Source organism: Eucalyptus grandis, chromosome 7 (assembly GCF_016545825.1).
Source record: "Eucalyptus grandis isolate ANBG69807.140 chromosome 7, ASM1654582v1, whole genome shotgun sequence".
Taxonomy (NCBI): domain Eukaryota; kingdom Viridiplantae; phylum Streptophyta; class Magnoliopsida; order Myrtales; family Myrtaceae; genus Eucalyptus; species Eucalyptus grandis.
Window position 1 is genome coordinate 21,758,372 of NC_052618.1, and position 60,948 is coordinate 21,819,319.

General features: G+C 39.1%; 4 protein-coding genes and 1 long non-coding RNA gene across 6 annotated transcripts; 3 read left to right on the forward strand and 2 right to left on the reverse strand.

Annotated features, from left to right (window-relative positions):
- Window positions 1–19,731: 19,731 nt before the first annotated feature.
- LOC108961097 lies at window positions 19,732–20,523 on the reverse strand. Its single transcript, XR_005552645.1, has 3 exons — window positions 20,399–20,523; window positions 19,875–19,952; window positions 19,732–19,794 (listed from the first exon to the last, which is right to left on the reverse strand). It is a non-coding gene; the product is annotated as an uncharacterized LOC108961097 (long non-coding RNA).
- A 491-nt stretch (window positions 20,524–21,014) lies between these two features.
- Window positions 21,015–22,813, reverse strand: LOC120295976 (protein pleiotropic regulator PRL2-like). Its single transcript, XM_039317610.1, has 5 exons — window positions 22,796–22,813; window positions 22,656–22,702; window positions 22,298–22,360; window positions 21,478–21,562; window positions 21,015–21,278 (listed from the first exon to the last, which is right to left on the reverse strand). The coding sequence occupies exons 1-5, from the start codon at window positions 22,811–22,813 to the stop codon at window positions 21,219–21,221; spliced, it is 273 nt and encodes a 90-aa protein (XP_039173544.1). The 3' UTR covers window positions 21,015–21,218.
- An 8,514-nt stretch (window positions 22,814–31,327) lies between these two features.
- LOC104452995 (K(+) efflux antiporter 3, chloroplastic) lies at window positions 31,328–40,859 on the forward strand. 2 transcript variants are annotated; one of them, XM_010067494.3, is made up of 19 exons: window positions 31,333–31,571; window positions 32,138–32,521; window positions 32,955–33,056; window positions 33,832–33,912; window positions 34,050–34,151; window positions 34,660–34,737; window positions 35,120–35,188; window positions 35,335–35,385; window positions 35,947–36,060; window positions 36,134–36,235; window positions 36,325–36,459; window positions 36,732–36,913; window positions 36,985–37,120; window positions 37,970–38,041; window positions 38,130–38,231; window positions 38,464–38,625; window positions 39,087–39,176; window positions 39,256–39,417; window positions 40,080–40,859. In XM_010067494.3, the coding sequence occupies exons 1-19, from the start codon at window positions 31,536–31,538 to the stop codon at window positions 40,350–40,352; spliced, it is 2,433 nt and encodes an 810-aa protein (XP_010065796.2). In that variant the 5' UTR covers window positions 31,333–31,535; the 3' UTR covers window positions 40,353–40,859. The 2 variants fall into 2 exon arrangements, with proteins under 2 accessions (XP_039174042.1, XP_010065796.2); XM_039318108.1 differs by lacking the exons at window positions 39,087–39,176; window positions 39,256–39,417; window positions 40,080–40,859 and adding an exon at window positions 38,680–39,066 and having other exon boundaries at window positions 31,328–31,571; window positions 38,464–38,643.
- Window positions 40,860–42,091: 1,232 nt separating this feature from the next.
- Window positions 42,092–46,263, forward strand: LOC104453004 (pentatricopeptide repeat-containing protein At2g35030, mitochondrial). Its single transcript, XM_039316857.1, is given in 4 exon segments — window positions 42,092–42,781; window positions 42,784–44,403; window positions 44,551–45,147; window positions 45,672–46,263. Coding segments are annotated over 2 exon segments (2,220 nt in total). The 5' UTR covers window positions 42,092–42,174; the 3' UTR covers window positions 44,397–44,403; window positions 44,551–45,147; window positions 45,672–46,263.
- Window positions 46,264–49,495: 3,232 nt separating this feature from the next.
- On the forward strand, window positions 49,496–60,614 carry LOC104453006 (probable sphingolipid transporter spinster homolog 2). The gene is made up of 16 exons (XM_010067510.3): window positions 49,496–49,802; window positions 50,669–50,800; window positions 51,228–51,329; window positions 52,003–52,107; window positions 52,229–52,304; window positions 53,465–53,539; window positions 53,929–54,031; window positions 54,111–54,173; window positions 54,686–54,758; window positions 55,280–55,374; window positions 56,357–56,433; window positions 56,613–56,726; window positions 57,383–57,502; window positions 58,240–58,367; window positions 58,972–59,050; window positions 60,149–60,614. Exons 1-14 carry the CDS (start codon window positions 49,744–49,746, stop codon window positions 58,351–58,353), a joined length of 1,308 nt encoding a protein of 435 aa, XP_010065812.2. The 5' UTR covers window positions 49,496–49,743; the 3' UTR covers window positions 58,354–58,367; window positions 58,972–59,050; window positions 60,149–60,614.
- The last annotated feature ends 334 nt before the right edge of the window (window positions 60,615–60,948 follow it).

The following is a 60,948-nucleotide window of genomic DNA, read 5'->3' on the forward strand; positions in this document are numbered from 1 at the left end:
AATGAAGAATCCGATGCCTGATGTTTCAGGACAACGAAGTTAACTAGAATTGGAACAATAAATGTGGCAACGCCGTTGATATTGTCTAATTGATTCGACGAGAAATTTGGCATTTTTGAATGCGGGAACAGATGAGGGAGAAACAAAGGAAGAGAGACAATGCTGTAAGAGCGGGCGAATGTGCAGAAGACGTGCAAAGACGTGCGGGGTGTCGATCATGGCCGCGAGCTCACTGCTCGGCATTTCCAATCTGCTGGTCGATTCGGGAACGAGAGAGTGGGTGGACGCGGAGGTGGGCCAACGCGTCCCCACCTCGTTCTTCTTCCCTCAAACCTTTTGAGGACTTCTCAAATCCAATGTCGTATGTAATAGGACATAAGAAATTGTTAAAGAGCAACTAATTTTTTATTTTTGGCTAAAAACATTGACTAGTCAAACACCAACTAGTAGTACGAATCAATATGGCAAAAGAGCTCCTCCTCGGCCGAACATGTGGACTGCGACTACTAACATCTTCTGCTCGATCTTTTGAATAAGAGCCCATAAGTAAGCAAGAAAGAGCATTATCAACAACCGCAAATACAGAAGAAAAAAAGGATCGACCTCAGAACAACAGCACCGCAAGGAAAGCTACAAAAAAAAAGGAAAAGGCCTTGAGAAAGAAAAAGATGCGGCTGCCACAAGCAGGACTAAAGACCGGTAGATGAAAAATAAGTGGAAGGGACAAAAAGCAATAATGAAGAAGCGTGAAAATGATGAAAAAGATAGTGAAAGGGTGGGTATCAAATGAAGAATCCGATGCTTGATGTTTCAGGACAACGAAGTTAACTAGAATTGGAGCAATGAATGTGGCAACGCCGTCGATATCGTCTCGCTGATTCGGCGAGAAATTTGGCATTTTTGAACGCGGGAACAGATGAGGGAGAAACAAAGGAAGAGAGACAAAGCTGTAAGAGCAGGGCGAATGTGCAAAAGACGTGCAAAAGCCATGCAAAAAGATATGCAAAAGACGTGCGGAGTGTCGATCATGGCCGCGAGCTCACTGCTCAGCATTTCCAAATCTGCTCCTCAGTTTCCGGAACGAGAGAGTGGGTGGACGTGGAGGTTGGCCAACGCGTCTCCTGCTCGTTTCTTCTTCCCTCAAACCTTTTGAGGACTTCTCAAATGCAATGTCAGTATGTAATAGGACATAAGAAATTGTTAAAGAGCAACTAATTTTTTATTTTTGGCTAAAAACATTGACTAGTCAAACACCAACTAGTACTACGAATCAATATGGCCAAAGACCTCCTCCTCAGCCGAACATGCAGACTGTGACTACTAACATCTTCTGCTCAAGGTTTTGAATAAGACCCCATAACTTAGCTAGAAAGAGCATTATCAACAACGGAAAATACAGGACAAAAAAGGATCGACCTCACAACAACAGCAACGCAAGGAAAGCTACGAAGAGAAAGGAAAAAGCCTTGAGAAAGAAAAAGATGCGGCTGCCACAAGCAGTACTAAAGACCGGCAGATGAAAAATAAGTGGAAGGGACAAAAAGCAATAAAGAAGAAGCGTGAAAATGATGAAAAAGATAGTGAAGGGGTGGGTATCAAATGGAGAATCCGGTGCCTGATGTTTCAGGACAACAAAGTTAACTAGAATTGGAACAATGAATGTGGCAACGCCGTTGATATTGACTCGCTGATTCGGTGAGAAATTTGGCATTTTTGAATGCGGGAACAGATGAGGGAGAAACAAAGGAAGAGAGACAATGCTGTAAGAGCAGGGCGAATGTGCAAATGACGTGCAAAAGACGGGCAAAAGACGTGCAGAGTGTTGATCATGGCCGTGAGCTCACTGCTCGGCATTTCCAAATCTGCTGCTCAGTTGCCGGAACGGGAGAGTGGGTGGACGCGGAGGTGGGCCAACGCGTCCCCTGCTCGTTTCTTCTTCCCTCAAACCTTTTGAGGACTTCTCAAATCCAATGTCAGTATGTAATAGGACATAACAAATTGTTAAAGAGCAACTAATTTTTTATTTTTTGGCTAAAAACATTGACTAGTCAAACACCAACTAGTACTACGAATCAATATGGCAAAAGAGCTCCTCCTCGGCCGAACATGTGGATTGCGACTACTAACATCTTCTGCTCCAGCTTTTGAATAAGACCCCATAAGTAAGCTGGAAAGAGCATTATCAACAACCGCAAATACAGGAGAAAAAAAGGATCGACCTCAGAACAACAGCAACGCAAGGAAAGCTACAAAAAAAAGGGAAAAGGCCTTGAGAAAGAAAAAGATGCGGCCGCCACAAGCAATACAAAAAACCGGCAGACGAAAAATAAGTGGAAGGGACAAAAAGCAATAAAGAAGAACCGTGAAAATGATGAAAAAGATAGTGAAGGGGTAGGTATCAAATGGAGAATCCGGTGCCGATGTTTCAGACAACAAATTTAACTAGAATTGGAACAATGAATGTGGCAACGTACGTCGATATTGTCTCACGATTCGGCGAGAAATTTGGCATTTCGAATGCGAGAACGGATGAGGGAGAAACAAAGGAAGAGAGACAAAGCTGTAAGAGCAGGGCGAATGTGCAAAAAGACGTGCAAAGGACGTGCAAAAGACGTGCGGAATGTCGATCATGGCCACGAGCTCACAGCACTCAAAGCATTTCCAAATCTGCTCCTCGCCTGCCGAACGAGAGAGTGGGTGGAAGCGGAGGTTGGCCAACGCGTCTCCTCGCTCGTTTCTTCTTCGCTCAAACCTTTTGAGGACTTCTCAAATGCAATTTTAGTATGTAATAGGACATAAGAAATTTTTAAACAGCAACCAATTTTTTATTTTTGGCTAAAAACATTGACTAGTCAAACACCAACTAGTACTGCGAATCAATCTGGCAAAAGAGCTCCTCCTCGGCCGAACATGCAGACTGCGACTACTAACTTCTTCTGCTCGAGGTTTTGAATAAGACCCCATAAGTAAGCTAGAAAGAGCATTATCAACAACCGCAAATCAGGAGAAAAAAAGGATCGACCTCGGAACAATAGCAACGCAAGGAAAGCTACAAAAAAAGGAAAAGGCCTTGAGAAAAAAAGATGCGGCTGCCACAAGCGGTACTAAAGACCGGCAGATGAAAAATAAGTGGAAGGGACAAAAAGCAATAACGAAGAAGCGTGAAAATGATGAAAAAGATAGTGAAGGGGTGGGTATCAAATGGAGAATCCGATGCCTGATGTTTCAGGACAACGAAGTTAACTAGAATTGGAACAATGAATGTGGCAACGCTGTTGATATTGACTCGCTGATTCGGTGAGAAATTTGGCATTTTTGAATGCGGGAACAGATGAGGGAGAAACAAAGGAAGAGAGACAATGCTGTAAGAGCAGGGCGAATGTGCAAAAGTTGTGCAAAAAACGGGCAAAAGACGTGCGGAGTGTCAATCATGGCCGCGAGCTCACTGCTCGGCATTTCCAAATCTGCTGCTCAGTTGCCGGAACGAGAGAGTGGGTGGACACGGAGGTGGGCCAACGCGTCTCCTGCTCGTTTCTTCTTCCCTCAAACATTTTGAGGACTTCTCAAATCCAATGTTAGTATGTAATAGGACATAAGAAATTGTTAAACAGCAACCAATTTTTTATTTTTGGCTAAAAACATTGACTAGTGAAACACTAACTAGTACTACGAATCAATATGGCAAAAGAGCTCCTCCTCGGCCGAACATGCGGACTGCGACTACTAACATCTTCTCCTCGAGCTTTTGAATAAGACCCCATAAGTAAGCTGGAAAGAGCATTATCAGCAACGGCAAATGTAGGAGAAAAAAAGGAGAGATCTCATAACAACAGCAACGCAAGGAAAGCTATGAGGAGAAAGGAAAAGGCCTTGAGAAAGAAAAAGATGCACTGCCACAAAGCAAGATTACTAAAGACCGGCAGATGAAAAATAAGTAGAAGGGACAAAAAGCAATAAAGAAGAAGCGTGAAAATGATGAAAAAGATAGTGAAGGGGTGTGTAGCAAATGGAGAATCCGGTGCCTGATGTTTCAGGACAACGAAGTGAACTAGAATTGGAACAGATGAGGGAGAAACAAAGGAAGAGAGACAAAGCTGTAAGAGCAGGGCGAATGTGCAAAAGACGTGCAAAAGGGGTGCGAAGTGTCGATCATGGCCGCGATCGCACTACTCAGCATTTCCAAATCTGCTGCTCGATTGCCGGAACGAGAGAGTGGGTGGACGTGGAGGTTGGCCAACACGTCTCCTGCACGTTTCTTCTTCCCTCAAACCTTTTGAGGACTTCTCAAATCCAATGTCGTATGTAATAGCACATAAGAAATTTTTAAACAACAAACAATTTTTTTATTTTTGCCTAAAAACATTGACTAGTCAAACACCAACTAGTACTACAAATCAATATGGAAAAAGAGCTCCTCCTCGGCCGAACATGCGGACTACGACTACTAACATCTTCTGCTCGAGCTTTCGAATAAGACCCCATAAGTAAGCTGTAAAGAGCAATATCAACAATGGCAAATACAGGAGAAAAAAAGGAGAGACCTCAGAACAACAGCAAAGCAAGGAAAGCTACAAAAAAAAAAAGGAAAAGGCCTTGAGAAAGAAAAAGATGCGGCTGCCACAAGCAGTACTAAAGACCGGCAGATGAAAAATAAGTGGATGGGACAAAAAGCAATAAAGAGGAAGCGTGAAAATGATGAAAAAGATAGTGCGGGGGTGGGTATCAAATGGAGAATCCGGTACCTGATGTTTCAGGACAACGAAGTTAACTAGAATTGAAACAATGAATGTGACAACGCCGTCGATATTGTCTCGATTCGGGCGAGAAATTTGGCATTTTTGAATGCGGGAACAGATGAGGGAGAAACAAAGGAAGAGAGACAAAGCCGTAAGAGCAGGCGAATGTGCAAAAGACGTCTGAGTGCCGATCATGGCCGTGAGCTCGCTGCTCGGCATTTCCAAATTTGCTGCTCGGTTGTCGGAACGAGAGAGTGGGTGGACGGAGGTTGGCCAACGCGTCTCCCGGCTGTTTCTTCTTCCCTCAAACATTTTGAGGACTTCTCAAATCCAATGTCAGTATGTAATAGGACATAAGAAATTGTTAAACAGCAACCAATTTTTTAACTTTGGCTAAAAACATTGACTAGTGAAACACTAACTAGTACTACGAATCAATATGGCAAAAGAGCTCCTCCTCGGCCGAACATGCGGATGCGACTACTAACATCTTCTCCTCGAGCTTTTGAATAAGACCCCATAAGTAAGCTGGAAAGAGCATTATCAGCAACGGCAAATGTAGGAGAAAAAAAGGAGAGATCTCAGAACAACAGCAACGCTAGGAAAGCTACGAGGAGAAAGGAAAAGGCCTTGAGAAAGAAAAAGATGCAGCTGCCACAAGCAGTACTAAAGACCGGCAGATGAAAAATAAGTAGAAGGGACAAAAAGCAATAAAGAAGAAGCGTGGAAATGATGAAAAAGATAGTGAAGGGGTGTGTAGCAAATGGAGAATCAGGTGCCTGATGTTTCAGGACAACGAAGTTAACTAAAATTGGAACAATGAATGTGGCAATGCCGTCGATATTGTCTCGCTAATTTGGCGACAAATTTGGCATTTTTGAATGCGGGAACAGATGAGGGAGAAACAAAGGAAGAGAGACAAAGCACTAAGAGCAGGGCGAATGTGCGAAAGACGTGCAAAAGGCGTGCGAAGTGTCGATCATGGCCGCGACCGCACTGCTCGGCATTTCTAAATCTGCTGCTCGCTGCGGAACGAGAGAGTGGGTGGACGCGGAGGTTGGCCAACGCGTCTCCCTGCTCGTTTCTTCTTCCCTCAAACCTTTTGAGGACTTCTCAAATCCAATGTCCGTATGTAATAGGACATAAGAAATTTTTAAACAACAAACAATTTTTTTTTTATTTTTGGCTAAAAACATTGACTAGTGAAACACCAACTAGTACTACGAATCAATATGGAAAAAGAGCTCCTCCTCGCCGAACATGCGGACTGCGACTACTAACATCTTCTCCTCGAGCTTTTGAATAAGACCCCATAAGTAAGCTGGAAAGAGCATTATCAACAACGGCAAATGGAGGAAAAAAAAAGAGAGACCTCAGAACAACAGCAACGCAACGAAAGCTATGAGGAGAAAGGAAAAGGCCTTGAGAAAGAAAACGATGCGGCTGCCACAAGCAGTACTAAAGACCGACCGATGAAAAATAAGTGGAAGGGACAAAAAGCAATAAAGAAGAAGCGTGAAAATGATGAAAAAGATAATGAAGGGGTGCGTATCAAATGGAGAATCCGGTGCTTGATGTTTCAGGACAATGAAGTTAACTAGAGTTGGAACAATGAATGGCAACGCCGTCGATATTGTTTCGCTGATTCGAGAAATTTGGCATTTTTGAATGCGGGAACAGATGAGGGAGAAACAAAGGAGAGAGACAAAGCTGTAAGAGCAGGGCGAATGTGCAAAAGACGTGCAAAAGACGTGTAGAGTGCCGATCATGGCCGTGAGCTCACTGCTCGGCATTTCCAAATCTGTTGCTCAGTTGCCGGAAGGAGAGAGTGGGTGGACGCGGAGGTTGGCCAACGCGTCTCCTGCTCGTTTCTTCTTCCCTCAAACCTTTTGAGGACTTCTCAAATCCAATGTCCAGTATGTAATAGGACATAAGAAATTTTTAAACAGCAAACAAGTTTTTATTTTTGGCTAAAAACATTGACTAGTCAAACACCAACTAGTACTACGAATCAATATGGAAAAGAGCTACTCCTCGGCCGAACATGCGGACTGCGACTACTAACATCTTATGCTCGAGCTTTTCAATAAGACCCCATAAGTAAGCTAGAAAGAGCATTATCAACCACGGCAAATACAGGAGAAAAAAAGGATCGACCTCAGAACAACAGCAACGCCAGGAAAGCTACAAAAAAAAAAGGAAAAGGCCTTGAGAAAGAAAAAGATGCGGCTGCGACAAGCAGTACTAAAGACCGCGAGATGAAAAATAAGTGGAAGGGACAAAAGCAATAAAGAGGAAGCGTGAAAATGATGAAAAAGATAGTGCGGGGTGGGTATCAAATGGAGAATCCGGTACCTGATGTTTCAGGACAACGAAGTTAACTAGAATTGAAACAATGAATGTGACAACGCCATCGATATTGTCTCGCTGATTCGGCGAGAAATTTGGCATTTTTGAATGCGGGAACAGATGAGGGAGAAACAAAGGAAGAGAGACAAAGCTGTAAGAGCAGGGCGAATGTGCAAAAGACGTGCGAGTGCCGATCATGGCCGCGAGCTCCTGCTCGGCATTTCCAAATTTGCTGCTCGGTTGTCGGAACGAGAGAGTGGGTGGACGCGGAGGTTGGCCAACGCGTCTCCCGCTGTTTCTTCTTCCCTCAAACATTTTGAGGACTTCTCAAATCCAATGTCAATATGTAATAGGACATAAGAAATTGTTAAACAGCAACCAATTTTTTATTTTTGGCTAAAAACATTGACTAGTGAAACACTAACTAGTACTACGAATCAATATGGCAAAAGAGCTCCTCCTCGGCCGAACATGGATGCGACTACTAACATCTTCTCCTCGAGCTTTTGAATAAGACCCCATAAGTAAGCTAGAAAGAGCATTATCAACAATGGCAAATGGAGGAAAAAAAAGAGAGAGACCTCAGAACAACAGCAACGCAAGGAAAGCTACGAGGAGAAAGGAAAAGGCCTTGAGAAAGAAAAAGATGCAAACTGCCACAAGCAAGTACTAAAGACCAGCAGATGAAAAATAAGTAGAAGGGACAAAAGCAATAAAGAAGAAGCGTGAAAATGATGAAAAGATAGTGAAGGGGTGTGTAGCAATGGAGAATCCGGTGCCTGATGTTTCAGACAACGAAGTTAACTAAAATTGGAACAATGAATGTGGCAACGCCGTCGATATTGTCTCACTAATTTGGCGACAAATTTGGCATTTTTGAATGCGGGAACAGATGAGGGAGAAACAAAGGAAGAGAGACAAAGCTGTAAGAGCAGGGCGAATGTGCAAAAGACGTGCAGAGTGCCGATCATGGCCGCGAGCTTGCTGCTCGGCATTTCCAAATTTGCTGCTCAGTTGTCGGAACGAGAGAGTGGGTGGACGCGGAGGTTGGCCAACGCGTCTCCTGCTCGTTTCTTCTTCCCTCAAACATTTTGAGGACTTCTCAAATCCAATGTCAATATGTAGTAGGACATAAGAATTTGTTAAACAGCAACCAATTTTTATTTTTTGGCTAAAAACATTGACTAGTGAAACACTAACTAGTACTACGAATCAATATGGCAAAAGAGCTCCTCCTCGGCCGAACATGCGGACTGCGACTACTAACATCTTCTCCTCGAGCTTTTGAATAAGACCCCATAAGTAAGCTAGAAAGAGCATTATCAACAATGGCAAATGGAGGAAAAAAAAGAGAGAGACCTCGTAACAACAGCAACGCAAGGAAAGCTACGAGAGAAAGGAAAAGGCCTTGAGAAAGAAAACGATGCGGCTGCCACAAGCATCACTAAAGACCGACCGATGAAAAATAAGTGGAAGGGACAAAAAGCAATAAAGAAGAAGCGTGAAAATGATGAAAAGATAGTGAAGGGGTGCGTATCAAATGGAGAATCCGGTGCCTGATGTTTCAAGACAATGAAGTTAACTAGAGTTGGAACAATGAATGTGGCAACGCCGCCGATATTGTCTCGCTGATTCGGCGAGAAATTTGGCATTTTGAATGCGAGAACAGATGAGGGAGAAACAAAGGAAGAGAGAGAAAGTCAAGAGCAGGGCGAATGTGCAAAAGACGTGCAAAAGACGTGTAGAGTGCCGATCATGGCCGTGAGCTCCTGCTCGGCATTTCCAAATCTGTTGCTCGATTCTTGCCGGAAGGGGAGAGTGGGTGGACGCGGAGGTTGGCCAACGCGTCTCCCTGCTCGTTTCTTCTTCCCTCAAACCTTTTGAGGACTTCTCAAATCCAATGTCCGTATGTAATAGGACATAAGAAATTGTTAAACAACAACCAATTTTTTATTTTTGGCTAAAAACATTGACTAGTCAAACACCAACTAGTACTACGAATCAATATGGCAAAAGAGTTCGTCCTCGGCCGAACATGCGGACTGCGACAACTAACATCTTCTGCTCGAGCTTTTGAATAAGACCCCATAAGTAAGCTGCAAAAGAGCATTATCAACAACGGCAAATACAGGAGAAAAAGGAGAGACCTCGTAACAACAGCAACGCGAGGAAAGCTACGAAGAGAATGGAAAAGACCTTGAGAAAGAAAAAGAAGCGGCTGCCACAAGCAGTACTAAAGACCGGCAGATGAAAAATAAGTGGAAGGGACAAAAAGCAATAAAGAAGAAGCGTGAAAATGATGAAAGAGATAGTGAAGGGGTGGGTATCAAATGGAGAATCCGATGCCTAATGTTTCAGGACAACAAAGTTAACTAGAATTGGAACAATGAATGTGACAACGCCGTCGATATTGTCTCGCTGATTCGGCGAGAAATTTGGCATTTTTGAATGCGGGAACAAATGAGGGAGAAACAAAGGAAGAGAGACAAAGCTGTAAGAGCACGGCGAATGTGCAAAAGACGTGCAAAAGACGTGCGTAGTGTCGATCATGGGACAAGTCTCCATCCGAAGTAGTGGAGGGGGCCTGGAGGATGGAGGGGGTTTATATATGCTTATACCCCTGATGCTCCAATTTCGTTGGTTCGGATGGAGACTTTCTTGTCCCATGATCGGCACTCCGCACGTCTTTTGCACGTCCTTTGCACATTCACCCTCCTCTTGTAGCTTTGTTTCTCTTCCTTTGTTTCTCCCTCATCTGTCCTCACATTCAGAAATGCCAAATTCCTTACCGTATCAGCGAGACAATATTGACGCCATTGTCACATTCATTGTTCAAATTCTAGTTAACTTCCTTGTACACCGGATTCTCTATTTGATACCCACCCCTTCACCATCTTTCTCATCATTTTCACGCTTCTTCTTTATTGCTTGTTAATGATCACATCATTGTCGCACACAAGCCTAGCTGGCCCACATGTCCGTTGATGTGGATTAAAAAAATAAATTGAAAGTCTGTTTTTTCACACTCCTCTGCTCTACTTCCTTTTGCATTTTCTCTCCTTTTTTCAAGGAAGCGTGCTTCTTCTTCCCGCTTCTGCCTCTCTCTTCCTCAAGCACTCCTCTCCTCATGTTGGAAAAAAATATATATATTTGTGGAGAAGGTTCAGATAATTTTTCCTGCTACTATTTCTGGGAAAATTAAATAGGATGAAAGCAGTAAAGATGAATAGTAAATAACACTAGAATTTTAACGTGGAAAACCCTCCAAGATGAAGGGAAAACCATGAAAAATCATGGGACCATAGTCCACTTCAAACTTCTCAATTTGTAGATCTGAACCACTCACAAGATGGATAACTCATTCAAAAATAACTATCTTTCTTGGAAGAAGAAAGCCGTTTCTTTCACTACGCTGCTCTGATATTATTGCTTTGTGTGTTCTTCTCCGTTGAAGAGGACTCCTATTTATAGGAGCAAATGCAATCCCAATTGGAATTGTATGATATGAAAATCACGTAGATTTATCTCATAATCTCTCGTGATTTTGTAGATCTGATAAGATCGCTTTGATTTCTTTCTCAATATCCCTTGATTTTCTAGATGTGAAAGATCACGTTGATTTATCTCCCGATTTCTTTTGATATTTTCTTTTTTTTTCTTTTTTGTTATTTTACACACTCACTACAATACATATTCTACTATAGATATACATAATTGCCCTAGCCTCACCAATTGAGAGTGATCTACTCATCAAATCACTCACCCCAAGAGCTTCCCTCCTCTCTGTCTCACTTGTCCTAAGCGCTTCCCTCCTCGCCTCTGTCCTTGTCGCTGTCATCAACTTTCCAGCCGTGGCTCCAGAAATCGCCGGCCGCCAACTGGCCTCTCGAGCTTCTTTGTCTTCTACTCCTTATTCGAACCCGATTTCGGGCTTGAGTACATAGCCAAGGATATTTAAGCAAAAGAGGTTTACGAGGCTAGATATACTGGTGGCAGTGCTAAGTTTTGGGATTTCAGCGACGTCGTGATAGCCGTAAGGGATATTGTGGCGAAGGAGAGAGAGGCGTATGGGTACCGTGAGACCTCTCTTTCTCCTTTCCCTTTTTTTCTTTTCTATCGTCTCTGTTTCAAGAGGCATGGAGGCTTGGTGATAGTAGCTGATTTGTCTTCTAGGTCGAGTCGGAGTCGGAGAGCTTATCAGGAGGCTAAGAGGGAGAGTTCTTCATCAGCCCTTTTGACTCTTGAAGCAAGTCGCGTCCTACCGTTTCGACCGGAGTATTTGTCATTGTGACATTTGGTATGAAATTTTTAACCTTATTATTGTTGCTGAGCGCATGAGTGATAATTGTCCATGGTCTGCACTTGCTCCAATTAAGAGGCAGGAGGGACAACTTAAAGCAAGAAAAGTATTATTGTTTTAGGACTAAGTATGTCCATTTATAGGCCCTTCTTTTGGGCTTTGACTGAGTGCAAATATTCTAATGCTGTTCTTGCTTTTAGATTTCTGAATGGCTTCACGAGCGCGGCGAGAGAGGTTAAAGAAGGTGGGTATTTTGCTTAATTGTTTGAGTTTTGAACACCTTTACGTGGATGTTTCGCTGGTTGCAACTTTATGAACTAATTTTTATATCTCTTTCATGCAAAAGTAATGATTGGTAAATTAACATTATGACAGTCGGGCCCGGGAAGTCGGAGGAGGAGTGGCATCTATATCCTGAGGCAGAAGGGGACCGAGTTAGTAATTCCTTTGAATTCTCTTGATTTTTTTTTTTTTTTGGGTCTCTGTTTTACTGCTTGCTTATCTTGATCGTGGGTTTGTCATTCTGGATTGTGGTTCTTGCTCTTCTTGATGCTTCGCTTTCTGTACTGGGTTGGGGTTTGTTGAATTCGGTTGGTTTCATTTAGACGTGACTAGCATGCTCTCTCCTTGAAGCTCGGGAACACCGAGGTTAAGACACATTCTGTTCGATGAGGCTTACTCGAGCTGTCTATTTATGTGACGTGCGAAAAATTTAAACAAGTTTATGCTGCAATGTGATAGGTTGTGATAGGTTGAAGTATGTTTGGTTACTTTCTGAAAAGGATTTACTGTTGGATTTTTGATGTCTCAGTGCTGCTGTTTTTAGACTAAAGCTTCTCTGTTCTGTTTTATATTGTTTTAGTTTATTTTCTTACTTAGTCAATTATGTTATGCAATTGTTGTTGTGTTATTTAGGAAGTTAAGTACCTGTTCGGGTGCAGTTACAAGCAGAATGTGTGTGTGCAGTTATTTTTTTTTTTGGTTTAAGTCGTGTTTTGTACTTGACTTTTTACAGAAGAACAGTAGAAGGCAGTTTTTATGCTCTGTTCTCTCTGTTTTCTCATTTTTCTTCTTTCTTCCTCGATATCTATAGTTCCGCATTTCGCTTCTTTTTGCTTTGATCAGCATCAACGGTGGTATCGAGCATCGAATGATCTTGAGGGACTGTGAAGTGAAGCAAGTATTGTAGTGCAAAGAGGTTAGAGGGTGATGGAGACAAGTTCAAGTGGTTTTTCTACGATGGCTTCTCCAGTATTTACTGGAGAGAATTATCAAGCATGGGCTGTTAAAATGAAAGCATTTCTGGAGGGTCATGATTTGTGGGAAGCTGTGGAGGATAATTATGAAGTTGCTCCACTTCCAAATAATCCGACCATGAATCAAATCAAGCTTCATAAAGAGAGAACCACAAGGAAAGCCAAGGCAAAATCTTGCTGTATCGCTTTGTCTCACCTACCATCTTCACTAGAATTATGAAGTGTGACTCTGCGAAGGTCATATGGGATTTCTTGAAGGAAGAATATGAAGGAGATGAGAAGATAAGAGGTATGAAGGTGCTGAATCTCTTGAGAGAATTTGAGAGACAGCAGATGAAGGAATCTGAGTCAGTGAAGGAATACTCAGATAGGCTAGTGGGAATAGCTGATAAAATCAGAGTTTTGGGAACTGACTTGAGGGATGATAGGCTTGTTCAGAAGATCCTAGTGTCTCTTCCAGAAAAATTTGAAGCTACTATAGCTTCTCTAGAAAACACAAGGGACTTGGCTGATATAAAACTTGCGAGTTGCTGAATGCTTTGGCACGGAGCAAAGAAGACTAATGAGGAGAGAAAATCATATTGAGGGGGCATTGCAAGCCAAAGTAAAGCAAAATGATGGAGGCAAAGGGAAGAAATGGATTTAGTTTAAGGGAAATGTTGCTGATTCGAAATTTTTACCAAAAGAAGGAAATGCTGGTGGATCTAGCAAATGGAAAAATAATAAAAGGCCATGTCAATACTGTGGTGGAACCAACCATCAGTCCTTTAGATGCTGGAAAAGGCTAGATGCGAGGTGCAGAAGATGCCACAAGTTGGGTCATATGGAAGCTATTTGCAAAGGAAAGCTTATCAGCAAACAGGAGAAGCACAAGTGGCGGTGAGTGAAGTTGATGAAGAGCACTTATTTGTTGCTTCAGCTGGTGAATATTCAGTCGAAAATAGTACATGGCTGATAGATAGTGGTTGTACTAATCACATGACTGGCAACTTGGAGCTATTCAAGAGCATAAACAAAACAGTAAAGTCCAAAGTCAGAATTGGCAATGGACAGCATATTGAAGTTCGGGTAAAGGTGTAGTTCTTTGTTAAAGGAAACCCGGGGGTGAAGTTAATCAGGATGTCCTCTTTGTGCCAAACATTGACCAGAATCATGTAAGTGTTGGTCAGGTTAGTGGAGAAGGGCTATATAGTGAAGTTCGAAGGAAGGAATGTCTCATTAAAGATACCGACAAAGAATGAAGTCTTGAGAGTTCAAATGAGGGATAAAGTTTTGTGTTCAAGCCAAATGAGATGCGGCGAGATGGCTTTGAAGTGTACGAAGAGAATATAGAGTTGTGGCACAAAAGATTGGGCCATGTTCATAGGAGGAGTATGCTGGTTATGCGAGAGAAATGGCACTGGTAGATGATTTACCAAACTTGAAGGAAGAGCTTCCTGAACGCGAACTCCGCCTTCTTGGAAAACAAACTAGATTTCCCTTCAAAGGAGGAGTCTCAAGACATATCAAAAGCTGGAATTAGTTCACACGATGTGTGTGGACCTATGTTTGAACCTTCTTTAAATGGAAGCATGTATTTTATTACTTTTACCGATGATCCGACTAGAATGAGCCGGATCTATTTTACGCAAGCTAAGAAGTAGCGATGTATTTATGAAGTTTAAAGCATTAGTTGAAAATCAAAGTGGGAAGAGAATCAAAGCTCTCGGGTCGGACAATGGATCCGAGTATACGGCTAACAAATTCAAGGCGATTTTGAGCAAGCTGGAATTGTACAGCAATTTACAGCCCCTTACTCACCTCAACAGAATGGGGTTAGTGAGAGGAAAAATAGAAGCATTATGGAGATGGCCAGATGTTTGATGCAGGAAAAGAATTTGCCTAAAAGTTTTTGGGCTGAGGCAGCCAACACTGCTGTATTTCTTTTAAATAGATTACCTACAAAAGCTTTAGAGAAACTTGACACCTCTCGAGGGTGGCAAGACACTAAACCTTCGTGAAAAATTTGAAGGTTTTTGGAAGTTTGTGTTATACTCATATTCCGATGTCAAAAGGGATAAGCTTGATAAAAAGGCTGAGATTGGAATTTTTGTTGGATATAGCTCTCAATCAAAGGCTTACAGAATTTTCTATCCAAAGACAAGGAAGATTACGTGGAGCGAGAGATGTTATGTTCTTAGAGGAAGATGAATGGAATTGGTTAAATGGAAGGAACACTGAATTGAAGCACTTTGAAAGACAACCCAAAGGCGATGTGGAGACTAATGAAATTGGTGGGAAATGGAAGAAAATATAGATGATGAACCTGTAAGAGGCACAAGGTCACTTGCTTTGAGATCTATGAAAGGAGTAATGTGGCGATTGCTCGAACCATCAAATTTTGCTAAAGCCAAGGAAGATCAGAAGTGGTTTGCGGCAATGCAGGAGGAGATGACAATGATTCAAAAAAATCAGACTTGGGAATTGGTAGACAGGCCATTAAATAAGAATGTAATTGGAGTTAAGTGGGTCTTTAGGACAAAACTCAATCCTGATGGCTCATTTAACAAGTATAAAGCAAGGCTGGTTGTGAAAGGCTATGCTCGAGGTATGGGAGTAGACTATTCTGAAACTTTTGCTCCGGTTGCAAGGCTAGACACGGTAAGACCCCATTAGCATTGCGGCCGAGAAGGGTTGGACTATTTTTCAGCTTGATGTCAAGTCCGCATTTCTAAATGGTGAGCTTGAAGAGGAAATTTTAATTGAACAACTGAAGGGTTACTGTGTTAAAGGGCAAGAAGAGAGTGTATACAAATTGCACAAAGCTTTATATGGATGAAGCAAGCTCCAAGAGCACGGTATGGAAAAATTGATCGATATCTACTGGATTTAGGTTTTAAAAGGAGCTTGAGTGAGTTCACTCTTTATATTAAGAAAGTGAATCATAGTGTGGTAGTTCTGTCTCTATATGTGGATGATCTTTTGGTAACGGGAAATGATGTTCAGTGATAGAAAATGTTAAGCAAGGCTTATTTGCTGGTTTTGAGATGATAGACTTAGGAAAAATGGCTTACTTCTTAGGTCTGGAAATCAAGCAAAGTCCTTATGAAATCTTCATTTGTCGGAGGAAGTACTTAAAGGAAATTTTGAAGAAGTTTCAGATGGAAGAATGTCGAAGTGTCGGTACACCTATGGTAGCAAAGAGAAGTTGCGGAAGAGTGATGGAACCGAATTTGTGGATGTCTCGATGTCTGTAAGTCTAATAGGTTGTCTCATGTGCCTCACAAAAGAACCTGACACGGACATTCTATTTGCTGTAAGTGTTCTGTCAGATTTATGAGTGATCCAAGTCGGCTTCATTTGATTGCAGCTAAAAGGATTTTAAGGTATTTGAAAGGAACCATGTTTTTTTGGAGTGAAGTTTCGAAGGAGTCAAGAATTCAATCTACAAGGTTATTCTGATAGTGATTGGGCTGGCTCGATGGATGATATGAAGAGTACATCCGGATACTTGTTTCAGTTTAGGATCAGCTTGTTTCACTTGGTGTTCTAAAAAGCAAGAAATTGTAGCTCAATCTCTTTCCCAGAAGCGAGTTTATAGCTGCTTTTGCAGCTGCAAATCAAGCCTTATGGCTGAAGAAGATAATGAAAGATCTTTGGCTGAACTCCAATGAATGTATCAAGATCAATGTGGATAACCAAGCTGCAATTGCAATATCTCGAGAACCCAGTTTTCATGGCAAAACTAAGCATTTCAAGGTCAAGTTCTTCTTTCTACGTGAGGTGCAACAAAATGGTGAGGTCATGCTGGTTTATTGCAGATCTGAAGATCAACTTGCTGATATTTTTACTAAACCACTTCAAGCTGGAAGATTTGAAGCATTGAGAAAGAAAATTGGAGTATGCAGCAAAACACGATCCAAGGAGGAGTTTGTTGGATTTTGATGTCTCGATTAGTGCTGCTGTTTTAGACTAAAGCTTCTGTTCTGTTTTATATTGTTTTAGTTTATTTTCTTACTTAGTCAATTATGTTATGCAGTTGTTGTTGTGTTATTTAGGAAGTTAAGTACTGTTCGGGTGCGTTACAAGCGTAACGTGTGTGTGCAGTTATTTTTTTTTTTTTTGTTTAAGTCGTGTTTTGTACTTGACTTTTTACGGAAAGAACAGTAGAAGGCAGTTTTATGCTATGTTCTCTCTCTGTTTCCTCTGTTTTCTTCTTTCTTCCTCGATATCTATAGTTCTGGCATTTCTGCTTCTTTGCTGCTTTGATCAGCATCAACATTTACACACTACATTTAAAGAGCCTTTGATTGATTCGGTTGCAATTGGCTTTCTAATTTCTTTTGTCATAACTCTATTTTTGGTGAATCTTAGTTGATTTTCATCTTTCAATTGTCATGTACTGTTGCTGAGGATATGTATTTGTTATGTCTCTCTTTCTTTCCCCTCCCTATTGCTTTATGCTCATATTTTCTCAGTTCCTTGAGTGCTTGGTCAGTTTCTTTTTTGTCACTATATTTGCTTCCCAATATATCTCACTCGTTGATGGAGTTTGAGCACACTATTAAGGTGAAGTTAATCATTTGCATCCTCTTATTAAAGAGGTCCTATGCTTGATTGCCATCTTCCTCTTCTCCATACAAAAGTTTTGGGGCACCAAAAGGGTGCCGAAGCTTAAATGGAAAATCGTGTATAAAAGAAGTGTTGGTTGTATGTAGAACATCTTGCTCTTCCAATCTCGTGTGATGATTAAACGAAAGAATGACATTGCAAATTGGCAAGGATTTCATAAGACGGGTTTCTCTCTGTTTTTGCAGGTGACTCCTGATGTGCTTTTCCAAAATGATTTGGGTCTAGATAGCTTGGACAATGTAGAGATTGTAATGGCACTGGAAGAAGAATTTAAGCTCGAAATCCCAGATTTGGAAGCTGATAAAATTGACTCCTATCGTCTTGCTATTGAGTACATCTACAACCATCCTATGGCTGGTTAATTCGAGCTCATGCATCTTTTGACTATCCTGTATTGTGTGGACAGTGAGCTGCTCAGCCTCCTCTTTGGTTGCTTTGTCTTGAGCGTGAAGCAGAGGATGGAAAATAATCTCAAGTTTTGTGATGAAAGATAGACTAGCTGATGGGAGTCGTCTGGAACATATGACAAAAGACAGCAATGACATCTTAAACTTGTGGGCAAAAAATTTGGGAAAGCTACTTGATTTTGTCGAGAAAAGTTGCAACCAAATGCACAAGGAAACTATGGCTCGTATGGCTGTCTTGAGAGCTTGAAGATGTTCTTAGTTGAATGGATGACCTCTCTCCCCTTGAGCCTCCCCTTCCCTTCCCCCCCAAAAAAAAAAAAAAAAGAAGAAAGCTAAATAATGCTGTTTATTGTGGTCTGAAGTGGGACAAAAAATGTTCATAGAACTCTTGCATAGCTGGCTTCAATTTGATTGCATATTTTGCACAGGGGACCAGATTTGGGACTCCATTGGCATTAGCCAACACATGCTGGCAAGTTGTTATGTATCTTTGGTGGCTGAATGACTCCATATGCTCAGTTAGACCTAGCATTGAGTATATTTTATATTTTTGCCATCTTTCTTCTAACGCATTTGTAGTTCTTGAAAATTGACTTGCAGGAGAAGTCATCTACGATGGAGTTAATGCCTCACAAGATAAAATTCATGATAAGACTCGATAAAGGGACATCATTGCCACCCCAAAGTTTGGAAAGGGTAAAACTGTGGAGGTCAGCAGTGATGAAAAAGGTTATGAGGGTTCTTGGTTTTCCGCAATTGTCATCGACTATATAGGAAATGACAAGTTTCTGGTCGAATATCTAACCTTGAAAACAGATGACAAAATTGAACCTTTGAGGGAAGAAGCATATTCACGGTATATCAGGCCCTACCCTCCTCATCTTCCAGCCAGGCGTTTCAAGCAGCTCAACAAAGTTGATGCTTGGTACAATGACGGATGGTGGGTCGGTGTAATTTCCGAAATTCTAAAAGGCTCTCAGTATGTTGTCTACTTCAGCACATCCAATGAAGAACTAATATTCAATGAGTAATATGAGGCTTCACTAGGACTAGAGTGATGGCAAGTGGGTCATTGCTTCCCGGGTAGGAACTACAGTTGCTTCTAATTTTGTGATGAATTGTTTTGGTGGAGTTCTGTCATTCAGGTTCATGCTTTTGTTTCATTCCTGGCCGAACGTCCCCCATGCCTTGTTGTGATTTTGATTGGTTGCATGGAGAATGCTATACATAAGGAGCTCTTGATGGTGTCAAATTTGTGATTTTGCAAGTTTAGAGGAACACTTAATCAGTCAAACCATATTTCAATTACTTTGATGCAAATTGGTGCCAGTCAATGACATCTGATGAGCTAGAGAGTATTTCACATGGCAGTTGTACTATGTTTTCCCAATCTGAGTTCGTAACTCTTTTAATTCAAAGATTCCTTTATTTATTTGTAACACTTAATCGGTTGCTTTAAAAGATTGACTTGTCATTTCGTCCCCACTCGGTCATGCTAATGACGCCGAACCGCCGGACATCTGTCCAGGAAAATCTCGCCCGTAAGAGATTTAGGTCAGTTCATCAGGACGTCCAATACGAGTCTTCATCATTACAAACATTAGATGCGTGGGATGTCTTTGGGAAACATCACAACATTTAAGCACAGAAATTGCGCATTCCATGTAAAGAACAATGATCTGGAGATAAGCGCAATCAAAATTGATCGAACATTGTAAAAACGAGAAAAACTAGTTGCATCACAACTTCAAACATCCCTCCAACAAATTCTGTAGTCGAAGAACGTTTCTTATTTATCAGAACATCTCTGTAGCATACAAGGAACATAAGTAAAAACTAAAGTAAACATAGCCATCAACTAGTATTTCGAGTGCCTGTGATCAAAACCATCTGAAAAATGAACCTCCTCAGAATCAGAGATTGACACACTGATTATACGTACTGTACAGAGGTAGACGCCAAAGCCGACTTTAACTGCCAGTATGATGTGCCGAAAGATACTTGTACCAAAGCACTCTGCATCATCGGCTCATGATACTTGAACAAACTTGTCTAAAGCGGATGTATCCAAAAAACTCCTTAACAGCCCCAAGCACGGCAAGTCCAAGTTTTACAGCGTCATCGTGAGTTGGTGCCTACAGCAGGTAAATTTTGAATTGAATTCTTAATCCAATAAAATCATTCTTATGGTAGCTTGTGTAAGAGATTCCTCTACCTCAATGTTAAGAGGAAGAACAGGATCATGAAGCGAGAACCTCAAAAGGAACCATCCTCCAAACCCAGATACCCAGACCTGTTTAAGCAGCAATCAGACTAGAGATCAGCATCACATGCAAAATGCAAAGCTCACCCCGTGTCTTGCGCTATTCAGGGAGAAAAGGAGGAATTAACTAGATAGCATGATGGACCTGCATTTACTTTATAGTAAAATACTCCTCTGAGGTCACTAGTTCAGATATTATTTTGGTAAGCACACAACATTTTGCTCAACTCTTTGTGGACTATAATTTTGACTCCTCTTGTAGATACAAATCAAGAACCAACATGGACTCCATTGCGACGTTTAACTCTCCTTCTTGCTCCCATCCCCAGGAGCATTCAGAACGTATGTACTTTAATTGAGAATTAGAGCATTAACTTGTCTCCTCAGCATATGAACACAATAATACACAATATAAATAGCTGCTGAAATGATGAGGTCCGATCTATTAAGAATAACTTCATCGATTCAAAGCTTACTCCTTCATAATTTACTGGAGCTTTCTGAAGCTTTGGGTCTAAATCAATAGAGTTCTCCAAGTGCTTCAACACTGCCTCTCCATAGTCTCGGAAAGATCTGTAACCTTTACACTATCAGGATCTTAGAGAAGGAAAAAGAAAATGACATTGCTAGAAACCAAGAAATCACGTACCCTCCCCTTAAGTCCAGATGACTCTGGTTGACCTTCAACCTCAATTCTACAGCAACAGCTGCTTCTTCTAGACCCTCTACTAAATCTGTCAAGACTCTGCTGCCGCTAGTTGCTCCTGAAGCTCGAGCTAAAGCAAGTTTATTGAGAACTTTGACCTATAACAAAATGCTTAATAATTATGACTCAAAAGCTTTAAGCTCATGCATTGCAGTTGGGGCCATTTAGAATTCATCTCTGCAATGTCATTGCTCATCTATTTCAAAACTTTTAATAGCAATTTCCATCTCAAATTGTACTTTATACAATTAAATCACAGAGATCATGCAATTCGAAATAACATTAGAATTAAGGATACCACTTCAAAAAAGTTTTAGAACAAAATGCTGCCATAGAAAAGAGTGATCAACTTTCGGGCGACTCAATGATTCTAACAATCATCTCATTCAACAAACCAAATCATCTCGTTCAACTAACCAAAAGAACTATACATAGAAATTTAAATTAGCAAATGGTAGCAACCAAAGAACTAAAAAGTGAGCATCTATGATCAGCAAATTTTACAAACAAAAGAAGACCAGGAATCATCAAAAAGCACAATTGTAAAAGCTTAATACCTTAATTGTCCGATCTGCAGAGCCAGTGCAAAATCATTGATTGCTAGGATCAAATGCGATAGATCTCACCCATCCCAAATGCCCACTTATGACCTTGCACATACAAAAAGGAGAAAACAAAACGCATAACAATCCAAGTAAGCGAGCAAATAACTGCAGATACGATAACATGGACAAGACACAGCTGTATAATAAATTCAAATGTATAATTATCACATGACACCATAACTATTACTAAAACAAAACATGAACTTTCTTCTAGCTGCCAGAAAAATTAGGCCACAATTCTCACCCTGTAGTTCTTCCATGGAGGATGCCACACAGGACGTGGCCACTTGCTTGGAATTCTTTCCATGATGGCTGAGGTAGACAAATTCCTAAAAACAGAGTGAGAGCATGAGGCCAAAGCAGATTAAGTACCTTAGAGCAGAACTTAAGATGACTCAGTGATCCTTGAATGCATGAGTCGAATTATGAGAATCCATGAAACAGCTTTTCAGAAACCATTAAGAAATGTTCTGATGTTACTTCAGTGGATTGTGCAAATAGATGCATGTCAATGTATTAAAAAAGTAACGGTAATATAAAAGTCCTATTTTCACCAAAAATATAGGATACATAGGTATTTGCCCTAGTTTGTCGATGCCTCTGAATAACTACAAAGCATAAGCAACTGATGCATGTAACAGACACTATATCGGCTATGGGTCCAACAATAGGTGATGTAGAACAACTAGTCTAGATGTTGATTAGTTTCAGAGCACGATTACAATGACCAGCAACTCATGAAGAGTAAATTTCTTTAGGCTCGATAGATAGTAATTCATAGAATCAAACAATTTAAAAATAAAAAACTTGCTAAATTACACAAATGTGATCTCTTAACTACCAAAAGGAAGAATTGCCAACACATGTAGACCTTAACCTCTTCTATTCAAGGTTTTGTGTGTTTAAACCAAAAAATATAAATATAAAAAATGTTCTTTTAGATTTAAGGTCTTTCCTATTGAAGAAAAGTCAAATTATGCGACCGATCGCCTTAAAGGGAAAAAAGAAGAAGCAAAAAGACACTCCAACAGACACTAAAATAGAATGCAATACAACATATTTACCTGTCTGATGATCCAGAAGCAGAGAAAATAGCAGTGCCTTTTCCATGTAGACCAACATCGTTTCTGAGGAAGATGAATGAACATGAGCAACATTATGTCGAATGTTCTACTGAAAAAGCTTTACAAACAAATTTAAATAAAATCCACAAAGAAAACTACAAAGTTAAAAGAGCTGCAACGCATTAAAAAAAAACCTGGAAATTAGTAATACCACATACAGTGGCCAAAAATCTGAATGCTTTCTTTTTTGATAAGCAATTTAAAAAGCATAAAATGTGTGAGATATCTCAGTGAAGGTATGGAGGTAACTTGATTCTCTTGACCAAGGGATGGTCGTTTGAAAGAGAAGGGTACTAACAATCCTTGAAGTCGTAATGATGGACCAACAGTTAAAGCATTTTGAGACTTTTCTATTGGTGGAATTTTAGAACCTTTTGGACCTGCAAAAGAGAAAGGAGTTTATATCCTTGGGATGAACGACATCCTTTAAAAGTAAACCAAGAGAAGAGCCGCCATCTGCATACTCCACCTCGTAGTCACATTGCTCTGGGTGGTCACATCTGTCGTCACCTGAATGCAGGGACGCGCAAATTGGGTCCCTACAGATTACTACGTCCTTGTTGGATCGATAAAGCGGATGTGGCATCTGCAATAAGAAAATGATGAGAAGTTATTAGCACTTATCACCCTGCATAACATCATGAGACCATTCAAAACAAACATCTGAGCAAAGTTTTAGGATTATCAACAAAAATTCATAGATTTGAGAAACAAATCATATGACATCTGAAAACTAATAAAATCTACCTGGGTGCATCGTACACAAGGGGCATCACATTGGAGCGATGTGAGGTCACTACCAATGTCAGGATCAAGAAAGTAAGGCTTTGGTGGCTGCCCAATGAAGACAGTTGTGTTATATGACCTGAAATAGGCAGTTCACTTGACCATCAGTCTTGGCAAATACACAAGCTTTTATAATATTCAGATCTGATTATCGCATGAAGAGAGGAGCATTATGCTTCAAAAGATTGAACAGTCAATTAGCGAAGTGTGACAGAAAAGGGACACAAAATGAATGACAAGCAAAGTGAGAATGAAGTTAACAATTGAGAAACACCCAGCGAACAAGAAAGAGAAGAAAAGCACTGCAACGTTATGACATATAGAATAAAAATGTATGGAAACTGATAAAACACAACTTCCCCTCGAGAAAGAGATGCTTTAATGAGATGAAAACCATATAGAATCTTCCAAGCAATTTTCCCTTGGAATGAAAGATTTAATCTGATGATCAACATACTGAAACTTCAGGAATTCCTAAGTGGGGTGATAATAGTATCTATGGTTACCACTTAGGGAGACATAAGTCGCTATGACATTGGATTGGATGAAACTTCAGGTCATCAAACAGCAATCCAACGTAGTAACTAGCCAAACTGTAGGAACTTTTTGAACTTTTGGAGGAAAAAAGACCTTTTCATATCACCAGATAGGTTCCTCACAATCTCACGCGAACATTTTGGCAGCAACTACAATAGACAAGCTCATGTACAATTTCAGTCATTGCCCGATGCTAACATAGGCCTAATATCGAAACTGCCGTTCAAGCCCAATCAAGTCGACACAAGCCATCATACATTACAGCTGCCGTCATGGATTCAAATTTCACAAGCATTCCTAAGTCCACACTAAATTTTCAAAAAACAAAATGCATATTGCGGCATAGTCTGAACCTAAAGCCGCCGCCCTTTCAAACAATGCGCACCGAGCAGCACAAAAGTTGGCATGATAACTAAGTGCAAAATAATATCATGTATAATATTAAATAATATATAAAATCCTACGGATAAAGAAGTAAAACAAAATTGTATTGTATCCAAAACTAAAAAGGTATATAAAAAAATCAACAATATATTCAATATCAAATTCCTATGATATGCTTAGTTGGGCTTCGGCCTTGCTCTCGGGCAAGCAGTTTTATAAATGCATCAACCAATTCTCTTTTGGAGCACTTTGCTACATCATTTGGAAGAATAGAAACGATATTCTCTTTAGGGGTGTATAGATTTCTACTTCGGCTATGAAGAAGCACCTTCTAAAGGTTGTTAAAGATAAGGCTTGCACCTTCAAGAATGTGGAGGATTCCCCAAGAAACAGAAGAGTGCAATGTTCCTGGGAAGTGGACCCTACTATCTTCGTCATCTGAGTTGGCCTTGCTTGGGTAGACACTTGGTGCTACTTTGTGTTCTTCCTTTGGCGTGTTGTCTTGTTTTGGTGTTGTCAACCGATTGGCCTTTTTTTGGCTTCCTTTCACTCATCATGAGTCTGTTCATCTTGAGTGACAGTCCTTTGAAGCCGTTTGGCTGTACTTTTTGACCTCCCCCTTAATATTACTTACCTTACCAAAAAAAAAAAATCCTATGATGCCTTGATTACATCCCACACCAAAATTTTAGATATAGAAATCCTTATCATAACTTCCCTTAACTAAATGGATGCAAAGGGAAAATCATTAATACAAAGAAATCTCTATGTTATGTCTTCTTTTAATCTGCACCCACGCGGAGGTCCACGAACTTCGAGATCTGGAGTCTTGGTCACGAGCTCGCTGCTCGGCATTTCCAAATCTGCTATTCAGCCACCAGAACGAGATAGTAGGTGCAAAGGTTGGCCAACGCGTCTTCCGCTCGTTTCTTCTTCCCTCAAGCCTTTTAAGGACTGCTCAAATCCAATGTTAGTATGTAATAGGACAAAAGAAATTGTTAAGCAGCAACTAGTTTTTTTTTTTTTTTTGGCTAAAAACATCGACTAGTCAAACACCGACTAGTACTACGAATCAATATGGCAAAAGAGCTCCTCCTTGATGGCCGAACATACGGACTGCGACTACTAACATCTTCTGCTTGAGCTTTTGAATAAGACCCCATAAGTAAGCTAGAAAGAGCATTATCAACAACGGCAAATACAGGAGAAGAAAAAGAGAGACCTTGGAACAACAGCAACGTGAGGAAAGTTATGGAGAGAAAGGAAAAGACCTTGAGAAAGAAAAAGATGTGGGCGCCATGAGCAGTACTAAAGACCGGCAGACAACAAATAAGTAGAAGGGACAAAAAGCAATAAAGAAGAAGCGTGAAAATAATAAGAAAGATAGTGAAGAGGTGTGTATCAAATAGAGAATCCAGTGTCCTCGATATTTCAGGACAACGAAGTTAACTAGAATTGGAACAATGAATATGACAATGGCGTCAATATTGTCTCGCTGATTTGGCAAGAAATTTGGCATTTTTGAATGCGGGGACAAATGAGGGAGAAACAAAGGAAGAGAGACAAAGCTGCAAGAGCGGGACGAATGTGCGAAAGAGACTGGGGAAGTGTATTGAATGATGGTCGGCTGTGAGGATGCCTAAAGGATTAGAGATGAGTGCTTGAAGGATGGAGGGGGGTTTATATATGCTTAGACCCCTAATGTTCCAATTTCGTTGGTGAAGGTCTAAATGCCAATCATGGGACAAGAAAGTCTTCATCCAAAGTGTACATTTCCACTGTTCTTTGTCCCTCTCGATCTCCGTGCGGAGACCTCGATCTCCGCACAGTCTCTGCACGGTCTCCGCACGGAGATCGAGAGGGACAAAGAACAGTGAAAATGTACACTTCGGATGGAGACTTTCTTGTCCCATGATCACGAAATTGGAACATCAGGGGTCTAAGCATATATAAACCCCCCTCCATCCTTAAGGCACTCCTCACAGCCGATCATCATTCGATACACTTCCCCAGTTCCCCAATCTTTTGCACATTTGCCCTGCTCTTGCAGCTTTGTCTCTCTTCCTTTGTTTCTCCCTCATCTATCCCCGCATTCAAAAATGCCAAATTTCTTGCCAAACCAGCGAGACAATATCGACGACATCGTCACATTCATTGTTCCAATTAAAATATTCATTGGTTGTTAATCATCACATCATCGTCACACACAAGCCTAGCCGGCCAACTAACAAGTCAACACGTGTCCGTTGACGTGAATTAAAAAGATAAATTGCAAGCCTGTTTTTTCTACTCTACCGCCTGCTGCATTTTCTCTCCTTTTTTTCTTTTTCAACGAAGTGTGCTTCTTCTTCCCACTTCTGCCTCTCTCTTCCTCAAGCACTCCTCTCCTCATGTTGGGAAAAAAAGAAAAGTGCTCTACTACCTACTGCATTTTCTCTCCTTTTTTCAAGGAAACACACTTCTTCTTCCCGCTTTTGCCTCTCTCTTCCTCAAGCACTCCTCTCCTCATGTTGGGAAAAAAAAAATATTTGTGAAGAAGGCCCAGATAATTTTTCCTACTACTATTTTTGTGAAAATTAAATAGGATGAAAGCAGTAAAGATGAATTGTAAATAACACTAGAATTTTAATGTGAGGTGAAGGGAAAAACCGCGGGACCGTAGTCTACTTTAAACTTCCACTATGATAAATAATGGCATACAACTTCACCCATATCTCACAACTTCACCTGGATCTCTCACTAGTGTCTTCAATTTGTGGATCTAAACCTTTTACAAACTAGATAACTCACTCAAAGATAACACTCTTTCTTGGAAGAAGAAAGCAGTTTCTTCCACTTCGCTACTCTGATATTCTTGCTTTTGTGTCTTCTTCTCCATTGAGGAGGAATCCTATTTATAGGAGCAAATACAATCCCAATAGAATTGTACGATATGAAAATCACGTAGATTTATCTCCTAATCTCTCGTGATTTTGTAGATTTTAGAATATCACTTTGATTTCTTTCCCAATCGCCTTGATTTTCTGGACGTGGAAGATCATGTTGATTTATCTCCCGATCTCTTTTAATATTTTCTTTTTCTTTTTTGTTCTCTTTTTTTTTTCTTTTACACACTCACTACCATACATATTCTACTATATACATACATAATTGCATTGGCTTCTCCAATTGAGAGTGACATACATATTCTACTATATACATACATAATTGCATTGGCTTCTCCAATTGAGAGTGACATACTCAACAAATCACTCACCCCAAGAGCTCCTCTCCTCTCTATCTCGAGGCCTCTCACTCACCCTAAGCGCTTCCCTCCTCGCCTTTGTCCTTGTCGCCGTCATCGACTTTCTAGCCACGGCTCCAAAAGTCGCCGACCGCTGACTAGCCTCTTGAGCTTCTTTGTCTTCTGCTCCTTATTCGAACCCGATTTCGAGCTCAAGTACGTAGCCAAGGATGTTGAAGCAAAAGAGGTTTGCAAGGCTAGATATACTGGTGGTGGTGCTAAGTTTTGAGATTTCGGTGATGTCATGACAGCCGCAAGGGATATTGTGGCGGATGAGAGAGAGGCGTATGGGTACCGTGAGACCTCTCTTTCTCCTTTCCCTTTTTTGTCTTTTCTATCGCCTCTGTTTCAGAAGGCATGGAGGCTTGGTGATAGTGGCTGCTTTGTCTTCTAGGTCTAGCCAGAGTCAGAGAGCTTATTAGGAGGCTAAGGGGGAGAGTTCTTTGTCGACCCTTTTGACTCCCAAAGCAAGTCGCGTCCTACCCTTTCCACCGGAGTATTTGTCATTGTGACCTTTGCTATGAAAGTTTTAACCTTATCATTGTTGCTGTGAGGAAGAACGCATGAGTGATAATTGTCCATGGTATGCACTTGCTCCAATCAATAGGCAAGAGGGACAACTTAAAGCAAGAAAAGTATTACTATTTTGGGACTAAGTATGTTCATTTATAGGCCATTGTTTGGGCTTCGACTGAGTGCAAATATTCTAATGCTTTTCTTGCTTTCAGATTTTACAAAGGGCTTCCACAGAGCGTGCTAAGGGAGAGAATGATTTGCTCGGTTCAATGAAGGTGGGGTATTTTGCTTAATTGCTTGAGTTTTGAACACCTTCACGTGGATGTTTCGCTCGTTGCAACTTTATGAACTGATTTTTTTATGTATCTCTTTCATGCAAAAGTAATGACTGGTAAATTAACATTATGTCGGGTCAGTCTGGAAGTCGGAGGAGGAGTGGCAAGCGGTCCTGTCACCCGAGCAGTTCCATACCCTGAGGCAGAAGGGGACCGAGTTAGTAATTCCTTTGAATTCTCTCGATTTTTGTTTTTTTGGGTCTCTGTTTTACTGCTAGCTTATCTTGATCGTGGGTTTGTCATTCTTGATTGTGGTTCTTGCTCTTCTTGATGCTTCGCTTTATGTACTGGGTTGGGGTTTGTTGAATTCGGTTGGTTTCGTTTAGACGTGATTACCATGATGTCTCCTTGAAGCTCGGGAACGCCGAGGTTTAAGACACATTATGTGCGATGAGGCTTACTCGAGCTGTCTATTTATGTGACGTGCGAAAAATTTAAACAAGTTTATGCTACAATGTGATAGGTTGAATTAGAATTGGGTTTTGAGTTTTGATTCGGCAAGGTACGACACATTTCTAGTGCGTCAAGCGGTGTGTGTTGGAGGTGGATTCTTTGTGAATTACGTTTCAATAGGAGAAACCACTGAGGAAATGCAGGTCAGGATGTTCTCTGTGTTTTTCGAGGTGCTGGGGAGGGCTATATTTTTCTGGGTTTTTGTTGGAATGAGCTGTTTTAGCTATTACTGAAGTTCTCTGGAACTGTCCTGTTTTTGGAAAGACTTAGTTTTTATTCGGAAATGTTGGCCCTTTTAGGTTCCTATTGGTTGCTAAGGATTTGTTACTGCATCTTGGTTACTTATGAAGTCTTATGCTTCTCACTTTTCATCAAAACAAAGGTGAAAAGGTGTCAAAATCATCCTGAAGTGTGACTCATATGGTTATCACGTACAGTTGGTGCTTGTGCTTTGAAGAGTTTTTTCTTTAAAATTCTTATTTCTCGAAACAACTTCTGTCCATCTGTTTTGAGGGAGTGTGGTCTCCATTTTGACTTATCTAATGCTTTGGCATCATCCTTGTAATGCTCTTTCTTCACACTCTGGATCTTGTTTGTATTCATTTTACTTTGATTGTTCGAAGGGTCTCTTAATCCGTTAAAATATGAAAGCGATGCAGAGCCAGTAGTCAAGCTCCTTAACTACTTGCCTGTAGGCTCAGTACATACACGTGCAGGATAGAGGAGGGATCAAAGGGCTAAGTTCCTATCCTGTTTCAATAGAATCTCAAAAACTAAGAATAATATCCTCTTGTTACTGCAGATTCTAGAAAATGATTCATCTGTCGTTCTCATGGTCGTGCTGTTACCAGAGAACAATCTGGACTTTATCTGATTAAAAATCAGGCAGTCAAATCCGGATTCTTGTTTTGGAGATTTTCTTGTCCCCTGAGTACAACAAAAACCACACCTTTTCATATCTTCGTAAAGTTCCATTTTCGTTCGTTCTTTGTCTGAAGCCGGGACGTCCCCATGGTCAACAGTCCTAACACGTGTAGAATAATGCAGTCATCCTAAGCACTACATTGATTTCTTTTTTTCTTTCTATTGGAATGCACTATACTGATTTACTTAACATATCCGGATAGTCAAGTACTATTTCATTTGCTCGTGAAATGTTAATAATTTTTAAAATACTTAAAAAAAAATTAAACCCTTCACAGGTTTATGTTTTCTGCTAATCAAGATTGGAAGAATATATTGTGCTTACAAAGCCAGATGAAGTCAACCTTAGTAATTATAGACTTCAATCTGAACCTTAGTATCTCTCAACCCAAGTTGTCTGACTCCGATCTGTCTATTTAAACCAAAAATTTTCAAATTTCCTAGCATTGATCCGTTGCGCATATTAGAGGTGTGTTTGGTAACATCTTTGTTTTTAGAAACAATTTATGTTCAGAAATATATATTTTTTTATTTCTATTCCTTGAACGATTTTTTTGAGCTGAAGAATGTGTTTAATAATTGTACAAAATTTATAATCATAGAATGGAGTAAAAACAAAAATGCCTTTGGTACGACCTTAAAATTTTTGTTCCAAATTTCTTTTATTTAATTTTAAAGAGACTTAACATTTCATGTTTGGATAAAGTTGGACTTTTGTAATGATTTAATTGATCAAGATACCTTAAAATGGCCTAAGAAAATCGATCATAATAGTTAGTCAAAGATGGATAGTCAGAAATAACAACAGAGAGTCTCGTTGTTTTATAACTCACAATATGATGAGATTGATAGTAAATCTCATGGTATTATGATAAACAAGTGTATAGATACTTTGAAAAGAAGAGCAAACGTTGCTTGGAATCACCAAGCTTTCACTACCTAGCATTCACTATAAGCATGATATGGTATGAACTTTCATAAATGAGAGTAGACTTAATTTAATAATAAAGTTAACCGTTTGTGGTTTTTATAAGGCCCGTGGTTAAAGTAAAAAGCAACTTCTACCCACGGTATTGAATTGTTGACATGTGGAAGGATTTAGTTGTAGTATAGAATTAAATTCAACCTCACATGTCGCTTATCGAGCAATGGATGTGTCAATAATTTATTTTTATGACGTAAAAATAAATTGGATACAAATAAATAATTTTCAGTATGCTTAATTATTACTAAGTACTTTTCAACTTTCGCTACTGTTAATTACTAGTTATTTTTTTCTTTTGGGGTCAGTGATAATTTTCCATGAAAAAGAAAGTAATTGCCAACTAGGAGTTTTGCATGTGTAATTATCAATTTCTCATATAAAATTTTTTCTACATCACTGGTCATAATAAGCAATCTTTCTAATGCGTCATATAACTTGTCAAAATAAAAAAGTAATTATCTATTTATCGGAAATCAATAATTTTCTCTTTATCTAATTTATTTTTCTTATAAATTAAGTCACTAATGTACAAAACTGAAAGCCCATTCGCCCGATTGCCGAACTTTTTTTGAATTGAAAATTGATCCAACGGGCCACATCAGGTCACCTGAATAGTGAATATAATGATTCAAATCAATACAAGGGCGTTACCGTAATTTCAACAACCACGTCGTCAGCACGTGTAATAATCCACGTGGCGTCCACGTCAGCCGGCCAGCAGATGAAATCGTGATCCAGACAAGAAGTGCAAGAATCCAAGAATCTCCTTCCCCCACGGGCGCTCGCATCTCCTCCACAATCTCTCTCTCTCTCTCACAATCTCTAAATTCTTGCTGCGCGGCCTCGTCACAGCCTCACCTTCACCACCTTCAAAGCATCACAAAGGACGACGGCGACCCAAGGAGCGTCGAGATTGGTTCTTGGAGCGGAAATTCCGCATGCGATTGAGCTCCTCCTAGAGCCGGTCGTGCCGCCATGTGGGAGTCGCTCAACCTGTGCCACTTCCCGAGAGTACGTACCCTCTTCGGTTTCTGGTTCTGGGTTCGTCTGTCTATGCGCGCCTGGCTCTTTCGTCCATGTTTTGAGCATTTTGTTTCGGAGTTTTTGATAATTTGTGCCGAGTGACTGCCTTTCGATTGAATGGTGTCTGAGGGTCTGTCGTTTGAAACGGCTCTGAGTGTTTTGGAAAGATGGTTATTCGTATGTTTATTCAAATGCTGTATGCTGCTTGGGATCTCTTTTGCATACCAAGAATGCTCCCGTTTTGTAAAGTAACCCACAATACAAATTCTTGGATTCTTTTCTACTGGGTATCCTGAGCATCATATGGATTAGCATCATTCTTGGCTGTGACGATACCGTGATTAATTGAAGTGTATTCATATGATTATTCGAATGCTGAGTGCTGCTTGGGATCTCTTTTGCATTTTAAGAATGCTCCTGTTTTGTAAAGCAACCCACAATACAAATTCTTGGATTCTTTTCGACTGGGTATCATGAGCATCATATAGATTAGCTATGACAATACCATGATTAATTGAAGTGATGCTATGTGTTACCCCTTTCTCGACTTCCAGGGATATGGCATGGTGAAGCATGGAAATGTGGTTGTAGCTTTCTCTACTCCCATCTCATGTGGCTGTGGACATTTGGATTCATATTCCTATAGCCAGCAAGTCCATGCGCCGCCTTATGCCTTAAAGTATCGGATTGGTCGCCGCTCTTTTGTTTCGGGAGATACCTGTAAATATATAAGTTTGTTGACTTCCTCGAGATTGGGTCAGAGACAACTTCGTCACAACAACTATAGGCTGGGTCGCTCTGGAAGAGCACGGATTCGAGCAACGATTGACGTCGCCAGTGCTGTTGATGTCATCAATGATTTAGGATTGGATACTCTTACATTCTTAGCAGTGACTGTAGCAGTCGTCCCAACATTCAAGTTACTCAAAGCGAGTCCTGTAAGAAATACCTTTTGATTCATATTTATCTCTTTTTGTGTCAGGGCCTACCAATGGTCCTCATGCATTGACAACACGCACATGTTTGTTAATTGAGTATATCAACAGCAAGTCTAAAATTCCCTATGTTATGTCAAAGGGAAAGAAGAATATCTAGTGCTTAGGTCTTTAGTCGATAAAAGCCTGACTTCAGCAATAAAAGTTGGGGAACTGCAAGGTGCTTCTTTCAATTTTCTCTGTCCCACCTACTTAAGAGGTTGTCGTGCTATGGGCCATGGCCATCGGAATATTTGTTTTCAACCATCCTCGATCAAACAGACCATGAATAAATGCATAGACGGATCTTTTTTTAGTGAAAAGTTTAAGTCTCTTATTGCAAGATGCTATGAGGATGGAGCCATGATTGGTCTAAGAGCTATTGCTTTGTCTTCAGATACTTGGTTTCTTCTTTGCCGGAGTTGTACTCAATCAGTTTGGATTTATAAGAAATCTCACAGATGTCAAAGTGCTGTCTGAATGGGGCATCCTTTTCCTGGTAAGCTAGTTTCTCTCTGCCAATAATCTGAATTGTTGCTTCATCTTTTTCTTTTTGTCGCAGTTAATGACGTTTCTAACTTTTATCAGTCAGTATATTCTGAAAGAATTGTGACTTTAAGTGTGGCCACCCTTGCTTAGCAGCAAAATAACAAGTGAAAGTAGTGATATGTCACAATGTTTCTATTTCAGTCAAGCTTCTAACTTATTAATTGGATGACATGATACATTCAATAGACATCCAAGTCCCATCTATTGTTTGCATCTTGGCTCTAGGGTGTGGAGTGCGCATCAAGAAGACTCTCCTTTGCTTGATTTCACAAACTTTCACCTCCATTAGTGACCATTCCTATGTCAAAAGGCTGGAATTATCCATTTTTTTTGGTTTTTAACTGAAGTGTGAGCAACTTATGACTTACTCATATTCTATACATGATAGTAAGTTAGGAAATGCAGCATCTAATTTTTCTGCCAAGTGGCGCATGTTAAGATCAAGAAGGACAATGATTTCCCATCTGCTGTCTTTGTTACTAGATTTGAGCCAAAAAGACTAAGGTGATGTCTTGAAGAAAGATCTTGAGCATTTCTAACATAGTGATCCTGTGACTCCATTTGATGGGTGGCTTTGATTTATTATTTTCCTTTTTCCCTCTAGATAGTCGACTTAATTATTAACCAGTGGAGCAAGATACAAATGTAAATAGATATAGCTCAACTATCATGTTCTTTATGGACATGACTCTACTCATGAAAGAGCCATGCCTCTTCCTCTCCAGCTGTTCGAGATGGGATTGGAGCTATCATTTGCACGCTTAAAGGCTCTCGCAAAGTTCGCCTTTGGCATGGGATTGACTCAGGTAAAGGGTTGTCACATGCATGGATTACAGTTTGAGTTGAATTCCTGGAGATCCCATCTCTTCTACTATTTGGCATCTTACTTTCTTTCTCAAGAGTCATTTCACATTTTGACATTTCATTTGTTTTCACCTTAAAGGTCTTCTTATCCACTCTGGTCTTCACGGCATTTGAACTTCCACCTAATGGAGCTATAGGGACAAAAATTCTAGAGTTCCTTTTCCACTCAAAGCCAGATTTGGTGAGTATGTTGTCGACCAAGTAACACTTTATTGCATCTACTGCAAGACGTGGCTTCATTCTTGTGCTTGTATATTGTGTCTTAATATCATCTCACTTGTCATGAACATTCCAGCACAATATTTCGCTCACATATATATCTTGCTATGGGTCCTTAAATGGGAAATGTTATCCCATGTACTTAAATTTCAAAGATTTTGTTATTATGCTGACCATAGGTCCTCCTTTGAACTGGAAGCTTGCTTTGAATTTGAAAGGTAGGCCTGAGTACTTGCTCAGCAGGCTGGCTGCTTATTATGGGCGCTCATGCCTATCTACTTACGAAGCCAGTTACCTAGTATAAAATTTAGATAGTGCTCCATCTTAAATAACGAAGATTCTTTTAATGCACCATTGCTGAAGATTGCTTTGGCTTGTAAATTGTAAAAGCTATCGCACTGGGATTGCCCAAGGTCCATACTGAAAATCCTTGTGTTGCTTTTTCATTGACCAAACTTTGTAAATTGCAGGTTAACATCAGAAGTGTGGATGAGGCAGTAGTGATTGGTGCTGCTCTCTCTCTATCTTCTTCTGCTTTTGTCTTGCAGGTAGTTAAATTTTCAGAACTCATGATTTATTTGGTATTTGCACTTTTCGTTATTCATACAGGTGGACTTTACCCTACTTTTTGCCAATTATGAGATTATAGTTGGATGAATACATAGAATAGTATGGCAATATAGAGACCTCACTAAATAGTTATCACTCAAAAGTGTATTCGAAGATGATACATAGAGTTTAATGCGTGACCTTGTTAACCCTGTCCTACGCTTATTCTTATTTCTTTTTTTCGTCCTCTCAGTGCATGACAACAGAGTCATTCTTTTGACCGCTGATGGCAGATTAATACAGATTTTATTCATCTCGTGAGCATTTGCTCATAAGAAATCATTCACCAGGTTTCAAGAGTTTACTAAACATAATGTGTAGCTTCTTGCAGAGAAAGGTGAGCTGGCAACGAGATTTGGTTCCGCAACTCTGGGGATACTTCTTTTTCAGGTTATATTTGGTTCTAATAATATGAAATTTTCTTTGCTGCTAGTTTAGCCTGCAACTAGTTATTTCAATCTTTTACTTCACAAGCAGGATATCATGCTAAGTAGAGGAGCATGACTTTTTGGATTGAATGACTTGTTTCGTTGCAGGATATTGCTGTCATCCCTCTTCTAGTTATCCTTCCGGTGCTGGAGAGCCAGGTTCTCTCTCTCTCTCTCACGTGCACAGTGTGTGTGTGCTTGTGCGTGCGTGCGTGAGGTCTTACTTGTGCACAATGAGGAGGCGGCATTTACTCAGGGAGGGAGGGGGGGATAAGTTTAGGGGCAACACAATTTTTTTTTTTTTTTTTTCCAGAAGTCCTTTGGGTGGTGCATATGGGTACATTGCGTGTCTGGCTTGATTGTTTTTATTTCTAGGATTTACTTGTGTGGAATCTTCATATTGTAAAATACGAACAAATAGTAAGAACTAGCATTCTTTCCAAGAGCAGAACTCATAGGCAAGAAAATTGATTATAGATGGAAGCATTATAGGTCGAGATGCATGAGATAGTATAATAAATGGTTGAAGACAGCCTTTTTTTCTTTTTTCCCCTCTTTTTGATGTTTTGCATTAGTTGATTTTGTTGTTTTAGTTGATTGAGAGTGTAACTCAAGTCTTTTTTAGTGTCCTCACTGTAAACACTGGGGATTCAATGGTTTCAGATACTTTATTCAGCTTATAAAACCTTCGCTTGTGGTCATCTGACTCTTCTTTTGCAGAATTTGGTTGAGGAAAGCATCTGGCCTGTGCTTGCTCAAGAAAGTTTAAAGGCTTTAGGTGGTCTTGGATTACTTTCTCTCGGAGGGAAATACCTGCTTAGGCGAGTTTTTGAGGTGTGCTTCAGGTTTCTTCAATCGTAAGAAAAATTGAAATGACATTTATTCTTAATTAACTTCATTACATCAGGTTGTCGCAGAAGCAAGGAGTTCAGAAGCTTTTGTTGCTCTTTGCCTGTTGACTGTTTCTGGGACGTCCCTTCTCACCCAAATGTTAGGCTTCAGTGATACTGTTAAGTATCCCTACCCGCAGGATGCCTTGTACTCTGAAGTGACTTCCCTTTCAGAAATTTTTACGAGATGTAAACATTTTATGTGCAGCTTGGAGCTTTTTTGGCTGGGGCATTGCTAGCTGAAACTAACTTCCGGACACAGATTGAAGCAGATATCAGACCATTTAGAGGGTTACTGCTCGGATTGTTCTTTGTGACTACAGGGACTTCCATTGACATGGAGGTGGGAATAAGTTCTTTTCAATACTATTAAACTTTGGCACCAGCTTGACCCAATCATAAATTTTCTTGTGAGAAAATCAGTGGACCTTGGTACTTTTTCTGTGAGAAGATGAGAAATTTTTAGGGTTTTATGAGTTGAGTAAGTGTTTTGATCATATGTTTGCATTGCTTGTTCTGCGAAAATTAGAAAGACACCAGCCATTAAAAGAGCATTGTAACAATAGCAAGCATGTTTTTTTTTTTTAATGCAACAGAAAATTCAACTCTTTGCAGGTGCTTTTGCGAGAGTGGCCCAATGTGCTTGCTCTCCTGGGAGGTTTGCTCTTCATCAAGACTGTGATTATAACAGCAATAGGTCCCCGTGTTGGACTCACTTTACAAGAAAGTGTAAGAATAGGATTGCTCTTATCACAGGGAGGGGAGTTTGGATTTGTTGTGTTCTCCTTGGCAAACAGGTTAGTTATGGGTACTTGTTGGTTATTTCCTTAAAGTCATTGGCTCATGAAGATTTTTACCATCTGGCCAGGCTTGGGGTGCTGCCACTTGAGCTGAACAAGCTCCTTATAATAGTTGTTGTGTTGTCAATGGCATTGACACCTTTGCTCAATGAAGTTGGAAAGAAGGCTGCTGATTTTATTGATGAGGAGTTCGAAACTGAGGAAGTACGTTTTTTTGTCATATATAAAGTTTGTTATATATAAGAACATCCAAAGTAGTCTTTCTCAGTGGCCTTTAGTCATTTGGATCAATCAATTAATCTCATGACCATTACATATTCATAAAACTGCAACTTGTGCATTATGCCTTAGAAAATTGACCTTTCTTTATTGAACTATTAAAAACTATATTTATTGAGTTAAAAATCTTTAAAAAAAAACTCAAGGAAGAAATTTATATGAATCATCTCATAGGCAGCATTCATATGCTTTTTGAGCCCTTAAGTCAGTCTCATGTCTTGACTAAAGGTGGCAAAAACTGATCTGACCTCAGAAATTTGCCCAAAATCATTGTGTCAGAAATTTGATATTAAACCAATTTGACCATTGTGTCAACTGTGTGACACTCGATTTACCTGAAAGTGCGATAACCAAACTTGACAAAACTTGGTCAAGATGATATCCCAAACTAACCTGATTCCAATGCGAAAAACATCTCTCTGATAGAACCATAGATTGAAGTACAACAAATCATAATCAAGAATTATTCCAAATATTTGAGATCCTTGTCTGATTGGTTCCTAAAAATGCATATTATTTGCAAAATCTAAATTATGAAATTTGTGAAACTGAGCCTCTGCAATCAGAACTTGAAACTAACTTGTATCTAGTAAACTGAAACTAACCCTGCATCTCAAACTAACTCAACCTGCCAGAATGCCAGCTTTAGTCTTGATGGTTTCATTTACATAAATCACTAGTCAGCTGAGTGAATAGCCTGGGCTAGCTTGTTTAGCTCGCTGAAGGAATTTTGCAAGTTGTGCTGCAGATTAACTCTTACATGTATTCTTGCAGAAAGCCGTGGAGATTGCGAACTTTGATGCTAGGGATCCTGTTGTAATTCTTGGATTCGGACAGATGGGTCAGGTGTGATTTGAGCATCAAGTTCTTCCTTTGATTGAATTAGCACTTTGACTGCTTTTTTACTCCACAATTGTAAATTCTATCCATTCAGGTCCTTGCCAATTTCTTGTCAGCTCCATTGGCTTCTGGAATTGATGGTGACCTGGCTGGTTGGCCTTATGTTGCTTTTGATCTCAATCCTACTGTTGTAAAGGTTAGTTAGACCTTTTCATAATTTCCCTGTTTTAGTAAATGCCGTTGGGCTTGTGCAACTGCTTGGTGTTTGCTGTACTTGTTCAGGTCACATTACCTAGAGCCAGAATGAAATACTGAAGTTGGTAGTGCTTTGATAATTTTTTTGAATTAATTAATCTTTTGACATGCTGAAGTTGGTAGTGCTTTGATACTATTTTAGGTAAGTTCATCTTTTGTTATTGAACTCTCAGGCATCTGGAAAGCTTGGTTTTCCTATTCTTTATGGGGATGGATCACGTCCAACTGTGTTGCAATCTGCTGGTATCACTTCCCCAAAAGCTGTCATGGTGATGTACACTGGACGGAAGAGAACAATGGAGGCTGTTCAAAGGCTTCGACTTGCCTTTCCAGCTGTAAGCTCTCTCTCTCTCTCTCTCTCTCTCTCTCTCTCTCTCTCTCTCTCTCTGTGCGTATGTGTTTTGAGGTCCATGCATTTCATTTGTCTGAGTTCACACCTACGTAACTATTTGTACTACCTTTTGTTCTTATGCCCCTATAACAAAAATAATGAAGCCAATATGTGTACCTAGCCTCTCAGAGTTTTTAAATGGAGGAGTTAGGCCCCTCTTCTTTTTTTATGTTGGTTGAAATCAAATTCATGAACGTGGGTTTCGAGGAACAAGAAAATTTCTAGATCTTTAGACAATGACTCTCATGTCAATATAAAAGCTTCTTTAATATAGGGTTCCTCCTAATTCTCAGTTTGTGGACATCATATAATTTATGCATATATTGTGCTTGCCTGTTGTAGTCACTTCTGAAGTTAAGATATTTCTTTGTCCCACATTAGTAGTTGTCTCATTTTCTGCTTCAGATTCCGATATATGCAAGGGCTCAAGACATTACTCATCTTTTGGATTTGAAGAAAGCAGGAGCTACAGATGCTATCCTAGAAAATGCTGAGGTAACTAGTAATATACTTTGTATGCTTTTGACTATGGTGCAAGAAATTAATTTAAGTCAAGTTTGATTTGTTCATGCAGACAAGTTTACAGCTTGGCTCTAAGCTTTTGAAAGGGTTTGGTGTTATGTCCGATGAGGTAACATTTCTGAGTCAGCTTGTTCGAGACTCTATGGAACTACAAGCTCAAGATGAGGTCAGGCAAAATGATGGTCGAGAATCTAATGTGATGAAGCCACTGCAGGTACTTAAATCTCACGTGTTTTGCAATCTGTTTGGCTTGCTGCACTGAATGGGTGATGTCAATGTGATAATAATCTAATGCAGTGGTTTGTTAACAACGAGAGCAGTCTTAGACCACTATATTTAGATGCCCTAGTTCTTGAGTTCAGGTTAATAGGAATGTTTGAAAATCATTTTGCACCACAATAGCGCTGGAAAGTTCACGGTCTTACATGGTGGAGTTTCAATGGTGGACCTAAAAAAGATGTAGTCCCAAGATTGTCTAAGCTTTCATTAAGTTGTTGCTAAAGATCAAGTTTTGTGTCTTTTGCCTGTTTCTAGGCAATCTTACAGTTGACTTTCTAATTGAGCCACTAAGAGCTTTCATCATCAACTCTTGGCCAAGTACCTCTTTACTAGAGTTATTTTTCCAACACGAACCCATATTATGTTACTCTTAAGGTATAAAAGTACAAGAGATTACAAGAGCGGATATGCATTTTACTAAAAGGATCAACTACCTGAACAGTGGGCGATTGTTACTCTTTCCTTGATAAAGATACCCTCCGATCAATGTAGCAATCTTCGCCTTTTAGCATCAAAATCAGTTTTTTAAGTGCAACCCAGATACTGTCCAAAGCGTTTGCATTCTTTCACAAATGTTATGATTTCACCATTTGTCAGGTAAAAGTTGGTGACTTAGTTGGGAAACGGAAATCCTCTTTATCATCTGTCGCTGAAGAGAAAACTTATAAAAAGAACCTGGAAGAGGCTGCAACAGGAATTCAATTCGAAGAGAAAGAAGCCCGAGCAGGACATGATAGAGAACTTCAGATGTCCGAGGATCTAGACAGTCGTGTTATAAGTTGTGAGCAGGAGCCCGAGAACGGTACCCTTGTTGGGAAATCCACTGTTGCTACCTCTGCACAAGATGTAGCAGACCCGGACCGCAAGTGAAGACCACTGAAGAGGCAAGAAATTTTGTAGCTGACGCACTTCGGTAGGGAACGACACCCACAAAATTACTGAGAAAGTTCTGGACAGCTTCGAAGTAGAGGATAGTGTGTACATAATCAAGTCTCGTGCAAACAAAATCGAGAGGGAAAATTGATCTGTTTCGAGTGATGTAGCTTTATTTTCATACTTCTAAGGAGCGAATGGAGCTTCGAACGGAAGTTGGCAATTACTCTTGGAGGTGGCGGACAGTTATTCATCTTGCTGCTGCGTTGGTTGGAAAAGGTCTTGGAGGTGATGATGCATCATGTTATGCTCGATCTTGAAGGGTCGTCCAGCAGTTTCATACATGTATATATTCATTCAATCATTAGGAACAAGATCTTATTATTCGCGCACCATGCCACCATATTGAACTTATTTTGCGCGTTTAAATTCGCTCTGACATGACTATTCATTACATTTCAAAGAGGAATGTGCTGCTTCAATGCATCATGATCCCTTTAAGCATCTTGATTTGCAGGGCAATTTCAGGATTGCAATCCTCCTCAGTACTGGAAAAAGGGGCGTGTGGTCATCGTTTCCTGAACCAATACGGTTCTGATCTCATCTATTTTTTCAATGGATCTTGTTAGAAAATAGTAAGAAAATATTGCAATTTCAATTTCCCTGACATGGGCAATCAATCCTTTGAAAATTGAATGTTTTCTCATTTAGGCTCCATCCCTCTTGAATCACATTTATCTTATTCGGTCGTTTATAGCTGTTATGCAATAACAGTAACGGATGAAAAGCAAGGAAAGTGATGAGAAGATCAAGCAATTTTTGCGGTCTAAGCCTATGAAATGTGTCCTACTTGAAATTCTTGCAGGTGAAGCTATCAAAGGGAACGAAGCCTTTCAGCATACGATCATTGATGCATTTCTGCAAATCATGTTATACATGAAGTGTTCTCGAGTTCAAAAGAGTTATTTCATAACACATGTTCACCTACTTAAAAGTGGAGACGGATTAATCTCTTTAATAAAATTGTGCAGAAAATAAATAGAAGTCATTTAGCATTAATAAGAAGTTCAGACAAGTGGTCCGATATAAATGAATGGAAAGTCAATTTGTTTTCCTAAGCGAAGGATGACATAACCACAAATAAGTTCTGTTTAGTTACGTTGCCAAAAGACTCGTATGCATTCTTTCTTATTATTTTTTTATTGTTAGAATTGGATCACTTTTTTTATGGCATGGATTTTATTACGCGACTTTTATGTGTCCTCTTCATATGAGTTTAAAGTTATAACAAGTGCATATTCATCAACTATGGCTCACTTTTTTCAGAAATTAATGTTCCAAATAGTGAATACCACATATATTTTTAGAAAAAATGGTTGATATCACGAAAAACTTCAATAAATTTATTCCAAACTAATTCTTTTATTACAAAAATTTCAAATTGATATATTTGTAATAAATTTACCCTTCATTAACAATTAAATTGAATTAAAATTACGAAAAATTACAAACTAGTACATTCGTAACAAATAAATGATAAAACCCTAAATTGATATACTTATCGTCTAACTCGATAATTTAACAATAAAAATTAATGAAAATTAAATAAGGATAAATTTATCATAATTATATCAGTTTAAAATTGATAATCATTTTCCAAACAACCAAAAATAATTATCAATTCATTTTTAGCATTCGGCCAAAACCAGAAAAACAATTTTTGGAAAACCCTTTCCAGTTTCCAGTGATGTCAATTTTTCCGTAGGACAAGTAAGCGAGCTTGTCGAAGGACTGCTCGCGAGCAGCACAATTTTACTCCATGAATCCCGTCATGAGGAGGGGAGTCAGGGCCTTGGCAGAGCAAGGCAGCCGCCTCTTCGACCAGAACTCGAGGATCGTCCAGCTGGGTCGGTCGGCCCGGGTCGAGGAAGCCGTCGACGTCTTCTCCAACATGACCCAGAAGAACACCGTGACGTACAACTCCATGATCTCCGTGTACGCCAAGAACGGCAGAATTCACGATGCCCGGAAGCTGTTCGACGGAATGCCGCACCGGAACTTGGTTTCTTGGAACACCATGATTGCCGGGTACCTGCATGATGGTCGGACCGAGGAGGCTTATGGGCTGTTCGAGAAAATGCGTAGAAGGAATCGTCACACGTGGGCTTTGGTCATAACGTGCTTGACACGGAGCGGGCAGCTCGAGAGAGCGAGGGAGGTGTTTGATGTGGTTCCTGATAAGGAAGATGTGGTTTTGTGGAATGCCATGATTGCAGGCTATGCGAAGAAGGGAAAATTCGATGAGGCTAGGCTGCTTTTTGATGAGATGCCGGTTAAGAATTTGGTTTCATGGAATTCGATGCTTGCAGGGTATACGAAGAATCAGGAAATGCGTTTGGCATTGCGATTTTTTGATGAGATGGTGGATAGGACATCGTGTCGTGGAATTTAATGCTGGATGGATTTGTTCGGCTGGGTGACATGGACTCTGCTTGGGACTTCTTTAGAAGGATTCCAGACCCGAATGTTGTTTCTTGGGTGACTATTTTATGTGGGTTGATGCAAAATGGAAGGGTTCTGGAGGCCAGGAAACTCTTTGATGAGATGCCTAGTAGGAATACGGTTTCATGGAATGCAATGATTGCAGGGTATGTTGATAACTGTCGAATGGATGAGGCCATGAGCCTATTTATGGAAATGCCAGACAGGGACTCTGTGTCATGGACTACTGTGATTAATGGATATGTTCGCATTGGTAATCTTGACAAAGCAAGAAACCTTTTAGAAGAAATGCCCTTCAAGAATGTTGCAGCCCAAACGGCAATGATACGTGGATATGTGGAAAGTCGGAGAATGGATGAGGCTACTCAACTATTCCATCAGATTGAAACCCGTGATGTTGTTTGTTGGAATAGCATGATTGCAGGATATGCTCAAGTTGGAAGGATGGATGAAGCCTTGGACCTGTTCAATCAAATGTCAATGAAAGATGCAGTGACTTGGAATACCATGATTACAGGTTATGCTCAGGCTAGACAAATGGATGATGCATTTGCAATGTTTAAGGAGATGAAAGAGAAAAACATAGTTTCATGGAATTCTTTGATAAAAGGTTTCCTTCAAAACAATTCATATTTGGATGCTCTGAAGAGTTTCGTGTGTATGTGTAAGACCGCAATAAAACCTGATCATTCAACCTTTGCATGTGGACTCAGTGCTTGTGCCCATCTTGCTGCAGTACAGATGGGGAAGCAACTTCACCAACTTGTAATAAAAAGTGGTTATGTTGGAGATGTGTTTGTTTGCAATTCCTTGATCACCTTGTATTCTAAATGTGGACATATGATGTTCGCTCAACTGGTATTTGAAACTATGGACAATCCTGATGTTATCTCTTGGAATTCCCTGATCACTGGATATGCTTGGAATGGTCATGGAAATGAGGCTGTTGCACTTTTTGAACAGATGCTTCTGGAAGGGGTTACTCCCGATGAGGTGACCTTCGTTGGAGTTTTGTCTGCTTGCAGTCATGGTGGCCTGATTGATCAAGGAACAAAATACTTCAGAAAAATGACGGAAATGTTCGCCATCAAACCTCTAGCTGAACACTATTCTTGCATGGTGGATTTGTTCTCAAGAGCAGGAAAATGTGAAGAAGCATTTGAAATAGCTTGTGATACAAACACTAAAGAAAATGCTGGATTGTGGGGTGCACTACTCGGTGCTTGTCGGAAGCACCAGAATCTAAGAATTGCCAAATTAGCAGCTGAGAAGCTCTTAGAACTTGAATCCAATAAAACCTCAAACTATGTACTCACATCCAGCATTAACGCCGAGGTAGGCAATTGGGATGAAGCGGAGAAAGCAAGGATATCAATAATGGGGAGTGGAGCAGAAAAGCAAGCTGGCTGTAGCTGGATTGAATTGGGAAATCAGGTTTATATATTTGTATCCAATGATCAAGCGCTGCCCAAACCACAAGAGATCTACACAACATTGAACTCTTTAGCTGCAAAGAGTTTTGTCTCATGCATGGCATAAAAACCAGGTTCCATCTAATTTTCCAAAGCTCTAACATTTTAAAGAAAATGGATTATTGATCATTCTGTTGCTTATCATTATTGACGTCCCATGCTTGGCAAACTGTATAGTACTTCACTAAGATAAGTGTTCTCTCTCTTTCCTTTTTTGCCAGATTGTACATATGCGAGTTGACATCTGTTTTTCTGCTGTTGAGAAGCCTTCCATTTTGTGTAAATTCTTCAGAGGGGTTTATGGTGCAAATTTTCTTCACATGCTTCAAGAAGAAAAGATTTTGTTGTTCAATATATCTGAGGGGGCAATAGGAGTTGGATACAATTTTGGCTTGACACTTGTGGAGACTAAATTCTTAAATATTGGTTTCCTGACCTTTTTGACATCGCCAGAAACAAGGAGGGGCCATGGACTCTGATTCTGGGGAAAATCTGTCCCAAATCGTTATCCTTAAGATGGCCTGAGCTTTGTCTTATCTGTCATACTTCTAAGATGAGGTTTAAAGGGTGCAAGGAGACATTGTGCATTAGAAGACATGCATCCAAGCTTCTTACAGGATCTGAAGCATCGTTTTGCAGGTTGCTGTCTTGGGGACCTAGATTGCAAATGACTGGCAGAGGAAGCTATTCAAGGTTCAGGAAATTCATTTAAATAGGCTGAGCCATGGGGTTGGGGTGCAGAGTTGTGCTGATGTGAGCTGCTATGTTGGGAAATTCAAGTCTGGAGTCAAGCATGGACTTGGGTGTTCCTATTTCAGGTGAATATTTTTTTCTGCTCTTTGTTGTGAATGCTTTCTTGCCTCTGATTTGGCTGTGATCATGTTGATTTTTTTGTTGGGTTCAGTCTCTTTTGATTGTAGAGTTAGGACATTACAATTTGATTTCTATCTGCAAAGCTCTGCGCAACAGGTGCTATGCTTAATTTGCTGTTTGAGCGAAATGGATAGGTTCTTTTGTGATCAGGAAGTTGGTGATCATTTTTATCCTGTCATGTCCAAATCTGGGGTTTTTACCCAATGGATTCAACCTTGAGATATATGTGTCCTCAATGATTTTGGATACGATTTCTCAAGATCATAGAGAGTGAACATTCATCATCATGTGCTCTGGTTGATGATCTACACACAAATGCGCACACAAATGCTGGGAGTTCTGTTTATTTCTCAACTTAGAAGATCTGAGGACAATAGAGGCCATAACCATTGGGCTAATTATTCAACGGTATCTTTTGCTCTGTTGAGTACTGGTTGTTTCTTGTGTCAATGATTTTTTGTTGTTATAGGAATGGAGACAAGTATGCTGGAGAATGTTTTGGCGTTGGTATTCATGAATTCAGTGTCTACCATTTTTCCAATGGCCACCGTCACGAGGTTCTTGGAATGATGGTTCAAAGCAAGGCTATGGAATGGACACTTTACAAAATGGCGATTCAAATTGCGGTGAACAGGACTCTGGTTCCCTCAACAAGTCTTTACCCCCGCTAGCTGACACAGTTCTTCAAGCGAATTTAGGTACTTGAGCTTTCAGCCCTCATTTCTGTTCAACGCTGATTACTAGATTCATGTGAAATTTATGGTAGAATTGGCAGTTGGATATCTGAGCTGATAACTGATGAGTTTTGTTGAATCTTTTTTATCCTTTTTGGCAAGGGCCTTAAAGGGATCTTATCTCTTTTAGTATTGCCCTAAAGGGATCCTATATCTTTTAGTATTCTGTTGCCTCATTCTATGTTTTGTTAATTCCCAATTTGCATTGATGTTTGACACACTTTCTTGCCTTCTAAACGCAGGCTGCAAGGAAGGGCAGCTGAAAATGCAATTCATCTTTGCTGAGTCAATGAAGGGGCTGGAGTAGAGCTGCAACTGCAGCTAGAATTGCTGATAGCTGTGCAGAACCAGATGGAAAGCAAGTTTTGCGACATAGAATCTTGACCGGAGAGTGGCTTTAGGTTTTGGCTGAAAGTGTACATTTCACTAATCTTTATGGGCACAGAAGTTGTCGGCCTGGCGAGCACAAGCTCCTCGGGAGGTCGAGTTCTCCTTTTTCCTCATTGATTGCAGAATGTAACTTGTTACATGAGCGACGTGTATCGATGGAAATGAGGAATGTTCTTTCTGAATATTGTTCCTGCTCTTCAAAGGATTGGATGATCTATTCTGGTGGGGCTTGATTCAGGGTCACTCCAGTGTCATGTTCTCTTGCAGTAATGAGATCATGGGCTTGATCCCAACTTGTCCCTTTGCACCATTATCTTCCATGGAAAGTCAAAGGACCTGGAAAATCTCATCTCCCACATTTGCTCCTTTGCTCAAACCTGCTCTCCCAGATTGCTGCTAATCAGTTATTTTCACAATGAAATTCCACAATACTGATAGAATAAAAGAAAAATACGAGATTTTGAATTGTCGCTGAATTTTTATATTTTGCATCGAAGTTCATATTATCTCTATTAGGAAAATTATTGAGCTCATGTGTTTGAGATTGCTTAAGGCAAAAGTGCTTTTTACTTTTCCGGTTAAATTTTGGAAATTCTGGATCATACATGTCAAACATAAAGTTTTTTCAGGTGTTTCCAATTAAAAAAAAAAAAAAAAAAAATCCGGTATTTAATGAAAAAAACAGTAAAAATCAATCTACACAAAAGGAAGAAGTAAAAGAGTGATGATCAGCGTCGTCGAGATTTTTGTGATTTTGGAGAAGGTATTTGTATGATATAGAACAACATTTCGAGTATAGAAATTGCAGCTTAAGCGCATAGTGTGTGAGTGAAATTAAACAAAGAAAAGGCAAAAAGAAAAAAGAAAAAAAAGAATTGCAAGCATATTGAAACAACAGTGAATGGAAGAGATTTAAACTCACGTTTAAAATGCAAAAGATCACAAAATTTATTTGATAATTTTCTTATTTTATTTTACTATATTCTGTCCATTTTTTTCCAATATGGAATCGCAATTTTTATTTTTGTTAGCAGGTATGTACTGATTAAAGTCTCTGGGTAAGATCTACTATTGAACATTCCGCTCTATTTGCTTTTACTGATACAATAAGCAATATATATATTTATACATTTTTTTCAATATTCACGTGACTTTAAATTTTCTACATTCTCTGTTCGTTTTGCATGAAACAATTTTCAGGAAAACGATTCCGAATTTTCTGATGCTCCTTTCACGAAAAATGAATTGCTTGGGGAAAACAATTTATATAAAGGGAAAAAGTGGAAAATATTTTTTCTTACGTGGTCTCTCTTATCTCACACCTCTATAAATCCTTATTTTTTTAATTCGATTTTTTTTCTGCTTTCCTCTCCTTATTTCTTGGCCAATCGTTGGCTGAACAGAAAAATAAAAAATAAAAATGTAATAATTGATTTTAAAAATAAAAAATAATTAAAAATACATTTTAAAAATAAAATAAAGTGAAAAGGAGTGTACGGAAGAAAATATTTTTTTTACCAAACAATGGAAAATAATTATATTTTCCTAAAAATGGCTTCTTAGAAAATATTTTTCAGAAACGCCATATTTTTCCACGAAATGAAAGAATAAAAAACAAATTTAAAGATCTTAAAAGAAACAATTTGAAAGTAAAAATCAATCCCACAAGACTAATTGCAAAGTTTATTTATTTTCAAGCTATATATTAATATAGGAAAAAAAGTTCTAAATCATTTCACAACGGTCAATGCAATCTTAAAACCTTTTAATTGTACTAGTTTGATCCTAAAATTTTCAATTTGCCGATTTAATTATGAATTTTTGATAATTTATCAATTTAATCCTAAACATTTTAACGATTTACTAACTTAGTTCTTACGATCAATTTTGGCTTAAAATTGTTAATATGGTGATCTAGTCAATGTCGATTGTCCAAGCGCTAACATGAATATATTTTGTAATCATTTGAAATCTTATGATGTTTTTTTCCTTTCCTTTGCTTTTTTAATCTTTTTTTATTTTTCTTTTTCCCTTTTTACCTCCATTTGGCTATCATTGGGCCTCATTGATGGCTGACGATTTGCCAGCCTCAAGTGACAGTCTAGGCTGGTGAGAGCCATCCTTGCTTGAGGTTGGAACCTCTACTAACCATCGAAAAGACATAGGGAAAAAGAAAAGAAGAAAAGAAAAAAAAAAATAAAGAAAAAGAATTCATAAAATTTTAAAAATTACAAAAATTGTTTACATTAATGTTAACCATACCATATAAGAAAATTGACATTGACTAAATTGTTATATCAACGATTTTTAGTCAAAATTGAGTAGAAAAACTATATTGACAAATTATTAAAATATTTAATACTACATCGGCAAATCATAACAAAAAATTATGATTAAATCGATATAATTGAAAGGTTTAAAATTAAACTGATAAACTATTAAAAAATTTAGTATTAAATCGACACAATTAAATAGTTTATGATCGAATTGACAGCCATTCAATAGTTGCAAGAATTTGATAAAAAAATTTGATTGAAGACTTTTTTTTTTTTATATAATTTTCTGCACATATATGCGTACGTGCGTGCGTTATCTAATGCAATGACAAATCCGTTAAGCTAAAAATCCTTGGCATCTTACTCAAATTTTAAATCCTAGGATACCTGTTTGTCGTCTAGCGTGAGGGAGGGAATATTCGGTCTAAATCATTCTCTCCACCGTTATTTAAATATTTATTTCCGGTGACATCACAATCGTCCTTTCTTTTCTTTATTTTTTTTAGAAAATATATTCAAAATTCTAAAATTTATCATGAAAATATAATTAAATTTTTTAAAAGATATAATTAAATTTTAAAATTTATTATGAGAATGCAATCAAGTTCCAAAATTTTCAAAAATATAATCAAATTCTAACACTTTATAATAAAAATATAATCAAATCATAAAATTTTTTAAAAATATTATTAATAAAAAAATTAATTAATTTGATAGATTTTAGAATTTAATTATACGTTTTGAAAATGAATAACTCGATTATATTCTCGTAATAAGTTTTATGGTTTAATTGTAGTTTTTAAAAATTTTAAGACTTAATTAACAAGTTTTCTTTTATCTTTTTTTTTAAATTATTTTTGTTTGCTTCTTGGTTGGTCCCTTCCTTCCTCCATCCTCCTCCTCCTCCTCCTCCGTCAACAACTACCATTCCACCATTGCGGGACGCCGGGAGCTCAAAAGCCGATGACTCCCACTCGCATCGCCGTCGAATTCTGAGCCGAGCTGAGGAGGAGCTCCCCCCGCCGCCGCCGCCGCCGCCGCCGCCGCCGCCGCCGACGAGCAGCTTCTGAAGTCCGCCGCGAGCGACGAACGATCTCGCTCGAGCCTGGAGATAGAGAGGGAGAGGGAGAGGGACGGAGATATGGCGGGGGTTTCAGTGTCGCGGGCTCCGGAGCATCCGTCGTGGTTCTCGCCGAAAATGTACTCCCGAACTCGATTCCCCGATCGCTCCTCCCTTCGTTTCCGTTGCTTTTCTCGTAGTTGTTTGTGCGAATTGCGGAAATCGGGAAGTTCGGATTGCGCGATCGCCGCGCGGTGCGTCGTTGCGGGGGAAAGTTAGTTCGGAATTGGAACCTTGCCGGCGAAGTTTTGGTTCTTTCGTCGGGAGAGCGTGGCCGGATTAGCCGTTAGCTTGAGAGGTTCGAGGTCTTCGCGAGCTGTTGGGGGAGGTGATGAGGATGGAGAATCGTCGTGCAGTGATGGTTTCTTCTTGCTATGTTCTTTGGTAAAAGCTGAGTTCGAATAGGCAGACGCCGTGGTGCGACTTCAGCTAGTCTGTTGAAAAGCTGCTGAATTCCGTTTGCGAATACAGCAGCTTAAAATAAAGAACTAGTAGTTTTTTTCTGTAATGACTCGCGCATCTAGTGCGCTCTGCTAAAAGAAGGATATATTTGAGATACAGAAGAAAGTGCGTCGTCCTCGGAGGATCCTATGATTTGGCAGGGCTTGCATGGCTGAAGATGTTTCATTTATAGAAGACATGTCATTTTCGAAACCTTGAATGGATTGCTTGAGTCTTAACTTTGAAGGCTTTTGAAAATATGATCTAAATGTAGAAAGAATGCAGATAGCAAAGATCTGGATAGCAAATTTGAAGACTATGACTAGGTGGAGGCAAAGCAAGTTATTTTAGCTGTTCCTAATTACGCATGTGATGCCCAGTCAAGGATAGGTGTAAGGAGGAAAACAATGGAAATGGAAGGAAAATATGTATTTGTTAAAGTGATTAACTTTATGTTTGTTAAAATAACTACTTTGCTAAACATCATCCTTTAATGAATTTGCAGATTGCTTACCATGTTTTGCATAATCAACATGCTGACCTATGTTGACCGTGGAACTATAGCAAGCAACGGTGTAAATGGAAGCAGCGGAACGTGCACAGAAAGTGGTACTTGCACTGCCGGTAGTGGAATACAGTAAGGCTGTCAGAAGCTTTCGTTTCACATGAGTAGCCAAAAATATATTGGTCCTGATATAAGATGTCATTTCCTTCATTTAGTTGGATCACCTCCAGCAGTTTCAGAGACTTGTTATCTTCCTTTCTCATTTTGTTTGACAGTTGTGTTTGGTACATATTCTCCAAATTTTCAGATGTCTTTTTCTGCTGGATTTAACCCAGTGAATGACCGCATGTAACACTCTGTATGTGCATGTGGAAAGATGTGCACAAGTATTCCCCTTTTTAACTTATATCATGGGTCCCCAGAGAACTATCTGCTATAATTCTGTTGACTCATCAAGCAGTATAAATTACACCTGTTGCTATGTGTGGTTTTTTTTTTTCTTTTCTTTTCTTTTTCTGTTTTTTGCATTGAGATTGCTCAAGTTCCTTTTCATATGCAGGGGTGACTTTGACTTAAGTAATTTTGAAGATGGAATTCTATCATCTGCATTCATGGTCGGACTTCTCATTTCTTCTCCTGTATTTGCAACATTAGCAAAGAGGTAATAAACTTCTGCTATGATGTTGGTCATTGGGAAAGCATGAAAGTAGTTGGTTGAAGTAAAAATACATCATGTGGTAATCTGATGGAATTCTTAGATAAAAGAGCATCAATGATAAGGCAATACATCAGATAAATCACACAGCATAGAAAAAAGTTAAGGGAACTTTAAGGGGAAATTGGTAGCTCAAAATGTCTTTTCAGAAAAATATACACTAACATTGAAATTTGCCCAAGCTTTCCTCTCTTGTACGTCTTCAGCAATGCTTATTTTTTCAAATTACTATTTCTTGCTTTAGGCGAAGTGGTAGGTTGCCCTGTTAGAAATAGTAGCTCTTTAACATTCTAAAGTGTGTGCTGTAACTACATTTCGAGCAAAGCTTTTGATCTATTCCCTGGATGTGTAGTACAGTAAATTTAGCAGAGCATCCATAAGTTATTGAAATTCATTTTGAGATAAGTGAATTTGTCATGTAGGATTGATTTTCACAAAGAAAAAGGATTTTTGGGCCCTATGCTATGTCATAATCTTCCTTAATTTGAGTGAGCAATGAGACTCGTGTCTGTTCTTTTGCATTAATTTCATTGGCATAATCATTTGAACATGCAAGTTTTGAGTTGTCGTAATGATTCCATTTTCTCTGATCCATTCTTATGTACCTTCTCTTTTGCAGCATTAACCCATTTAGGCTCATTGGGTTTGGACTTTCAGTATGGACTCTTGCGGTGATTGCTTGCGGCTTCTCATTTAATTTTTGGTCTATTACAATCTGCCGCATGTAATGCTTTACATTTTCCCCTTGCTTTTATGATGTTGACCCTTTGGATTGTTTTGTAATAGCTCATGGCAGTGCTTGATTCTGTATGGTTATCTTTACTCGTGATCATGTTGTTGGTTAGGTTTGTTGGTGTTGGTGAAGCTTCATTTATCAGTCTTGCAGCCCCTTTCATTGATGACAATGCCCCGGTTGCTCAGGTTTTGTCTCTAATATTTGTGCCACGCTATTTTCAAATGTCGCCAGTCTGTTAATTCAGTTGTGCGGCTAACATTAGAAGAGAATTACTTCTTGTGAGTTCTAAGTCAGTTACCTGTCCGTGATGTCCCTTCTTGACCTTCATAAATGGATTTTTTTTTTTGTTTTTTTTTTTTTCCTCCCCACTTGTAATGGTGTTTATATTGGACCTATCAAATAATTTATAGAGTTCCTTACTTTTAAATAGTTTTACCTTTTTTATTTTTTTATTTTCCCACTTCATTCTAAGCTCTGGTTTATGCCTTGTGAGATCTCTGTCTAGCATATGAGCCTCCATATCGATATTGACATCTTAAGTGTGGAGAAATAGGTGTTAGCACTTTCATTTAGCAGTATAGGGTACTAGTTTTAAGTTTTGTTGATGAGGCTATTGTTGTCCATTTATTCTGTCTATCCAAGAATATTTGCTGATTGGTCAAGAGTAGGGTACTAATTGTGATTGTCGCAAAGATTCTACTGGTCCCTTTCTGCAGAGTGACAAGTTTAGTGGGTGGGAAGGGAGCAATCATAAAGCAAGATGAGCCGTGTCGTTAACTCTATCTTTTTTACCTTATTTGATGTTGTTCGATTTTCCTTTTGTTTTAGTGTACACACCTCAATTCATTGCGAAGGTTTGTCTAATAGTTGAATGAAGTTCAACCAAATAAAGACTGGAGCTGATTCATGTTTTCTTGAGTCTCGAGATCCCCTACCTGTAAAATGTTTTCATTCAGAATACCGACATTTGTTAATTCCTTTTAGCCACTATTCGGAATAAACAATTAGAAGGTAACAACTATTTGCAGTCGTCTAAAAAGTTCCTGCATTGTTGTGGAACATCAAGTAGTTGTCGTGATTGAAGATGTTTGTGTGGATTGTCTCGCACTTTTTTAATGGTCTGACTGAAACTTATGATTTATCATGCTGACTCTGAGTTGTAGCTGAAGGATGACAATTCTGCATTTTTTTGGTATTGAATCCACTTCTTCAATAGACTTTACTAACCTACTCCATTTGCTTTGTCTCTGTTATGAATGACCTACTTAATGACCCTTCTGTTTTATGTTTGCCCCTGCATTGTGTAATAACATAATTTTCTGGTGATACCCTTTCTTTATTGCAGAAAACGGCTTGGTTAGCTACATTTTACATGTGCATACCAACTGGCTATGCACTTGGATATGTTTATGGTGGACTAGTAAGTTTATATTTCATGATCTTCTGATGTTGTAATTAAAGTATTAAGAAATCTTAGTATGTGACAGTTTGCACCTTTTGTTGTCTATCATGAAGCTGCTGAGTAGTTGTGATTACTAGCATAGGTGTCTACAGGGGCTTATAGTAAAGCTCAACCAGTCAGTCTGATATTTCTCTCTTGTTCTTCTACATTGGCAGAGTCAACTTATTGTTTATGTCAAATTTGAGCCGGGCATCATAAATTATTAGGAAACCTCACTATGTACAACAGTTTGCTAGATAACCACAAAAATTAGAAACCTCAGCCCAAACTTCACTTAGACGTGTATCTAACTTGATATTATTTGTTGTCCTCATCTAGTGACCGTCCCTTTTCTTATGATTCCATAGGTTGGTAGTAATCTTAATTGGCGTTATGCATTCTGGGGGGAAGCAATTCTGATGCTTCCATTCGCCATCCTTGGTTTTGTCGTGAAACCTTTGCAATTGAAAGGCATGTGTTCCATATGAATTCTGTTCTCATATTGCCGGCTACTTCAGCTGCTTCTCATATAAGACTTTTTTAAATGCAGGCTTTGCTCCTATTCAATCGAAAGGACCGTCAGACATAGAGACGCCTTCCTGTGAAACTCAAGGTTCTCCTTGTTATGAATTACTTTTTGGAGACATATCACTATGTTTATGTCTGCTTATTATGTCAACTGATGTCTCATAGAGCAATGGCAAGATTTCAGTATAATTGTTTGCTGTCGTCACCAATTAACATGTTTGTTCTCTCCCTCACTTTGCATATTCTGTCGGGATTGGGGTGGGTGGTCAGTGTGGGTATAGTCTGTGGAGGTTACATTTTCTTTTTTGTTTGATTTTCTCACGTTTTAAATGATTTGAACTTGGGACTAGATAAAAAGGCTTAAGTCACTATGTATAACTTTTTATCTCACCTTAAAGTGCAACTGCTGTCTTGAGCCAAGTAATGTTTATCTACATCCATTGTACTCTTGTTGGATTGTTCTAACGACATTTTCCATAATTGTATTGTACTCCTTCAGAGCAAATATCTCTTGGCACTTGATTGATGATGTAGCAGAGGGTTAAGTTCCAAATGGAAATTTATTCTGTCAGTCTTATTATTAGTTGTTGAATGCAGATGTGGAGGTCAAAGATGGCAAAATATCCATGAAGGATGAGTGCACTGGCAAATGCTCAAGTATATCATCCAGGTACTTCAAGTATCTTCAGGTTGAGAATAATTGGTTTAGTGAAGTTGTACTGAATCTCATGTCAATAGAATAAAGTGTAGTTTTTTGGATTGTCGCCTGGTCTGTTACATAAAAACTCAGACTAAGTTACTTATCCAAGGCATATTTACAGAAGTTTACATTGCGGATACCAAATAGTGAGTTAGATTTGTAATTTGCGTTGCTGCAGCATTTTACCCTTAGGTCGCCATGGCATTTAGGAAGCATAAGGGACATTCAAGCTGTCAAATTCCCACTTAATCTCACTTAAGTAGATGCTGTATGAATTGACTTGATGCATCATGGGGCACTTGCTATTTGTATGTGCTTCCGTATGCTTGTTGGGCCAATGGAAGTGATGTATCCTGTTTTTTATCATAGTACAGAAGCTTCAAACTGGATAACACTGATGATATAATTTTCATATGAACTGGATATAGGGCAGTGTCAGTGAAGTTCATGTCAAATTCTAATTTTCATATCATGATTCTTTTTTGATTCAGGTTGATGGGCTCCAGCCATTGGGATCATTTGTCAAGATTCGCTAAAGATGCTAGAGTTCTATTGAGCGATAAAGTATATGTTGTCAATGCTTTAGGTAATTCTATTTCACATGTTTACCTAGTTTATGTTGGTTCTGCATAAAATGAAGAGGCAACTGCCTAACTATCTTTCTTTACCTGGATAGGGGGTTGATGATTAAGAGAATCTATTATCATGATTATTAGGTGTCTGATATGGGAGTGGCAATTTTTTTTTTTTTTTTTTTTTTTTTTTTTTGGGTCGGTAGATTGGAGTGGCACATCATTTTGATGGTTTGTGTCCAACTTTTTGTGTCATACCAACTGAGGATATGCTTCTAAATGAGTCAATTTGAACATCGCTAGTAGCATTAATTGTGTGGAAAGCCTCAACCCCAATATATCCTGTATATATAATAGATAACACAAATCAAATTATCATGTAATGCAGTTGTGTCTCTGCAGCCGAAAATTCCATGTAATACAATTGTTGCAGCTATTTGATCTATCTGTTGCCTTTTTACTCATGGTAAGGCTTGGAAGCTTCTGGAGCATTCTTTATACAATCTTTTTTTTCTAAGATTGTATATTATCAGAAAGTTGTGAATAATAAGACAAAGATTTCAAAAAAGTTTTGTGGAAAAGTCAACAAATTTATGAGCTTCACTTCCTTCTCTTTTGTTTTTGTTAGAAATACAAGAACCTCAAAGATAGGAGATTACTTAGATATAATAGTAGATTTATGAGATAGAACTAATACCAGATATGATAAATGCTCAAACTCAGTTATGTTCTGGGAATATTTAGCATGACCTTATATTAAATTGTTTACACAGATTTATTTTGGGTTTAACTGATATGATCTATTTACTTAAATGTCTTTTTCCGGTTTTTCTTGTGTTATGATTTAACTTCTCATCTCATGTTAGACTTAAAAATTATTGCCTTAGTCTCTGGTGGCTTATGGATGAGATATCAATACAATAGTCATATGCGGATACAGTGCTGCTTAGCTGTATCTCTTCCAGTAATAGTTTACATGGCATCTGGCTGCTTCAGGTACCATAGCATACAACTTTGTCCTTGGTGCATACTCATATTGGGGACCCAAGGCTGGCTATGAAATTTACAATATGGTACTTTCTTATACTTGATTGGCATCTTCTGTATCCAATGGTCTTATATTTAATTATGCAGCAGAAATCCTGCATGGCTTCACTAAGAAGCTGAACAAGCATTTTATTGAATTTCTCCACCTAAACTTAGGTGGGCTGCATTTTGTAGATGTTATCTTATAGATTCCACCTCTTTGCAGACTGATGCAGACCTGATATTTGGAGGAATGACAGTTATCTGTGGAATAGGAGGAACTCTCGCGGGAGGTTATATTCTTGATTTTATGTCTTCCACAATCCCAAATGCATTCAAGGTAGTGGATGCTCTTGATCTTTCAGATTAATATTGTCTTATTCGTCTGAGTATAGGTGTTCATTTTCTTTGAATTGATGCATTTTCTCCCATTTTCTTTTTCTGGATTTGTCAAGAAGCAGTTGTTTACTTGGATACTTAAAGAATCTGTTTAATATTGAATTTTATAGGACATAAATGAGGGCAGCAATCCTTTATGGCATGCAATGTTGACTGCTCCATCACTTACAAACTAAGCTTGAATGAAGTGATGATAATCTGATGGACATATGAGTACTTTAAAAAGATGAAAATAAAAATTTGTAATTTAGAAAGGTTTGAGCGTGGAAAAATTCAGAATTACTCCTATGGCTCCTTCAATTGAAATTGATAGTTAGAAATGGTGCTGTTGTTGAGGGAATGTAATTTATATTCAGGAGGGGCTTGTAAATTAGACAGACCGATGGACGAAAGTTGAAATTGTCTCCGATGTAGTAATGTGCCCTTTGTGAAAGAACAGAATGAATGTGCACTGTTTTTCAGCATATCATGCTGCAACAGGAGTTGTGGACTAGTAACTGAGGAAAGTTGAAGTTAAAATGTGGCGCCCTTTTTACTATTAGCGTAACTTGCAGCCTATTATCTGTGTTTAAACTTCTTTTCCAATGTTTCCTACAGCTCCTTTCAGTATCAACATTCCTTGGGGCAATATTTTGCTTTTCTGCCTTTTGTTTCAAGAGCATGTACCCTTTTCTGGCTTTTTTTGCTGTTGGTGAGCTGCTGGTGTTTGCTACACAGGTACTATATCTTATCACCAGTCAATATACTGTTTCATCTAGGTTTTCTGTTTTAATTTTGCTTCTGGTGGATGGTACTTTAATATAGTAGTCAAGTCTCCTTGAAATTGTACATTCAGAATGGCCTTAGATAAAAAGTGTATTTGTTGAGCAACAAAAGATTGATTTACTGGATCCCTGAAACGAAGCAAAATCTGGAAGCCATTTATTTTTCAGCTGTGTATTCTAAATTTTCCACTTTTCTACTTTTCCATCTGGAAATTTTTACAATTAATTGTCTTCAAACATCAGTATCAGGCATACATTATCTACTTACTAACATTAGCTTCCCCATCATTGACCCACCGATCGTATCTCCTCAAATAATGTTTGCTGAGAAAACCATTTATTTGCCACTTTATTTCTGCACAATGCTACAGTTTATCTAGTGTATTTTTATCTTGTTACTGTCTTTTTTCAAACTGCGAGATAGTTTTACATGTAAAAGATGAAAATTTCTAGGGCAAGGAAATTTCTGCAGTTTTGTTGGATATGAATGTGTGGAACATAAAAAAAAAAAGCAAATAATTTTTAGGCCAAAAAAAAAAGCAAATAATTTGGAGTGAAAGGCCAAATACAGGAATCAATCTCATTTTCTGTTTGACTCTATATCCATTTAGCCTGCCATCGTTGGGATACAAATTTTTCTGCCTAATAGTCGTGACCTGACTCAAATTCTTGCTACTTTTTATTCTGCAGGCACCTGTAAATTATATAAATCTTCACTGTGTTAAACCAAGTATGAGACCATTATCTATGGCGATTGCAACTGTTGCACTTCACATCTTTGGAGATGTGCCATCATCGCCCTAGTTGGTGTTCTCGAGGTTAGATAGTGATCTTTTTGTGCTTGTTCTGAATGTAATTATTGTTATTTGGTGGACCGAGACCAATATTAGTGAAAAATTTGGAATGCATATCTTGTCTGTAAAAATTCTGAAATCACAACATGCCAAATACATTTTATTCTTGAAACCAAATAAACTTAGGTTTCTTTTGGACACAGATTACCACTTTTGAGATTGATTTAGAGCATATTCCTGAATGAATTGGTAAAACTTCCGTAAATTACCCGTTTCAAGGTAGAGTATAGTTCACAAAGGCTTTTATAACTAATAAATCTTAGGCTAGGCAGCAGACCTGGTAGTACTGATCATGTTAAGAAACAAATATCTTTAAAAACATATTAGACGGAGGACTTTGCAATAAAAAAATTGGCTGACTAATTTGAGCTGCCACTTTCAGTATGATAATCTGTATATCTTTGCTTGCGACTGAAATATTTTGGATAGGCATGACAAGGATTTTCAATTTAGCATCAAAAGGTATAACAGTCCACATATCAGAGGATGTGCCTCTTATTTGTCTTGTTTATCCTAAGACTATTGACAGTGCTTCTTACAAGTTGGAACTAATTGAGAGATTGTGCAGGACTATCTCAATAATTGGAGGGTGACTGCTCTCATTCTGACGGCAATCTTGTTTCCTGCAGCTGCCTTTTGGTTCATTGGTAAGGATTTGATTATACTTATATATTTTTTCTTGACCTGCATTTATCTATTCCAAAGATGATTTTATTGGAAGGGCTGAAGAAAATGAATATATAAAAAGTAAAACACACTCTCAGTTAGAGGGCTCTGGGTGCTGGGACCAATTACTTAGAAGAAATAATTCTAGGCATAGGATAAAAAATGAAAATTTGATCCTTTCCAGTTGCATTTTTCTTGACTTTGTTTAAATCTCATTCTCTTACCATTGGCGCTCTTAACTTATTGTGGCCATGCTTTGTGATCCTTCAATGATCGTTTATCCTTAGTTCCTTTGTCAAAATGCTGGTATGGCTTTCCTTAAATTGAATTATATGAATAATACGGTAAAATGACATTAAGGTAAATGTATCTTCTATTGGCTATTTGTTCATCCGACTTTTGTCGAGTCCAACACATTCTGCCAAGTTCAACCAAGTTTATCTTTCCCTTGTTAAATGGGCTCCCTAACTTCCTTGTGAAGATCAGATTGAAAAAAGTGTGGTGATTTTAGAGGACTTGAGTGAACTAGATGAATAATTTGCCGGACAAATTTTGAAAACACTATTAAGTTAGGGAGGCCAACTTAGACTTAACCATAACGATCTTTCCACCTTAAGTAATTTCACGTGAGACATGCCGCATCATTGTTTCGGTGGAGCATATGATGACCGATGAGGGATGGTCAGATTGCTCAAGCCATGTTAAGGGACTCAACTGCAGAAAAGAAAAAGGTTGAAGGACGATATGGAAAAATAAAACTATAATTTAAAAGACAAAAAGTCTGCTTTACCTTGGTATTATATGGACAATTTGGATATCACTGTCATACGTCAAATGGAATAGTTGTTCTGCACAGTTATGGAAGGGGACAGGAAGAGAAGCTTGGCATTGATGTATAAAATTCAACCTGGAAAATATTTTTGGACGGGTCATGCTGCTGAGTGAGACCTGACATTTGGCTCGGGTTTGGCATTTACAGCCAATCCTTACTAGGCCTCAACCCTACTATGATCCTTCTGTGTGCCTCCCGTTTCACTTACAAGAATTATAACTGATGCAGTTACTTCAAATGTGTGCAGGAACTTTTCTGCCCAGTGTCGATAGATTCAACGAGGAAAGCGAGTCTGATATCACTGCAACCCATGAGTCAAGCACGACGCCCTTGCTGGAAGAGAAGACAGAAACGGCGGAATCTACTACGTGACCTTGAAACATCCAGATTCTTTCCCCTGGAGCTGAGGTCACTGACTATACGCTTCCTTCCTGTGCATAACACTAGTCCACACGTTCTCGGATGTCTATGGAAACACTTTATTGACAGTCCATCGATGGATGCAAGTAAATCCATGCTTGTAACAAAAGAAGAAACAGAGAAAAGCAAAGTGAATAGTTTGGAAGTCTGTTTTGTAAACCAAGTGATGTGTATATATATTATCTGGCAATACAGCTGGTTGGTTTAGTTCCCAAAGTCAACCCAAAGTGGGCCAGCTCTTGCCTATCAAAATTGGGATTCTCTTTGCAGGATGACCACTTTCTCAGTAGCAAGCGATCTGCATCTAGTAGATTTTCAGACTACTTTGGTCATTATTTTGTAGTCGATATTCCCTCACAACCTCCATCAGACACCTTAATGTATCTCTCTGGTAATCATCGGAGTTTGCTGGTGAAGTTGAGAGACGCAGTAACGAGATAATCAGTTTGTTCCTAGACTGACCTGGGTAGGTACTGGTGCGTCAACGGTCGGATCATGTTCGTGTTTCGGGCCGATTTGAGCAAGAAGTATGTGTTTATTGGGACCAGACTGAAAGAACAGTTTGGGTCAAGTTGGGTTTCGGATAGGAGTTCAACTAAATGAGGAAGCTCCCGAGGACAACACAAA

Coding starts and splice junctions, on each gene's coding strand:
- LOC120295976 (XM_039317610.1), bottom strand. Junction 22,361..22,655: donor TCATTACGACTTCAAGGATT/GTTAGTACCCTT, acceptor CATCTTCCTCAG/AAACGATGTTGGTCTACATG. Junction 21,563..22,297: donor GCTTCTGGATCATCAGACAG/GTAAATATGTTG, acceptor CTCTGTTTTTAG/GAATTTGTCTACCTCAGCCA.
- LOC104452995 (XM_010067494.3), top strand. CDS start 31,536: ATGTGGGAGTCGCTCAACCTGTGCCACTTCCCGAGA. Junction 34,152..34,659: donor TCCACTCAAAGCCAGATTTG/GTGAGTATGTTG, acceptor TGTAAATTGCAG/GTTAACATCAGAAGTGTGGA. Junction 39,177..39,255: donor CTATCCTAGAAAATGCTGAG/GTAACTAGTAAT, acceptor TTGTTCATGCAG/ACAAGTTTACAGCTTGGCTC.
- LOC104453006 (XM_010067510.3), top strand. CDS start 49,744: ATGGCGGGGGTTTCAGTGTCGCGGGCTCCGGAGCATCCGTCGTGGTTC. Junction 52,108..52,228: donor TCTATTACAATCTGCCGCAT/GTAATGCTTTAC, acceptor GTTGTTGGTTAG/GTTTGTTGGTGTTGGTGAAG. Junction 56,434..56,612: donor GCTATGAAATTTACAATATG/GTACTTTCTTAT, acceptor ACCTCTTTGCAG/ACTGATGCAGACCTGATATT.